The 72089-nt window shown below is 33.8% G+C and overlaps 1 protein-coding gene across 2 annotated transcripts; it reads right to left on the bottom strand.

Annotated features, from left to right (window-relative positions):
* Nucleotides 1-17021: 17021 nt before the first annotated feature.
* LOC149546097 (uncharacterized) lies at nt 17022-24191 on the bottom strand. Of its 2 annotated transcripts, XM_089791005.1 has the most exons (3): nt 22676-24191; nt 20286-21541; nt 17022-20198 (listed from the first exon to the last, which is right to left on the bottom strand). In XM_089791005.1, exons 1-3 carry the CDS (start codon nt 24120-24122, stop codon nt 17445-17447), a joined length of 5457 nt encoding a protein of 1818 aa, XP_089647131.1. In that variant the 5' UTR covers nt 24123-24191; the 3' UTR covers nt 17022-17444. The 2 variants fall into 2 exon arrangements, with proteins under 2 accessions (XP_089647131.1, XP_089647130.1); XM_089791004.1 differs by having other exon boundaries at nt 20286-24191.
* Nucleotides 24192-72089: the final 47898 nt, after the last annotated feature.

The raw sequence follows: 72089 nt of genomic DNA, 5'->3' as shown, positions 1-72089 counted from the left end.
GAGGTTTCAATAGTTCTTGGATTGAAATTGATCGGTTGGTTAGTTCTTTCATATTTTGAATATAGTTTTGTATTGTCATGTTGAAAGTTGTGTCCAAAACTTAATTATTTTATAAACTCATAATTTGAAGAATAAGGCATTTAATTCCTTTCTTTTTTCCCTGTAATGTGAAAGATTGAATAGGTGGTCATGAGGCTATTTGTTTTTCTTTGTTGCACTACTTAGCTAGTAAATCCAGTAAGTCCAATAATTGTATTCACTTCACATTGATGGGTGGATGTTAGTGCCTTTGTGTCTTCTGGTCAAATGCATAATCACATTTCATTCATTGTAAATCTTAAGAGGGAACTATACTTGTCAATTGTTGAAGGATAAATATATTTACTAACACTATTGAAAAAATAATTTGTAAATAAAAAATGTCATGTTTATTTTGAGTAATAAGAAAAAATTATGGATTACACTGAAGATTATTTTTTAAAAAAATATCAAAGGAGATTACTTGTAGTTTTGTATTATTAGATAAAGTATTGGTTCATTATGTATCTAATTCAAAAATGTAATAAAAGTAAATATTAGTTATTAAGCTGGGAGGCTTCTTTAGTGGGAGCATCATTCAATGTAAACTTTTTAGTTGTCTAGCTCTTCCATGCAACATGGTCCCATGCAAAACCAACTTAATTTTGTATGCCCAAATGATTTAAAAGGAGATGAAAATGTCCCCCTTATTATACGAATCCCATAATGATCAAAATCCCAAAATAATCATTATGTGGTTGCATAGCTTACAAATTAATAGAATTTATTGCTTGTAATACTTTCGTAATTGATGTGCTCTTGTGGATCATCTAAGTCTATGTTGCATCATTTATGATTGAGAAGTTAGAAATTAAAACAATTGCAATTGTATGTTAGTGATGATATTGGAAATGGAGTCACCTATGTTTATAAAATAAAGAATCATTTGTGCATTTCATTACTTGAAACCTCATTTGCTTAGATAGACTATAATTACAGTTGACGTATTGGAAAGATAATTACCAGATTATTGATCAACTATTGGGTATGAGATTTATCTATGATATTTTCTTTCAATAAGTCTATAGATGATTTTTTTGAATTTAATTTACATGAATATCTAGATAGTACATTAAAAGACTATATAATTGTAGGTTCAAGTGATCCTTGCATTTTCTCTCAAGCTATTCATCATACATTTTCATTTCTATGCATAAATCATGTAGTTTTTTTTGAATCTATAAATCTATTTTTTTGCCATGATCTTAAATCTTTGAAGATCTATACATATATTTTCTTTATGAGCTTGTGGGCAATTATATCATACAAAGATCTTTTGTGTTCAAATATTTTGAGTCTTTGAATGTGTAGATCTTTTTTTGCCATGATTTAAAGTCTTTGAATATGTAAATATGTTTATATGATTTATAACTCATTTTACTTATGCACCTTACAATTGATCTAAATTAAAATATTCTTCTTTTTTTCACTCCTTCATTTCAATCAACAAGAAAGGTAGATATGCTCATATGTTTTGTCGTGTGTTGGTGTCTATTATATCCATACTTTATGCATATCATGACAGTCAAAAGACATAAGATATATTTTGCATGCATTATCTCAGTCTACATTTTTTTTTTTTTTAAGATACAAAACTATTGACTCTTACATCATGCCTTAAGAATTCTATAATTGTTAAAGTCTCGATTTTGATAAAGTTTCTATAACTCTTAAAGTCTCAATTTTTATAAATTTTTGGAAGGAATATAATTTTAATATATAGACTTTTAATATTGTTTTAGAACTATTCAATAAATGTTACAAAAACCATCAATTTAATTGACAAAGAAATTAGGTTGTGACAAAGTTAAAATACAATAATTTTGAAAAAAATTTAAAAATTTATGTGAGATTGTCACAATTCAAAGGAAGAATGAGAAATGGTCTATCTAGTTGGTTATTTTGATCTAATGCTGTAATATTCCACATATATTAATGGGGTATGAAAACAATAAATAGGTAAGGAGAGTTTGTGAAAGTGGTTGAATTTGAGTTCACAATAAAGTGGTGAGTGTTGAAGATAAGTGAATTATTGCAATCCATGCAAGAAAGTTGCTTAGTGATGTAGAGATCCATCAAAATAATGATGAACATTACCATATTAGGCACAATTCAATTTAAAACAATATTTAAACTAGAGAAATCATGGTAAGATTGAGGGCCACAAAAATCTGTTCACATGCACAACACTTTATTTTTACACATACAACTATATCAAAAAAAAATGCATGCAACATAAATGTTGGAAGGTTCAATACTTCAACAAACAAACAATGCAATTTTTAAATAATTTTTACTAAGAGGCAAAATACATTTGTTTCTCTTTAAATTTGATTTCATGTTAATACTCGTCAAACTTCTATAATTGATAATAAATAAAAATTTATTCACTAATGGGGCTTAAATAATTAAACATTGAAAGGTGGAATTTCATATAAGTTTGGAACTTAAAATGTTTTGTAAGACATAGCTAAAGCTTCTTTATAAAACTTGTGGAGTTTATTGAAGAGTTCATAAGTGGGTGATTAATCATGAATGCAAAATGGAAAAGTCCAAAAGATTGAAAACTATATCGAGAGCATTGCATACCTTGTAGAGATATAGCAGATTATTTGGTAAATTCTTTTAGATATCAAATGACTTATTTCGGATAGAACAAGTGATTATTTAGGGGTTTTAGGAAGCAAATTAGCATGATGTATAGAAATAAATAAAAATCTAATTCTATGAATATCTTTTTCTAAATTGTGATTTTAATTTCACTGGTTTTGTTAGATATTATTAGATTGTGTGAAAAATAAATCTTCTTTAATTTTAATTAAGGTGATAAGCTTATATGTGGGAGCTTTTCTCCCATAAATATTTTTTTTATCCAAAAATTGTTAGCCTTCACTTGTAATTTATTTTTTGGGATTTGAAATAAAAAATAGAAAGTTACCATATTTCTCTTTATTCTTATTCCGATTAAAAGAATAGTTGATAAATTTTGATGATTAATCCTTTTCTATTAATAAATAATATACTCGTTACAATTCACAAAAAAGGGTCAAGGGATACAAGATCACCCCATGAGAGTTCATTAAAAAAACCATTTAAGAAATCCCTTAAGCTGCCAAAGCAGTGCCAACTGAGGGGGGTAGTTCATCATGATCATGGAAACCACAATCATCCCTCAGATTTGTAGGCAAGCTAGGAACAATCCAACCATTAGCAACATCATTAGGGGCCTAGTCACCATCCTTTGTACCAGCTTGTAGGGGCAAAATAGCCAACTCCAGGTGAAAATTCCATTTTCTAGAAACCACACGAGGAGCACCAGGTTGGGGAGCCATTTGACCTAGGGACCAACTAGAGCCATAATGAGGAGAAAAAACAGAGTGTTAATGCTAAACACCATCACCACCACTAGGAGAGTGGTGGCAGGAATCCTGCAAGCATGGCATGTGAGAGTGGTAGGAAGATGAGCTACACCCCCAACAGTAGCCCCTGGGCAGAGTGTGATCTATCAAGATGTTAGGAGGTACTCTGACAACCATATAGGGAGCATTACCCAAATTATTGAGTAGCTCCTAAAGGTGGGACAACTCTAGAGCCACCTTATTGGCTTGTACTTGAATTTACATCATTACATTGTTACAAATGCATGGTTTAGTGTACATAACAACATTTATGTCAAAAAAACTATGATTGAAAGGAAAAGCATCCTATCTTTCCAAAAAGTAAACAAAATCTCCATCCTAAAACTATGCCAGATCTAGGTAAATTGTCTAGGGAACTTAGGGGAGTCACCCAAAATAACCATATGCTAGGAAAAAGGTTCAGGTCGAAACAACTTAAAGAAATTATGAATTTGGCGCCAATAGTTTTGAGCACATCTATAAAACCAAACAATATGCAAAAAAGACTCTGGCTGCCCAGAAAATGGATAGTAGGGATCCAGAACCCCAATATGCTTGAGTTGAAGCCCAAGGGGAAGACCTTGAAAAAATAGGCACCAAGAAAAATGTGCAATCTTCCCCTTTGTAATGGCACTCCAAATAGTGTCAAATTGCTTTATCCACTGAGAAAGGGAAGACAACAAATGCCAGTGCTAGTTAAGGGTATCCACCATCGACAAATGGGGAGAAAACCATCGATACCCTAAACTTGGTTTGTAGCTAGTGAAAGGAGTGGCAGGAAACCAATTTTAGTCTATCCACCAAGGTCAAACAAATTGAACACCCACCTTGTGAATTAAGTGATCTAGAATTGCAGAAAGCAAAAGATCAAAAGTCTGTTGATCTGAATGGGCAACATAGACTTGGACTTGCATATCTTCCCAGGATTTGAGACTCATAGAGACCTTGGAAAAGAGGTCCTTAGGTGTCTTGATGCCATGTTTAAAAAAACATAGAGCACTAGCACCTTGAGTCTTGGCTAGAGGAACACCCTAGATGGAAAACAAAGGAGACCACCAAATGTTATGTTGATTCAAAGAGGGCCCATCATGGAACCCATCACTAGACTAGTGAAGCCAAGGCTCGATATCTTCCCAAGCTTTCCATACACTCTTGATAATAAAAGAGCCCTGTATGTGCATAGTTCTTGCTTGATGAGAAGGGTTTGAAAGTCAATCCTCTTGCATGTAGGCCTATTAACAGGAAACCCATAAGAAATGCAATGCCAAACCAAAAATTTCCAAGCTTCATCTCTAGTAATGACACTTATAATCCATCTGGCACAAAGAGCGAGGCCTTGCTTCTATATGGAAAGAAGGCCAAGGCCTCCAAACTCTTTGCAAGCCACTCTGTAAAAGCCATGATGGTTAGAACTAGAAGCCCAAAGAAAGTCATAGAGAAATCACTCTAATTTTAGATAAGAGGCTTTGGAAGGAGTCTAATAGGAAGAATAATAAACATGCGTAGCCACAAGACATTTGAAAATATCTAAAATTTCCCTGCAAGAGAAAAGGGTTTAGTAAGCCAAAAGTTGCTTTCAATCTTGATAAGCATAATGTTCCACAAATCAACTAGCAAAGCTTGAAAGGAAAATGGGATTCCTAGAAGGTGAAAGATCTCCCTGTGCATGACCCATTTCCATTCAAACTAATCAAGCTATGGTAGAGCTGGAAGAAAATATTGCTGATAACAGAGTGTTTTGTGCCATTGAATAGCTGAGCTAGAGACTTGACAAAAGGTGTCCAGGCATTAGTGATGTTTTCCTCATCCTCCAAAAGAGTGAGAAATGAATCATTAGCAAAGTTCCCATTGATTAACTGAGAGGAGGACTCTAGCAAGGAAATGCCATGTACCAAACTAGAAGAAATAGAGTGGTCTAGAAAGAAACCAAACCTTTCAGTAGCTAGAACATATAAAGCTAGAGGCAAAGGGCAACCTTGCTGAATAGAGTGAAAGAGCCCAAAGGCTTCATATTGAGAGCTATTGATAGTAATAAAAGCATTAGTATCTCCAAAAAGTATCTCCACAGACTAAAAAAGATTGGGACCAAAACTAAGAGCTTGAAGCATAGCCAAGATGAAAGACCAATTGATCTAGTCATAAGCTTTAGCAAAATCAAATTTCAAAAACATAAATGGCTGATTTGATTTGTGAGCTCACTCAATGCCTTCCCAAACAAAAATGATGTTGTCAAGAATATACATGGACTTAATAAAGCTAGTTTTATCTAGTTGCACAATTAAAGGTGGGAGATGATGAATTTTAAGAGAAATTACCTTAGCAATAATCTTATAAGACACATTAAGAAAAGTAATGGGCTGCCAATTATAGGTATCCTCAAGATCACAAGCTTTAGCTATGAATTTGATGTTTTCTTTGTTGATAATAGCTCCTGGACTCTTAGAATGATAGGATTCAAGATAAACTTTGTGTAGGTTGGGGCCAACAGACTCCCAAAGGTTTTTGTAAAATTCATAGGGAAACCCATCAGACCTAGGGGATTTTTCATCAGCCATGGAAAAGACTACCTCCTTGAGGTATTGGATGGTGAGAAGCTACTCATAGAAAGCACATTGTTCAACCCATAGGTGGTTTAGAGTAACAAAAATACACTTTCTAAGGGCTTCCTCCTGAGCAACCAAATTTCCTTGTGAAGCAAACACATTTTCATAGTGGTGAAAAGCTTGCAAGATGTCAGGGAGACTATAGAGAACAAAATTGTGATGTTTGATCTTTTTAATCCTAGGATTGGTATGATGGGCTCTAAGAGCCTAGAAGAATTCTTTAGAAGCCTTATTGCCAACCTCCAACCAATGGAGGTGAGCTTTGATTTGGGTCCCTTGAGCAACATAATTATCTACAACTTGTTTTTCATGACCAAGCTTTGAAAGTAGAATTTGCAAATCAACATCAAAAGGGTTAAGGGTGAGAGTTTTAGAAGCTTTCTTGAGAGTTGTGGTAGAGGATTCATAAGACTATAGTCTAAATACCACAAACTTCTGCTCATAGATGCACAAAAATCTAATAGTTCTAGTAACAACATCATTCCACCACTGGATCCAACCTATCTACGAAGTGCACATGGCTCCAAATTCCAAACATGCAGGATATGAGCAATAGTGGAAGCATGCATTAGCATTGATATATTGAGGAAAAACTGCATCCTGATAACACACTAGATAGCTATGTGCCAAGAAATGGAAAAATAAATGGGATAGTGGTCTGATAATGTCACATTTGACAAAGGAATGACAAGTAAATCTTGATCCTCAAAAAAGGAGAAAAAAGATTGTTCATTAATCATGGCATGATTGAGACATTTTAAAATGTGGTTAGAGCTAGCTCAAAAGTTAGACCAAGTGTGCCAGGCTCCACTATGCTAGCAGCAGTTAGCACTGGGATCATAAAGGCCCTATTTATTATGCATGTATTACTAGGCTTCCCTTTACCTAATTGTCTAGTGAAAAGGAAAAATGTCATCTTTGTCAGAGGCCAACTAAACCATGTTGAAGTCATGACACATAACCGAAGTAGTTGGAGGCAAGTTTTCAGCGATCCAGCCCCATAATTGAAATCCTTCCACAACATCATTGGAAGCATAAACATTAACTACTCAAAAGGAATGATTATTAATAAAAAGAAAAAACCAAATTATTCTGTGCATGGGGTTAGAGCCATGGAAAATAATAGCAAAATGAAGATGAGGTGATAAAATAGTAATTGCACCGCCTCTACCAATTTTGTGTTGAGAGGAAAACATAATGCCATTCGGCCAAATGATGCGACATGCAAAGGAAAGCATGAAACCAAAAAAATTTAACTCTTGCATGAAAAGAAAATCTAAATTACCAAGTCTATGATGGGTATCCTTGACGTAGTACTTTCTAGAGAGGTTTGTAAGACCTTGCACATTCCATGATAAAGAATTCATGAAAACTCTTCCATATCTTCCTCTTCCTCGAGTGAGGAGTAATTATTTTTCAAGAAAGTTGAAACTTGGTTAAAGCCGGAAAGAAACTCCTCTGGACTGATAGCCTGTCATTTTTCCTCTAGTTTCTCAGCATATCTAGGAGGACTACAAGCATGTCACACATTTTGAGTCGCAATGGAGGAAGCAACAAAAGGAGTGTGAACCACAATGGAAGTGGTAGCCCTTGCGGCCACCTTGATCACCTATGAGCTACTAGGGTTTGAAACCAAAGAAACACTAGGGTTTGATTCCAAAATAATTGTCGTCGACCCTACAATGGCTGGGGTTTGTGCTCCTATTGAAATAGGAGGAACCAAAATGATAGCCACATTTGACTATCTAGGAGCCGAGGGAGTCTTGCCCTTGTGCCCAATAGTAGTCCATTCTTCTTGTTTCCCTTCTGCTAGTATGACAGGGGCCTCCTTAGGTAGGGGTTTAATCTTGGGCATAGCCAAAGGGAAATCCCCAATCTTGTGTTCCACTGATTGGTACCTATAATAGGTGTTAGGAAGGTTCAAATAGAGCACCTTCTGAGAGAAGGTTTGAGAACCAATTTGTATCTCCACAGAATCCTTGAGATCCTTGGAGAGATCAACCTCAATGCACAAGAATTTCTTAAGGATGAGCATTCAAAAAATCTTCATGGTCCTTGGTAATAACTTTGCCAAGATTATTGGTAATGGACTCAATAAGAGGCCAACATGGCAAGGATAAACCTAGGAACTCTATCCACATAGGAACCCTATGCTTTTTGTCATCAAAGATAGTGAAGTCTCTCAACCATCTTTGAAAAGCTAGTAGGGAGGAATGCACTGACCAAGGGCCATTGTCAAAAACTGTGTCTACTTGAGACGGGTTGGTAAAACAAAATAAAAGAAACCTTGGTATTTTTTTGCACAACATCAAGGTGGACTCCATGAGGAGTCCAGCTCTTGTTAACCCATTCTCAAAGTATAGCTTTAGGAGGAGCCCTACCCACAAAATACCCTATCATGGTATGTTGTTCTAACCAATCACAAATAGCATCAAATTCTTGCAAAGGAAGGATAATATTAGTGTAAGAATTTGCCTAAGGGCAAAATTCACCCAGGAACTAAGAACTCAAACACAAGCACAATTGTAGACCAAAAATGGATATTGATCAATTAATCATAATATGTCTGAATACATTGCTTTGTTCAGAATGTGATGTTCAACACACTAGGAGTGCTTGTATATAAAGGCCTCTTAGGAAGCACCTAGAATTTCTCTAGAAACAACCAAGAGATAAGAGAACTAAGCACCTTATCCAACATTCTAGATGAATGGATAAGAATGACAAAGTGTCATATGTGTGTAGAAGATTTCTATGTTGTAGACACCATGTGCTTAAAAGAGGTGCAGACCCCTATGATGTCATCAAGACAACTCACAAGAGTGCACATACTCCTAGGTAACTAATAAATAAAATAATGTAAAATAATTAAATAATGCATTAACCTAAGTAAACTTAAGTAAGTGTAATAAGTAAATACTTATTTACACCAACACCCCCCCTTAAGTGCAACTTAGGGGAATGCCCTTAAGCTTACAAACTAGGATGAAGATGCATAATGGGTCCCGGCTACTAGGCCACTTTAGGTACCTATGTACATAATGATATGCAATCTCCCATAAAGTGAGGAAAGAGAGAAAACCCCATGGCAAAAACCCTCCCCCAAAAAGAGAGATAAAAGGGATGCATGGATGGATGGAGTAATCAAGACCCCCCCATTACAACATACATCCATATATATACAAGAAAGAAAGGAGAAGGACAAAACCTCATATGAGGAAAAATTCCCCCGCAAAAAGGAGAAGAAGGAGACAAGGTAGTCCCCCCCCCCTTAAAAGTAGTGTGTCGATCAGTGAGAAATGCTCCGATGTAGAAGCTGATCCATGACCTTTGTATGATGTTCCTCCCCTTTGGAAGAAACAAGAGCAAGGGTGCCTGTGAGATGCGTCCCCTAGATAGAGAAGGAATCTCTATGATGACTGGTATCTCTAAAACCTGTTCAAAAATCCCTGTGTCGATACTGATGATGGCTTCCTCCAAAACTACTAAAGAGAAGAGCAGATCGAACAAGGAAGGAGGTAGAACTGCTTTAGGAAACCAACAGTCTTCTCAAATGTGAAAGAGATCTCCTGGAGATGTTGTAAAGAAGAATCCACAATCATGCCAATCTGGAAGGATTGATCATGTAGAACATGGAGTTGAGGGTTAGAGTGGGCCCTCACAACAATTGTAGAAGACTCCTCAGCAAAGAGAAGTGAGAAATCATCATAAAAGTCTCCCATATCTACTGTGTGTGACTCCAAGAACAGAATTGAAATGTCTAGCAAGAAATCATCACCTGGAAGACCATGAGTACCCTGCAGTGCTGAAGTACATGAATCTATCACTACAAAAAAGGATGCAGTATCCACCTCAAAAAGAAGATGGATGCCAACAATAATATCTCCCACATCTTCAATGTGAGACTCCTGGAACAACTGTGCAATGTCTGAAAGGAAGTCTTCGCATGAAGGTAGTGTAGGAAGACATAAAGTGTCCTGTTGCACTGAATTCGAAGCATCTGTGGCTAAAATAGAATCAGTAGGAGGAATAGGAGCTGGAGTTGTGATCTCATCTGAGGTTGAAGAAACCATAGCTGGAGTGACTGGAGGTAGAAATTCCACTAGAGATGGAGGATCACATAGATCTCCATATGCTTCCCAAATAGACTACCAAATATCACAAGGAAAATGTGCCAATCTAAGAGGACCAAAAGATTCCCTACTCATACTTTTACGTAGAAATTGATTAAGCTTGATAATATATGTCCAATCAAAATGTGGTGGCATTGAATAGACATAAGGAAACAATCTTGGATGTTCTCTTAGGTGGTCAATTATCAAAGTCCTCCATTTGTAATAGTTCCTTGTTGTCAATTGTGGTCTAATACCAAACTGACAAATCTGACAAGACTCCATGAGATCAATCAATGAACCCCCAAAGAATCAAAGAACCCCCCTTGAAAAAGATGATGTTGGCACTTGAAAGCCACTGGCCAATTTAGGGCCTATTTCTAAAAGTAGTATTTCTATCTACAAAACCTATAATGTAATTGTAGATCTAGAAAGTAGACAAAAACATATGCACTTTCAAAAAAAATGGAACTTGATTTGGAGTTTGGATGAGCCCGTACCAAGCATTTTAAGTGGCAAAATTTGAAATTTTGGAGTTGTAGAAAAATTCAAAAACAAATATCTCAAACCACTTGCACCAATGTGTAGATCACAAAATCCTACTCCAAAACAAAAAAAATTGCTTGCAAAAAGGAGTCTATATGAGGAAGATATTGTTGTTTGAAAATCGCTGCTACTGTTATTTTTTTTGAATCGCTGTCACGCCTCCAAAAAAAATGGCTCTAGATTTTGCCTTAGATGTCTGATTTGGATGAAACAAAATCCGATCTAGGGGTTTTTGGACCTTCTGAATGTGATGCAAATATCAGATTTGCAGCAACAAGCTTCAATCTTCACCTGCAAAAAATCTCTCCTATGGCCCTATGGCTAAAAAAATTTCAAAAAATGATGTAGATCCGAAAAAAAATAGCAGAGATGCAGATGAAAAAAAAATGTATATCTGAAAATTAAATGTACAGATCTAAAATGATCATACCAATTCTGCAAATCGGTCCTTCGGGTGCTGATTTGCAAAAAGAATTTGCCTCACAATCGACTTTGGCCTAGGGTAGGCAGCTTTGTACCCAATTTTCACCGAATTAGCATTTTGGATGTAATGGTGAGGTCAGATCTAGCTCTAGACACTCCCAATTTTTGCAGTACTCCAGAGTCGAGCTACGGTGATGAAGCAAGCGTGGTCTTGAAATGGCTATGTGATGAGAAAGTCTCCAAGTTGCTCTGATACCATGTAAGAATTTTCCTAAGGGAAAAATTCACCCAAGAACTAAGAACTCAAACACAAGCACAACTGTAGACCAAAAATGGATATGATCAATTAATCAGAGTATGTCTGAATACATTGCTCTATTCAGAATCTGATCTTCAACACACTAGGAGTGCCTATATATAAAGGCCTCTTAGGAAGCACCTAGAATGTCTCTAGAAACAACTAGGAGATAAGAGAACTAAGAACCTTATCCAACATTCTAGATGAATGGATAAGAATGACAAAGTGTCATATGTGTGTAGAAGATTCCTGTGTTGTAGACACCATGTGCTTAAAAGAGGTGCGGACCCCTGTGATGTCATCAAGACAACTCACAAGAGTGCACATACTCCTAGGTGACTAATAAATAAAATAATGCAAAATAATTAAATAATTCATTAACCTAAGTAAACCTAAGTAAGTGTAATAAGTAAATACTTATTTACACCAACAATTAGGATTACCTCTTGAAAGACCGTCAGAACGAATTTGCGAGGACATTTGTTCAATGGAGGGGCCATGGCTTTCTAAAGCAACAACATGAACACTAGTATCAACAACTGGGTCACTGGTGGCCAAGGCCATTATAAACTAGCCTAAAAGCTCCCACACTAAATGTGGTTTGAAAGTGGAAAACACAGAAGGAGAGCTCAAACAGAGAGCCATACATTAGGAAATTCAAAGAATGCATGAAACCCTAGTAGAGCAAAAAATCAACTTTCAAAAAAAAAAAAAAAAGTTGATAAATGATTCAAATAACTTCTAAAAAATACTATTGTTTTATTTTTAGAAAAACAAATGAAGAAGAAAATTTTTCTATTTTGTAAGATGAAATGATCATTATAATATATAAAATTTAATTTTGGGGAGAATGCACAAACTAACTAAATGAGATGTAAACAAACATAAAGTTAAAACAAGCTTCAAAATTTTCAATCACTATAGTCCACATGCACAACTTATTTAAAACGAAGAGAAAATAATTTAAAACAGTTTTCATAGTTTTTGTTTTAATTTTTATCATTTTTGTAATGTAACTCTTATTGAAATTTTGAAATAGTGAGTTTATAATAAATCTTAATTATTTTTTATCTTTTCTATTAAGATTGTTTTTCACTTTAAAACTCACTTTTAAGTTTTATAATTTAGAAATTTATATTTACATTAATTTTTTCAATGACAAAGTTGTTCATAGATTTATGAATTTCACAAATCTAAGTAGTTTTGTCTTAGGTTTTATAAATTTATAATTTTTTTAAATAGTTATTTTAAAACTTTTATTAGTTCTTTTGATTTTTTGACTTTTAATAAATCATTTTGAATTTTTTTAATCTATTTAAATTTATACAATTTGTTTGAACTTTTTTCAATGCAAATTGCTCGTAATCTATGCATTTTATTTGTATGAGAATTTTTATTGTAGTTTTATAAGTTTTCTCAATTTGTGAACTTTTAATAAATCATTTTGAATGTTTATTTTATTATTTGTTGCAAAAATCATTCTTTTTGCAGCATTGCATCCTTATAGGATATGGACAATCAAGGCTAGAGTTACTACACATGCCCATCTTCATCACTTCAACAATGCAAAAGAAGATGGAAAAGTGTTTAGTTTTGATTTGGTTGATTTTGATGAGGGCGAGGGGAAATAAGAGTTGCATGTTTCAATACTATTGCAAATAAATTTTATGATTGAATAGAGATTGGGAAAATGTTTGCAATCTCAAAAGAGGGCTTTAAACCTTCACAGAAGGAATTTAACCATTTGAAGAATGATTGGGAAAATATAGTACAAAGTAATTACATAGCTGAGTTGTGTTTGGAGGAGGACAATTTTATGCCTAAACAAAATTTCAATTTTATTTCAATAAGTGAAATTGATGCCATGGAAAGCAATTCTATAGTTGATATCACTAGTGTTGTTTTAGCAATTGATCCTTCAAATTTTATATTAACAAAGAATGCCACAAAATCAAAAAAAGAAATCTTCAATTGAAAGACATGTTAGGTTTCATAGTGGAGTCCACAATGTGGGGTGACTTTTGCAATAAGGTCAAAAACTTAAAAACCTATGTGACTTAGAAAGTTTTCCTATTCTTGCTATAAATATTAGATGTATCATTGATTTTGGAGGAAAATCTATCCAAAGCATAGAGGCCTCTCCGACCCTATCCATGGCACCACTGGGGTGAAGCAAGGATGTCCCCTCTTGCCCACCTTATTCGGGATCTACATTGATGAGCTTGAGGCTTTTCTCAGTAACTCCTCACTTTCGGGTGATGGTTGTCATCTACACTAGGTATTGATCTCCATCCTTCTCTTTGGTTCTTCTTGCCTCTTCTCTTGAGGGTCTTTAGAGGCTTTTGAATAGACTTACATCTTTTTGTGACATAAGACATCTGGTCGTGAACCTTGAAAAGACTCGCGTTATGGTCTTCAATGGTCTAAAGACCTCACATCTCCATTTTCACTTATAGGGTCAAGAAGTTGAGATTACATCATCTTACACATACCTTGGGGTTAAGTTTTCCAGATCTTGTTTTAGCTTGACACCAACCATTCAACCTCGGATCAGTAAAGAGTTGGGTTCCCTTGCCATGCTTAAGGGATAGTGCTTCAGACACCACTTTCAGGACACATCATCTAAGCTATCCCTCTTGGATTCCTTAGTAAGACCCATAGTGCTTTATGGTTTCGCAGTTTGGGGTCCTTCCCTTTTAGAATTAGATTGGGCCATGATCAAGCATACCCAGATTCTGCTCTTCCATTAGATTATAAGTTGTCATAAATCTATCCTCGACAATATTATTTTGGCTGAGTTTGGAGCTCACCCATTCAGGGTTGCAATAATTTTTGACTCGATCTGGTTTCTCCACCATCTCTGTGGCTTTGCAGAGTCGGATGAATGCCAACATAGACACCCTTACTTAGCTTATTGCTCCTTAGTTTCTATTGCAAACTCCGATCCAGCCACTAGAGCCCATTGTTGGTAAGTTCAAGCAATTATCGTGCTGAGTTTAGTTGGGATTGACATTGACTATCGCCCTTCCTACCAGTTCTCATTGGATGCTCCTACTCATCTACTCCCCTCTTGGCAGGAGTTGAATGGACATGTCAGACTTGACATTTACAAGTAGTATATCATATGGACCTAGGTGGATCCTCCAGGGGACTATGTCTGAGGATGGCTTTCCAAACTGAGCACTTCATAGATATTTGGGATGGGATTATTGTACACCCTAAGTACTTACACAGAGACTGGACACATGCCCTGTGTATCTCCCTTGGCTCCTTCAGGGTGGGCTCACATAGATTCTAGATCTAGGTTGATCACCATATTTTTAAAGATGATCAGAAGCGTAGATTTTGTACCTTAGCAGAGGCAAAATCTGAGATCATTTCCTTTTCAAATGCCACATATACTACGAGATTATAGGGAGATTTTATTGTTTTTTTAAAGATTGCAGATTCCTCTCAAATTTTTTCAGGTACACAGATCAACATTGCATTGTGCTTTATCTCCATGAGTCCTTACAGCTTCTTGACCATACTTTATAGCTATCATTTCCTAGGAGTTAGACCCAGGCATAGCTTATTACAACCTTCTCACCCTTAGCTCCAACTCGGGGTGTGAAGTGACCATACAGTTTCCCTAACATGGGCCATTCTAGATCTGTGAGACCCCACAGGGGATCTTTTTACCAGCGACACTCCTCTCGTAGCACTTAGCTTCATCATAGGGCCTCTGGTAGCCACACAGATCAGTCACTATTGGAATTCTTAACTATAAGGATAGATACCTAATCTTTTTTGTGATGTCTCTTGCTTTCTTCTTCTTTTGTTGTACTTGTTATTTTTTGGACACCATTTGGTGCTCCATTTGTCTGCTTTCTTCTTGGTGTAAGCTTAGAGTCCCATAGACCCACGTTGTGGTCTTTTGTTGGACATTAATAAAATTATCTTATCTTATATTATCTTATAGGGACAATTAGCATAACCCAACTTTTTATAAATCTAGATCTTTCGGAGGCACATCAATTGGCATCCTGATTTGATAAAGAAGGAAAAGGTCTTGCTTCCCCTTATATTGCAAAGCAAATATCATCTGTTGAACAACATAAAATGTAAAAAATTGTGGGACACATTAATGATTGGGGACTTAGTAGATTTAATGTTTCTTGTTGGGCTGTGATAAAAGCTACTCTATATTTTACAAAGGTGAACAATTTTTATTATATAGCTTGTACTATAAAATCTAAAAATAGGCAATGTAAAAAGAAGGTGAACAATGATAGAAAGGTAATTAATATTGTCAAAGATGTAATAATATTTTTTCTGAATGTGATTACATATATTAATATTTCAATTATTTTTAAAAATATATTAATTTTTTAATAAATATACATGTTTCTTTTACACAACCTGTCATATATAGAGCAGAGGTGGATTGATATAGAAGAAAATAAAACAGGGTGGCTCAACAGAGATGTTAACGGTTATGAGAGCATGGATAAATAAAGGTTTAAAGCAAGAATGGCAACAAAAGAAGTCCAAACACTGATACACATCGAAATCTCGATATCCATTTGTAACAGTAGAGAAAGTGAGAATGCACGCAAAAATAAAAATAAAACTGAATCCAAAGTAACTTATCAGCAATAAAAATATAGAACCTGGCTTTCTGGCTATTTCTACTGAATCTTCTTTCCAAATTTTATGATTAGGGTTGATCTGCTCCACCCCTAAAATCGACCTTCTCTCTGTGTTTTCTTTTATTCCTTCCAACTTCGAAAATTTCTTCTCCTCTAAAGGCCATTACCCCTGCCTCATTCATTTCCAACTTTATGAAAATGATTCCCACCCTATTTCCCCCGTCCCCAATCTCAAAAAAAATAATAAAATAAACATAAAGAGTGAGAAGTACTTCAATAAAAATGTGTTCAGGCAGTGGTTCTAACGCTTTTATTGAATAAAATTCCCCATTAAAATTTGGTAACTGCTACTTCATATGTTTTTCAATTATTTCAAAATCGCCTGCTAAACAAAAATCTACTATTATTATATATATTTTTAACAGATGGTTTGACTGATCTAAATAGCAGTAAAAATATCAATTTATTCGGTGTAAATGGGTTGTGACATTAGTTTAGATATATGATAAACTATATCAAATAGAGAATTACAGACACATTTATAAAAACATAGCCAAGCTATTTCAAAAAAGCGAGACCTTGTTTCATAATGTTGACTACCATTCTACAGTCATTTCTTTATATGAACTTTCTCTTACTGTAAGCCTAATTTAACAACTTTCTCAGACTGTAAACCTAGTTTATCTTATAAAACATGGTAAAACTTCAAACTAATTTCAAATGAATGCATCAGAGATCAACAAATAAACCATTTCTCCGATTTGCTGAGTGAAGATAAATCCTTTATATTACCTACTAAAATAGCACTACCATAATACGACATAGAAAAGCAGACCCTAATTCATTTTATAATACACTGGAATTCCTTAAAATTAAAAAGCCATTAGAAAACAGGTAAACTGCATTCATAAATTAATTCCGCCAATCTCTCGTTTGCGCACTAATAACAGGTAATTACGTTTTTTCAATTTTCATACAGCTATGAGTCCACCTTAGATGTGAACTGGGAAGAACATGTCATATATGTGGGCATGTTGTAGAAAGGCAACTGTACTTCAATGAACAGAAGTACCATCGGAGTCCTCAAACTGACCAGAAAAATAAAAATGCACTTCTACAAGATTAGTTATGCAGTCTATACTTACAGAGCATCAGATCTTTCCATTTATATTAGCACAGTAGTACTACTATCAACATCCTCAAACTGAACAAAAAACAAAAATGCACTTGTTTGCAGTGTCTGTACCTGAGATGGTATTTTTGCCACTCATTACATCACATAAATCCCATACCAAAGCATAAACATAAACACGCTAGACCCAAAAAAGATAAGCATTTATAAGCCCTGCTGTGGCTTACATCAAAGATGAGACCGGAGGCCTCAGGCTTTTTGCCAGATTCTCAAAGCTTCTTGCCAGCTCAAGTGCGTCCAGAGTCAGCTGAAACTGTCCATTTCCCTTCTCTGCCATTTCCTCAAGGATACTTATTGTGGGATCATTCCCAAACATGATTGTATGGAGGGTCATCCTGGGCTCCCGTCTCCTCATACATACTACACAATCAACAGGATTCTTTCGGCCATTGTTTCCGCCATCACTGAGAAAGATGACAACTGGTATTTTCATGTTCACTATCGGATTCCTGATTGCTTTGATCAATATCATTTCTGCTAATTCCAAACCTGCTGAAAAACTGGTCTGCCCAGACGGTGTGTAGGGAAGGAGATAATCCACAACACTTTCTTCCATATCTTGCATCTCTAGGGCTAAGGTTGCCGATTGATTGAAAAGAACAACTGATACAGAGTCAGGAACTGTTGTAACACGGAGTCCTATAAAAGTCAGGATGGCCTCATAGACACATCCAAGCCTTGAATTATGCCCATTAAACATTTCCATGGTTGGGGTAATATCAGCAGAGCTCATAGAAGCTGATATGTCAATCACAAAGATGACATGATGAGGAACATCAGCAGAATGGCCGCAGGCAAAACGGTGGCCATCAACGCTTACATAACTTGTAGAACTGGCATTTTGTCTTGTTTTCTCAATAGGTTTATGCCATAGATGCTCCGTGCAATAAGATATTTTCTCTGAGTTTGCGTTATGCTCTTCAGATGTGCACTGATGATTGCATTTGTTAAACTCTTGACGCTCTTCCTCCGTGCAAGGATCAACAAATCTAACATATTTCCAATAAGTGTCATGCATCATCTCGTCCTTCGGAACATTAATGTCAGGCCCATATTTTACTGTTGCATGCCTTGAACCATCGTGGAGATTGCTGGTGCACATCATGCGTCTACTCTGTGGACAAGGAACCAAATGGAGATGACCCCGCCCCTGTTTCTTGCAGAACATGTTGCACATCTCTGCCACCCCTTTCTCTCCCCATTTATACTTTCGACCCTCAATGTCGATATCTTCCTCCTCTGAAATGAATCTTGTATTTCTCATGTTTCCATGCACTGTATTGTGCAGACCAGGGTGATGTAGTGGAAGGCGACAAAAATAGCCACAAGCTTCACATCTAGTGTCACAATAATGCACAGCAGATGGATTTGTTGTATGAACATGCGGGCCTTCATGAGACTTTTTAAAAGGAGGAATGGGAATGCAACAGCCTTTTCGTTGCCCATTTTGTTCGGAGAAGTGTTCATACTCAAACGAATCTCTCTGTCCTTGGAAATTAGCTTTTTGCTTCACTAGCTGGGTAAATACTTCACAAATTCCAGGGGTTTGACAATTCTTTGGACATGCGTGTTGATTCCCACACAAGTGCTCTCCTTTATGGAAGTGATTTTCTACTCCACATCTCCTAGTGCAGCCTCTCATTATGCATTTAGATGGGCAGTATCTGTCATGACACTGATGTCTGGTGTGAGCAGTTTCAACGGGCATAAAACATGTATTTTTGCAGCGTCTCAGTGAACATTTCAGCCTACACATATGTCGCAGGGAACTGCAACTATGCCGCCCGGCATGGTCAGGCTCTTGAGAACAAAATTTGTTGCAGTTTGATGAAATGTTGTACAGATGACATGGCTCTCCACAGGCATGAGTTATTTCTTTGCAATGGTGAAGACCTTGGTGCCCTGCCAAATCCTGGCATGGGTTGAAATGATCTCTTTCTCGAACGCAGTAAGTGCATCCTTCTGTACATGAATGATTACTCTCGCAAGAATGGTTCTGATTATGGTCCTTCTCAAACACACATCTCCAGTAGCACACTGAACATTTACAGCCACAAATTGAGAGACCTTGCTTTACTTCTCCAAGTGCTAAACTTGCCTCTAATTGCAACTTTTGCACCTCCTCGTTATGGCAAAAATCTGCGGCGTTTATGCTTATCCATTCTTGAACTCTTCCCCGCCTTCTCTCTGCTATTGCCTCTAGAAACTTCTCAAACATTGAAAACCACGAATCATCACTGCTTCCTTTCCTGAGGAAAATACTCTCGACTTTCGATCTAAGTTGAGACAATACATGCCTGATGTCATTCTTAGAAGGTGTCAGAAACAGGTTTGAATCTGGAAGGTTGAGTGAAAAACCCTCCACCACAAGAGGTAAATCAGGAACCTCTTCTTGTGTATCAAAATGTACAAGCTTCTGTACTTCATTTGTATCTGTTACAGACAGGCATCCCGTTGAGACAGCAGACTGAAGATTTCTCCGTATAATCTCTACTAAAAAGCCCGCACGCTTACTGTCAGTGCGAGACCAATCTTTGGCTGCAATTTGAGAAACAATTAGCTTCAAATCTCTGGCGAAGGCAGAACCATTATCATAGCTACAACCAATTTTGTGAATTGTTTGAGCGAGCTCACTTAAGCTCCGCTGATAGTACTCAGATCTATTGTAAGGAGCCATAGCGTCAATCTGTACATTCCCACCATACATTTTTAAAACAAAATTTTCTGGAGATTTGCTACAAATTTGATCAATCTTCTCCACAAATTCCTGTATAAGATCATGTACATCAGATGCATCCACATCTTTGATTGCAATGTAAAATAAACCTTTGAATAGCTTATTATCCTTTTCCAGTAGATTGGTCCCGCTCTGAAAGCGGCTGAAAGAAGACTCCGTGTCCTTATCAAAATGGAAATCCTATGAAACCAACAAGGAATAACAATCATTAAGCAGCAGGCCTTGAACCAAAATCCTATGACAGTATTGGGGTTCAGAAATACATACCTTCTTGTTGAAAATGGTGATGTTGCTCACTGCCGCGTTGAGAACAGACAGAAGCATATCCTCTTGCTCACTTCGCTCAATACTTCCAAGACCTTCAAAGTCTAAGAGCACGTACAGGCACCTTTGTTCTCCGGGAACATCTTCTGCATCACTGGCGATGAGAGTCATCCAGACACCGTCTGTGCACCTACCCCCTGCAACATCAAGCAAAGATCCTGACAAATGGTTCAACAGATAAGATTTGCCGCTGCTCTGTTTCCCCATTGATGATATAACCTTAATTTGGCCCTTCCAACTGTTAAGAACAGCATCGTAGAACCCAAAACGCAATTTATCAGCAAGTGATACGCAGTCAATGTAACTTATTTCTGGGGGAATTTGAAGCCCATCCTTTAAAGCTACCATCCCATTCTTCTCTGCACGAGCTATCTGAACTGGTACCAGAGAAACAAGTTTACGGACCCAAAAACCCATCTTCATCATATTATTATCCCCCAACGGATGTGAATGCAAGCGGCCAAATTCAGTTACACACATTTCTACATCATCCACTTGAAATCGAAGCTTCAAATTTGAAAAATCTTTCTCTCTTCTCTGTTTTAGTTGTCTAACGAGTGATTCCAAATACATGATGCACGCCTCACCATTGCAGGAGTCCCTGCTGCTCTCTAGAACCACCTTGAATGTGCTGTCTTTTAATGCCGGGATCAGCGTCGGAGTTGTTGAAAACTTGTCAAATATATGATATACATACCCCAAATAGGGGCACTGCCCAGCAATTTCTTCAGCTTCTGGCTCCGGTTCAGGAGTAGTCCGCACAGCCTCCATGGCTAAGACAGATTTCAGAATATGGGAGGTAAGAAAATGTAAGCCATCGATACAAGAATACAGTACAAGGTGACTCTGTGGTCCAAAGCTAGTCAATTTTGCCCCAAATTGCTCGGAATTAGTATCACGAAAGCTTTCAATGCCTTCGATTTGGATGGTTTTCAAATATCCCAGAGTGTCGCCCAAAACAAAAATTTCCAATATGAGCCCATGGCTTGTTTCTTGTCTCTCTGGTGCAATTTCAGCATCCCCAGAGCTTTGGGATTTCCTGATGGCGATGAAGAAAAACCCATCAGAGGAAATGCATGCTTTTGTTAGAGGTTGGCAATGAGAAAGGTCAAGGAATTTTGGCTTCATCAATGGCTTGTCGTGGATTTCTACCACCCTGGCTCTGTTCGTTTCATCAACTAACAGCAACTCCATTTTACCTGGAATTAATTGCATCCATGTTATGATCTTACTGCCTTTATATTTGTCCAAATTAAGCTCGACTCCAGTGGGATAGATCTTCTTAAATGAATTATCAAACTTATATATTGCAATCTTGAACTTGTCTCTATCGTAGAAAGCCATGGCTCTGGTGGCTTCATCGATGGACAACAAATCAAATCCCCTCTTGAATGTATAAATTTGGTTTAAACTGGAACCTAGTCTTTGGCAACGCAAGAGATCAAGGCAGGAGTCTATAAAGTTATGAATAAAAACAATCAACTCTCCAGACTTGAGGAGAACTACTTTTAACAAGCTATGTATTTTGGGATCTAGTATAACTACATCAACGGGCTGGCTGAATGTGGGTTGAATTGGACGCGTAGGATTGATGTTCAGTTCGTTCATGTCCTTTTTCATGGGGATTATCTCTTGTGCTTTCCATACAATGTCAGAGTCGCGCTTCTCAACATAGACTTTCAGCTCAACTTGATCACTCTGCTCGGCATTAAAGAACAACCTTAAATAAGGAGGACGTTTAACGATCACCTCCTCAATATACCTAGTTACCAGCTTCTCTCTTGAGTGGATGGATAACCGCTTCTTCTCTTGCTGTAAAAATACATCCTCTGCTTGTTGAAATCTTTGCTTCATTTCCTTCTTTTTGCTTACCTTTTGTTTGGACACACTCATTGATAATTCTTTCTTGATGTTTTGCAAAAACGTAAGCTCTTGGCTCTTATACACTTCACAACACACGGTATTGAGCTTACAATGATGATGGGATAAAAGGGCCACTAGATCGATTATGGGTTGGGTAAGATGATGGTTTTGAAATTTCTCAAACATTTTTTGAATCTCACTTGGCAGGCTTTCTGTGGCATAGGTTGTCAAATGGTACTCCATGAACTCAAGGGCCATGTGCCGGTCACAGGTCTGTAAGAAGGCGGTGAACATTATGTTTCTTTCAAGGCTTTTCAAATCTCTTGGCACCATAACTTCTACCCATTTACAAATAGCAGAAATAGAAGAATTGTTATTAACACTTCTAATGCACACTTCGAATTTCGATTTTTTGGAACGATATCCAGACTTAACAGAAGTAGGAGAGTAAATAATAGTAACTTTCTCACCTGAAAGTGGGAAGCCTAGTCTTGTTTCCTTGTCAAGTCGTACAAACTTTGCTGTTCCATTGATTTTAGCGGAGCAGCAACACTCTGCAGAACAGTTTACTTTGACTTCTTCTCCATACCGGATGTACAGAGGTTTATCCTCCCCTTCGACCAGGCTTTCAACAGTAACTATGTGCTCTGCATCGCCAACAATAAACTCCATATCTGATCCAACTATCAGGACCTTGTCAGAACCATCCCCGCCAGTTAACATCATCGAAAGCGCCCGATGAAACTGTTCAATCCTTTCACCTGAATTCTCTTGATCAGTGGATGCGATTTTACCCTTTGTTCCAGTGAAAAGGTAAACATGACTGCAGAACATTGGAAGAACATTTAAGAAGCATCTCTTCTTTATTTCCTCGGCTTGAGCAGACTCCGTAAAGGAGTCTTTCAGCAAGCAGTAATCTTCGTACTCTTGTGCTTCACAATATTCAAGAAGACTGACAAACTGCTTATTTTCCAGCCTAGTGTAATCAACATTTGATTCCAAAGACCAATCTCGGAGCATTTTGCCGAGCTCAGAAGCCTTCAACGTTAGTACTTGTGTTTGTACCTCTACTCTTGTTGAAGCTCTGTAGTATTTTGTCAGGAGACAGCAGCGGTGATATCCCTCGCAGAATACCGCGCCGCTGTCATCGCTTGAATTCTGTGATGGCCAGAATTTCTGAGCTTTGATTTCTGGATCTATGCTCACTTTAAATCCAGGCAACAACTCCAAGTTATTCTCCGAACTCTTTACACTAGTTACCCGAATTTTCCTTGTACGCTTAGCTCTACAACATGTACTAATGGTGGATGCAGCCAAGGCCTCAAAAGGATAGTTCCCACCAAGACAAATATAAACACATTGGCAGAGCTCAACCAGATATCTAATGAAATTACACGACATGTCTTTTCTACAGGCTTCCTTCAAATTCTCACCTTCATGCCAGTAGAATGTAAGCAAAACGCCATCTGCTTGTTGAGGGACATTGGCGTACAACCCAGGTTCAAACCCCGCCGCCTCCATCTTTGCAAGAACAGACTCATGAATCAGGCCTGCTTTGCGGAAAGTTTGAATCATCGTCTTCTTATCTCCATAGAATCCTACAGCAGGTAACTTTAGCTGGTTTAATGCGTCGAAGTTTATACGGATTTCAGGCGGCTCACTTGAGGAAGCCGAGGTAGAGGAGGGCAAAAGTTTGTTGCAGAGGCTCAAAATTTCATCTTGTGGAAGCTGCACCTTTTCAACAAAGCTGTAATCCTGCTTGTCAGAGACAATGCGCATAACCCGAAACAGATTGGAATTGTCATTTTCATTTTGCCTGGAAAACGGCCCAACGGCAACAGATTCGAACTTACAGACCGCATTTTCCCCTCCAATAGTCAGAGTTGAAGGCTTAACCTTCAAGAACATGGAATTCATTTTCCTCGGAAAGAACAAAAGGAGATTGAACAAACTCAGTTGGAAACAACTGGAATATTGATCAGGCGATGCCACTGGAGCAAAACAAGAAAATCAAGAAGGCGTAAGGACGGCTTTATAATGTAAATTTTGAGAATTATAATATATTATAATATATTAAATTCGAGTTCTAAGTATTAGAATATTTATAAATATATTTTTATCATATTATTATATATATAGTTGAATTTTATTTATTGTTCCTACTTTTTACTCTTTTTCAATAATATTTTTTTAATATAAATTTTTGATATTTTTGATTATTTTTTCAGCAAGTTATACTATAAGAATTTATTTTGAATCTTGTAATAAATTAAAAATTAATAATACATTTCATAACAAGAGCTCTATTAGAGCAAGACTCCGTGCCTATTCTGAAAAGTGTAAGGATAAAAATTATTTAAAAAAAAAATTTAAAAAGATAAAATAGAGGATTATCATGAATTTAAAATTATATACGAGAATGAATATGCTTAGCTTTTTTAATCTGATTAAATTATTACAAATAGGCACACAATAATTTTAAGCATTACATTTAGTTACATTTAGATGTAGCAAAATAAATTGTCATCTATGTACTATCAAATACCAACTATCAAATTTTACACATTGTTAAAAATATATATATAATTATAAAGTTGTAATAAATATGGACATATAAAATATTTTAATTTTAATTTTAATTAAGTTGTAATAAATATGCACATATAAAATATAATTTATTTAACTTAATTTAAGTTGTAATAAATATGCACATATCAAATATAAATTATTAAATTTAAATTAATATTATTTCATTAACAAAGTTTTTTTATGTATGGATTTGATTGTGTATATTTTTTTAGCATATATAAGACCAAGCCAAACTCGAAGGATAGATAAGGGAGGCCCCAAGAATGAAAAAATAAAAAATATTTTTTATTTTAATTCTATAATATATATAAAAGCATACCATATGGATTTAATAGATTTATACATTTATAAATTTAATTTATATTATAAAAATATATTAAATTATATTATAAAAAATTATATTCATATTAAATTATATTATAAAATTTGAATGTGCAAACATTAAATATATTATATTTTTATAATTATAGTTATATATTGATATAATACGTGGCAAAATAGTACGACAAATATAAAGACTGCATTAAAAAATATAGAACACGTTGGAAATTGAGACACATCTTTATCTTCTTTTTTGCATATAACTAATCAATATTTTGAAGACATTTTCATCAATGGGGATTTTTAAATCCTACACCCCCACGCTTTAACGCTCTACGTAAAAGAGTTTCGTCCAAATTATTAACATTGCAATATATGTTATAATCATATCATGTCATGGTCGTTAGGTGTGTGGGCCATATCTCTTTGACGAGATGAAGGTTTCATGGGTGAATTGGGTGTGGTGCACAAAAAGTTAAATGGAATGATGAGGTTTACAATGATGCCAAGTATGTATATTTATATTTTTTAATGAAGAAATAAAAAAGAAAGATCTAGAAGGTGCCATAGAGAATTGGGTTCTTCCACCTGCAACATGCCAATCTACACAGAGGAAATGGGGCACAAACATAGTGATAATATTCTTGCATTACTTTGTATGCAATATGACATATCTATTAGTTAAGGAAACTTCTACTACCAATACAAGCCATTAAAAAGCATCCTTGGCACATACATTCTTAGTACATGAGTACAAGAGTTGATCTTTATATAATATACATCATTGTTAGTGTGCATCCTAATGAATCCAAAAATACAAAAGATTATACAACGAAATAATTATAAAAATATTTAGACTCATTCAATAATTACAAATTCAAAGGAAAAAATACTACGTTTCTTACAATCCCCATCTTATGATGTTGGGAAAATGAGTGTTGTACACCTTGAATAATAATTCATATAATTATAGTATTCAATTTAATTAAGTAAATGTTGCTCTGCAGAGCACCTAGATGGATGTGCAACATGCCGAGATTATATTATAATATTCTTAAAGGTGCTTGATGTTGTATTACAATATTTTAATATTATATTTAAATTAATTATTTAACATTATGGAAATAAAATAATAAAATATAAGTTAGGAAGAAAATAATGCACCTAATGTGAAGTTGGTTAAAACATCAAGGGAGGCACAACTTTCTTCCACCACCTCACATTGCTAGCTAGGAGTGCTAGGGAGCTCAGATTACACGACAAGTAGTCTACTTGATCACTTCGATGAGATTAAATGTGACTATTTTAAATATCTAAGTGTAGATGATCAAATGTGTATAAATTAACTTAATGCAAAGAAAATAACAAATTTAACAATGTACTCAAATATGAATATGCGAAAAAGATAATGCATATTTAAGAGAATAGTACTATTCTAAATGAATAAAATGAAGGAAAAAATAATATAACATATTATAAACATGGAGTGAAGTGATGGAAATATAGCAACACCACATAATTGGAGGAATTCATTTTGTCCTAACTATACAACCATAAACCAACTTGCATAATATATCTCTAACTTTTAGATATGAATATTGAACATGTCAACCAAGAAGCAAAACATCACATGAACACAATAACACCAATATTCTTATCATGGAAACCTTATTAGGGGAAAAACCACGTCGGGGGATGAAACCCACAAATAAATACTCTATTAAATGCAATACCCTATAAAAAGGTTTTGTTCAAAGGGGAATGCACATGCATTCAGACACACTCCTTAAACCTTAGTGCTCAAATACAAAAAGGGAAGGCTCAGTGCCTTACAAATTTACTTGGAGAATAATCAACTAATCATTAACTATGTGGTCATAGATCTTCAACATGCCTAATCAGTTCTATTGAAGTGCATCAAATCTCTATTGATAAGTGAATGCCCAATAACTAATCATATATGTTGTGATTGATGGCCACATACTTCATTGGCCTAGTGTCTTGTGTCGATGATTAGTTTTGGTATGAAAAGCATATGAAAAATGCCTATGTCAAGGCAATAAATATAGAGCTCAATCATACAGTTTTGGTCAATGACGACAAAATACTTATCCATTAAGGTTATAATTGTGGGAGTGCAATATATATGATGTATGTGAGCTACTTTTGTGATCTCTATTACTAGGATGCAATACAATGTGAGTTACAATGGTGCAAAGTGAAACTATACCAACAAGATAGTATTTTAGGATATTTATTATGAAGATAGGATATTTTGCCTTTTTAAATTGATCTTTATTATCAAATCAATCAATTATCAATGTTGGGATGTCACCTAAGGACTTAATGATGTAGAGAGACCTAGGAGCACTATTTCACACCTTTTCACTACAAACTTACAATGTTCTATCTTAGATTCCTATTCCTCTTCAAGATCTCTCCTCTCCTAAACCCCTATAGCCTCTTTCAATTCCAAAGTCCTCTTAGTAATTCTTTTTAACAATTCAACATTTCAAGAGGTTCTCCTCTTGCTCCTCCTAGTGTTCCTTTTGGCTCTTGAATACAACAATTTCACTACAAGTGTCAATATACTGCTCATTGACGACTTTTTTTATCCTTCCCATAACCCAACTATGGCACAAAAAACCAAATTATATGAGTTTCTAATTATTTATCTCTAGTCCTTAAATAAATATTCAATGTCCTAACTATGCCTAATAGCTAATTAAGTCTCCTCAAGTGGTTTTCCTCCTACAACTTCTGATTTTACCAAAAAAAACTTGAGAATTATGCTTTTCAATAGCCTTTTGTGGCTTTGAAAAAATACTCCAAGATTGGCTTCCCTTACTACCAATGTGTTGGTAAATAGATTGTTCCTTTCTAATTAATTCTTTAAATACCCAATATCTATGAACAATGGCTGATTACAATAGTTGGAAAACCATAACTGAATGACTAATTTCCCTCTGAATTTATAGGTATAGCTCCCTTGAGTTTTTGACTTGCAATGACTTTTTTTGTTTCTAATTCTAAGATGGAGCTTGTTCTTGACCAGAGAACAAGAGAGGAAAACCAAGTTAGGCCTAGACAAGAACTAACTTAGGCTAGAATCTAGGTCTTAATACTAACCAAATTTGTGAATCCACACATCTTATGAACCCACAAAATCTGGTGATGCAATAGTGAGTTCTATTTATATGAATAAGATGCTTAATGGAATAATTTTAAGATCTAAAACATAAGAAACTAACTTACAAAGCAATATTGGAAAAAGCCTCTTTTGACTTCTAACAATAGTAAGCTTATCTTCAATTTGTTGTATTAAAACATAGGAACAAAGCTTTGTTTGTTCATTAGATTAACTCAACTCAAAGAGACATTTGTAACTAAGACATACAATGGAATAATAAATAATTAATCTACAAAACACATTCAAGTTTTCTTTGTAATCTAAAGAATTTCACACCAAAATTTAGGCAACCTTTCATTAATCTTTCTATCAAGTACATAGAGGATTCTGAGATGAACCGTTACAAAAAGTAACTAAATCAGTTCATCTTCTCAAAAATCACAAATGACAAGAAGCCAATTATTAGTTACAATTTCATATCTGAATACAAATGAGTGGGAGAAACATCATTTCACTTTCTTCCCCTTTTCTAATTTTTCCTTATAGGCCTTAGCAACAACAATGATTGGAATGATCTTTTCATGTTTGTTGATGTGGATGTTGGTGTATTTGATAAGCCACTTGGAGTGTTCTCTAGCCAAGTCTTTGATTACACTCAACCGCTCTTGCGTTTCCTTTGTTGCTACATGTATGCATCCACTGAGTCATTAGAGGTCTGACACTCTATCCTGATGGATAGCAAATCTCTTTGTTAATTTGTCCAAGTAGCTGGAGAAAACCTTTTGCATAACCATAACTCCTACTACTCCTTTCCCTTGCCCACTTGTTTGGGATTTAGTGTGTAGGCATTTTAGTAAATCATAATCTGTATGTTGTTCCTCTTTAACTTTTCCCTCTATCTTCTATAACCCTTCTTCTACCAAAGAGATCATGCTATCTTTGAATTGAAATCTCTGTTGCCATTCAAACAAAGGCTTGTCTCCTTTTTGTAAAATCTTGGCTTTAACTACTTCTTTAGCCTTCATTTGGATGATCATATGTAGGAGAGAGATGCAATCTTCACATTTTTCCTTTTCTATTGATAGAGTTGCTTGGTTAGCTAGGATGTTATCCTTTTCCATCTCAATCCTCAACATTGCATTGCCAAGTTGATCTATAACTACAAGTCCTTCATGTTAGAAACAATAGTCGACCAAGATAACTAAGAGGGGGTGGGGGAGGGGGTGAATTAGTTATCCAATAATTAAAACATTTATCTTCTTTAAAAAAATTTAAACCTTCAACCAAAGTAAACAAAAAACATACAAAGATGCATATAGACAATTACACTAGATATGTTGACTAGGGAAACCCTTGATCAAAGGGAAAACCTCAGTGGGAATGATGCCCACAAGATGTTGTACTAATATAAATATTCCTTTTTAGAGGATGGATCCTATTAGGAGTCTATTACAACATTTAGTATAATGAGTCCCTATTAGGAGATTCCAACCCTGTTAGGAGTTGTGTTATAATGTATGCAAGAAGAGCCCACTGCCCAAACATGCAATTTCAACTACAAGAAGAGCTCACTGATCAAACAAGTAATCTACTATTATTTTCTTCTCTCCTCTATCCTGTCAACTCAGATCCAAATACCAAACCTCAAATCCCTCAGCAAAACATCAGCAATGAAGTTTCCTTCACTTCCGCATTGCTTTGCTCAAGTTCGCATTCCATACTCCCTATTTCTTTTTGAACATTCGGAATTTGCATTCATCTATATCAACACACCACATGATAAAAGAAAATGTCCTTCTTTTATACCAAGTCCATAAAACAATTCCATGAGATGGTTGTTAGTCCTTCTCAATTAAAATTATCATAGGACCTCACTAAGAACGTGTTACACTTAGTGATAACCTTAATCTTCCACCTTGCAACTTGAATAACTTTCCATACAGGCAATATCATGACAAGTGAGCTTAGCCACATCATCCTCAACATGTCCTCAACCTTGATCATCAAGATATCAACTCTGATAGGAGATATAACAAGTTTACTAGAACATGCCTCTGTAAACTCTATTTCAAAATAGACATCACCAAAATTTACATAACTTCTTCTAGACTTATCCTTTCTACTTTTGACATTAACTACATATACCAAATACTTAGAAGTATCTCCCATAACCTCAGGTGGTTATTGTTGAGAAATGTCTCTCATAATTGTAATCTTCCAATCCAATAGTGCATGCCTCCAATTCAATAGTTCATGCATGTGTCACATGGTCAAACTTGGATGTGGTTAATTTGTCACATGGTCAAACTTGGAAGCCTCCATCCCAATAGTGCATGCCTCCAAGTCAATAGTGCATGCAGGTTTTTTATGGTCAAGCTTGGAAGCCTCCAACTCAATAGCATATTAATAATTTTTTATTATGGCATAGTCAAACTTTGTTAGATCACCTACCAAAGTTAGGTGCCAAGTTTGGTAGCACATGTTCAAGTGGGTTGGTCAAGTGGGGATAGGTGAACTTGATTTATCACATGGCTTTGCAAATCATAAATGGTTGTTAGAAGCTTATATAATGAGGGCTTGGAGAGGAGATGAGATATTGAAATCTATTTACAAGAGTGGGTGCTAGAAGGAGACTCTCCAAGCTCAAGTTGTGGTGATGCTCCTATAAGAACTTGCATTGCAAGTGTATTGTAATCTTCTTGGTTTGATAATACACTGTGTAGGTTTTGGAGGGTAGGGTTTTTCTCTCAAAAGGGTTTCCCCATGGTAAGTAGTATATTATGTGATTCTCTATTTTTATGTACTTCATCTTTGTAATACTTAAATTGAAAATTGCACAAGTCATCCTCTCAAGATTAGCTTAGGAAGTGTTTTTTCTTACCTCTACTTCCTTTCAAGTGGTATCAGAGCCTAGCCATTTTTGGTTCTAGTTGTTGGGTACAAGGTTTTTTGAGCTAATCAAGTTTTGAGTGGGAGCTTGTGTAGTATATTTTCATTTGTATAATTCAGGATTGTAAAGATGGAAAGAATATCAAGGAGAAATGATGTAGAGAAGTTTTTTGGCACAAACTTTGAGATGTGGAAGCTAAAGATGGAGGATCTACTAAATGATCGAGATCTATGGGATGCAGTGGACAAAAATACTTATAGGCCCACAGAACCAAATTCAGTAACACAATATGATGTGATAGATAGAAAAGCTAAAGGTCTAATTAGATTATGTCTTGTAGACTCAATTCTAATAAATGTACATGAAGAACCTACTGCAAAGAAGCTTTGGAAAAAGCTAAGTGAGATTTATCAAGAAAAATACTTATGAACAAGATTTTCTTGAGGAAGAAATTATATTCCTTGAGAATGGAGGAAGGTGGACAAATTTCTGAGCCGTGTTCCAATGGATGAAGAAGAAAGGAGCCAAATATTGCTATGTTTGTTTCCCGACTCATGGGACAACCTTGTGATAGCCATAGCAAGCATTTTAGTTGTCTTGAAGATGGAGGATGTTGTTGGTTCTCTACTTTCTGAAGAGATGAGAAGGAAGGTCTCTGTGAATTCCAAAGAGGCCTTTAGTGTTCGAGGAAGAGCAAAAGAAAGAGGCAAGAATGAAAAGCAACATGGCCATTCTAAGTCCAAGAATAAGGGGAGATCAAAATCTCATGGTAAGTCCAAGGTAATCTGTTGGAATTGTGGAAAGGTCAATCACTTCTAAAAGGACTGTAAGGAGGAAAAGAAAAAGAAGAAGAAGAAAGATTGTGATTTTGAGTCTGAAAAGGAAGATGGAGATGCTTTTGTCACAAACTTGGCCACTCGTGCAGGTGGCAATGCATGGTTAATAGAATTAGGTGCATCTTTGCACATGATTTCTAATAGAAACTAGTTTAGTAAGTATGAAAATTTCAATGCTGGTAAGGTGTATTTTGGTGATAATTCAATTCTTGATATAGTTGGTCACGGAAGTATTCATGTGAAATTTTTTGATGGTAGAGTTATAAGATTTGATGGTGTCTTGCATATCCTAGGACTAGCACAAAATATGTTATCTATTAGAAAACTAATAGATGTAGGTGTACATGTACAATTTTTTGAAGCAGGTGTGAAAATGGTTAGAGGTGCTATGGTGATAGCTAGAGGAAGCAGATTGGGTACATTGTACCAACTTTATGCATGCACTATTGAGTGCAATAGGACTTCTGATGAGTTTATAACAAGGACCACTTTGTTGGAAAAGGAGAGAGTCTCTCCTTCAATAGATGGTCATGGTTTTTGGGTACCCAAGGGTGCTCTATCTACTAAATCAAAACTACCTATGGAGAAGACAATGTTATGGCACTAGAGACTTGGCCACATGGGTGAGAAGGGTATAAGAATATTGATTTTTTAATTTATTTTTTGTTGATGTTTGAATGAATGCAATCTTAAATTTGATTTTTGTGAGCATTGTATCTATGACAAACAAAATTGCATTTAGTTTTACTCAAGTTCTCACAAGTCTTCATGCATTTTGGATCCAATCCATTCAGATGTATTTGGTCTAGTTGATGTTCCTTCTATTGGTAGATCAATTTATTATGTTTCTTTCATAGATGATTTCAGTAGAAAAACATGGGTTTATTTGCTTAAAAGTAAAGCTGAAGTTTTTAGTCAGTTCAAAGAATTTAAAGCAATGGTTGAGTTGCAAATTAGAAAGAAGATAAAATGTTTGAGAACTAACAATGGTGGTGAATATTGCTCAAATATTTTGGGCTCATTTTGTAAAGATTGTGGTATTAAACTAGAGAAGACAATTCTATATTCTCCACAATAGAAGGGAGTTCCAGAAAGAATGAACAAGACCTTGATGGAGAAAGCTAGGAGTATTCTGAGCAGAGCTGGATTAGAACAAAAGTTTTGGACTAATACTGTAGCCACTGCCTATTACCTAGTAAATAGATCTCCTACATCAGCTCTTGTTGGTAAGACACTAAAATGGAAGCATTGTTGGGCCACAAGCCTTCACTTAGACATCTAAGAGTGTTTGGTTGTGAGGCATATGCTCATGTACCAAAGGAGAAGCGAACAAAATTGGATAAAAAAGATATCAAATTTATCTTCATTGGATATAGTTATGGTGTGAAGGGATACAAGCTTTGGGATCCTATTGAACCTAAGGTATTTCATTCTAGAAAATTTATATTTAGAGAAACTAAGCCTTCTTTTGTTTTAGTGCAACCAAAACAAACAAAAGAAAAAGATGTGATTCAATTGCCTACTACACTTGAGAAAGTTGAATCGAGGCCCTTAGAAAGAGAAGAAGTTGAGGAGAGCTCTACAAGTTTAGAATCATTAAAGGGAGAAGGAGAACATGAACTTGAACTTGAACTACATCTTGTTCAAAGGTCTAGTAAATAGAGGAAAGCACCAGAAAGGTATGATTATTCTCTTGATGATTGTAGGTGTATATTTGCTTTGAATACTAATATTGATGAGACAAGATTTGTGGAAGAGGCTCTTGGAATGAATGATTCAGAGTCTTGGAAAGTAGCCATGGATGAAGAGATGATAACTTTTAAGAGGAATGACACATGGGATCTTGTATCATTACTAGAAGGATGAAAGCCTGTTGGTTGGAAATGGGTCTTCAAAAGAAAGATGGCTTTAGATGAAAGCACTGAGAAGCATAAAGCATGATTGGTTGCAAAAGGTTACTCCCAGATTGCAAGAGTTGATTATAGTGAATTTTTTTCCCCTGTAGCAAAAATGACATCCATTCAATTCTTACTTTCTATTGCAGCCGCATATGATCTAGAGATTGAGTAGATGGATGTGAAAATAACATTCCTTCATAGAGTTTTGGAGGAAGAAATTTATATGAACAAACAGAGCACTATGTGGTAAAAGGTAAAAGTCATTTGGTCTATAAGTTAAAGAAATGCTTGTATGGTTTAAAACAAAGTCCTAGGATGTGATACTAGAATTTTGATACATATGTATTGAGTTTGGGATTTGTGTGATCAAAGTCAGACCACTATATACATTTCAAGCTGATGATGATAATTTCCTAGTTATTTCCTTATATGTTGATGACATGTTGTTTATTGTCAAAGGAAAAAGTTTGATTGCAGAATTAAAATCTTAGCTCTCAAGAAAGTTTGAAATGAAAGATCTTGGTGCAGCAAGACACATTCTAGGAATGGAGATTACAAGAGATAGGAAAAATAGAAAGCTTTGGCTAGGCCAGAGTAAGTACATTGTTACTATTCTAAGGAGATTCAATATGTAGGATTCCAGACCATTGAGTGTTCCTATTACTATGGGAACAAAGATTTGTAGCTCACAGTGTTCGACATCCCCATTGGAGATGGAAGAGATGAGTCAAGTACCATACCAGAGTGTCATTGGAAGTTTAATGTATGCTATTGTCTGTACAAGACCAGACATTGCCCAAGCAGTGGGAATACTTTCCCATTACATGTCCAATCTAGGAAGAGCTCATTGGGATGTAATAAAAAGAATTTTCAGATACATGCGAGGTACCTCAGAGTACTCTATATGTTTTCATGGGACAAGAAATGAGCATCCCTTGGATATTCAAGGCTATGTGGATTCAGATTGGGCCAGTGATGTTGATAGAAGAAGATCCACTAGTGCATATGTATTTACATTATTTGTTGGTGCAATCAGTTAGATGAGCATGCGACAAGCTATGGTTGCTTTATCCACTATAGAGGTAGAGTACATGGTAGCTACTCATGCCTACAAGGAAGCCATTTGGCTTAAGAGATTGTGCTTGGATATAGATTTCAAATAGGGAGCAGTGACAATCTATAACAATAGTCAAAGTGCAATTTGCCTAGTGAAGAACCTGACATTTCATGCTAGGATCAAGCACATTGATGTACAATATCACTTTGTGAGAGATATGGTCGAGGATGGCAAGGTGAAGCTGGAGAAGGTAGAAACTTTGATGAATTTGCTAATTCATTAACTAAGTCTATGAACATAGAGAAGTTTAGATGGTGTTCAGAGTCTATGGGCCTCTTGGCCCATAACAATCAAGACCATAGTATAAGAGATCCCCTGACTCTTGCAAGTTGTTCGACAAGTGGGAGAATGTTGAGAAATGTGCTCATAATTGCAAGCCTCCAATCCAATAGTGCATGCCTCCAATTCAATAGTCCATGCATGTGTCACATGGTCAAACTTGGATGTGGTTAATTTGTCACATGGTCAAACTTGGAAGCCTCCAACCCAATAGTGCATGTTTCCAAGTCAATAGTGCATGTATGTTTTTAATGGTCAAGCTTGGAAGCCTCCAACTCAATAGTGTAATAATAATTTGTTATTATGACATAGTTAAACTTTTTTAGGTCACCTACCAAAGTTAGGTGCCAAGTTTGGTAGCACATGTTCAACTAGGTTGTTCAAGTGGGGACAAGTGAACTTGATTTATCACATGGCTTTGTAAATCATAAATGGTTGTGAGAAGCCTATATAATGAGGGCTTGGAGAGGAGATGAGATATTGAGTTTTGTTTGCAAGACTGGGTGCTAGAAGGAGACTCTCCAAGCTCAAGTTGTGGTGATGCTCATGTATGAAGTTGCGTTGCAAGTGTATTGTAATCTTCTTGGTTTGATAATACATTGTGCAGGTCTTGGAGGGTGGGGTTTTTCTCCTGTAAGGGTTTCCCCATGGTAAGTTATGTGATTCTCTATTTTTATGTACTTCATCTTTGTAATACTTAAGTTTAAAATTGCACAAGTCATCCTCTCAAGATTAGTGTAGGAAGTGTTTCTGCTTACCTCTACTTCCTTTCAGTTATCATGCTCAACTAGCCCATACAAACTTAATATTTTTGTTGTTCTTCTATTAGATACCACAGAAGACATCAAGCATGTTATGTTGACATCAATGAAAAACTCAATCATGAATGTAACATTCCATCATCAAACCAATCTCTCCAACAATCTTGCCAATCTTCCAACAATCTCCCCCTTTGGCATTGATGGCAACATAGATGAAAAGCATCTAGTTCCAAGAATACCAACAAAAGAGAAATAGTCTTCAAATCCTCTTCATCAATCAAACTACTCCATTGATATACCTCAATGTTCTCTTTACCAAATTATTATTATAAATATTGTGCTCATGCTGAACATCTTCCTTAGCATTCTGCCAAACTTCTTCTCTAGTATAATACTTTCCTATAGTACTTCTCCCCCATAGTATGATGCCAACATCTCTACAACCAACATCTCTACATCAAACTCTACAATAACTAATAATTACTCAGCTAGAGTGTCAAAAGACACTATTCAAAACAATATCAACAAGAGTCCTAGATGACTTTGTCCAACTCAGATACTCCCCCATACAGGAAGCATCAACATCTAGTCTAGACAAACAATGGTGCTCTATTACCCTAGACTGATGCACTCTTGCATCCTCTACTCTAATGTAGGAAGGGGCATAACCCCAAGCATACCTCGCAAATACTCAATAGTCTCTTTGGGAAGAGGCTTAGTGAATATATCTACAATCTTCTCTTTTATGCTTACATACTCCAATATGATTTCCTTTTCTGCAATTTTTTTTTCTCAACATATGATACTCAATAGAAATGTGCTTCATCCTTAAATGAAATACTAGATCCTTAGACATATTTATCATGCTTTTATTGTCACAATGTATAACAACAAGTTCACTGATCTCTATCCTTATATCCCTCACTATCTTCTTCATCTAGATAACTTGATTGCAATTATTTTCTATTGCCACATACTTTGCTTCTACTGTACTTTGAGGTGAACAATCCTACTTCTTGCTTAACCAAGAAACCAATCTTCCTCCAAGAAATAAAGCTCCTCCACTAGTGTTCTTTCTATCATCCATACTTCCTACCCAATCTGCATCAGTATAAGCGCTGAGAGTAAAATCATTAGATATGTAATACCATAATCCAAATTATGAAGTTCATTTCATATATCTAAATATCCTTTTCACTACTGCATAATGTGCTTCTATGGGATCAACCTGGAATCTTGCAACAATTCCAACTACATTTGTTATATCTGGCCTTGTGTGAGTTAGATATTGCAAACCTCCAATCATAGATTTGTACTTCTTATGCTCAACAGTAGGTGTCTCATCCTCAGTAGATAATTTGTGTCTAGTTACCATAGGTGTTCCAAAAAGTTTGCATGTTTCGAAACCAAACCTTTTTAATAAATCCTTCAAGTACTTAGTCTAAGAAATAAAGATTCCTTCTTTATTTTTCACTATTTGTAATCCTAGAAAATATTTAATCTCTCCTATCATACTCATTTCAAATTTTTTCTTCATCTCTTCTGCAAACTTCTTACTTTCTTCATCATTACCTCCAAATATAATGTCATCAAAAAATATTACCAAAATCATCAAACCATCATCAATTTCTTTCCGATATAGATTACTATCTGCCATACCTTCTCTATATTTGGGCTTTGTCAAATGCTTGTCCAACCTCGCATACCAAGTTCTGGGTGCTTGCTTCAATCCATACAATGCTTTCCTTAGTATGCATACTATGTCCTTGCCATCTATCAACGGACATCCTTTAGGATGCTCAATGTATACCTCTTCTTCAATTTTTCCCTTCAGAAATGCTGATTTGACATCCATTTGATATACTTTGAATTTATTTTGTGCTATGTAGGCTAAGAATAATCTTACAACTTCTATTCTAGCCACTAGAGCATAAGTCTCCTCATAATTTATTCCTTCTTGCTATGAGTAACCTTTACCTACCAATCTTTCTTTGTTTCTTACAACTTTTTCTTGCTCATTCATCTTGTTTCTGAATACCCACTTAGTTCCTATCACATTCTTATCTACTGATCCAAGGACCAATTCCTATGTTCCATTCTTTTCTATCTTATCCAATTCCTCTTTCATAGCTTTTTTCCAGTAATCATCTTTACATGCTTCATCTACATTCTTTGGCTCAACTTGATGTATCAAGCATAGTTCTTCATTCACTCTGCTTCTTGTCATCACACCTTTGTCTTTGCTTTTGATGATCTTTTTAGATGGGTGATTCTTTATCATGTTCCTTCCTAAAGTAGGAGTTGCTATCTCAACTCTTGGATCTACTAAAGTTTCTGAGCTTTGTTCCTACCCTTTCTCTCCTTTATTCTACAAATCTTTGTTAATCTCAAGAAATATCTTAGCATTCCTTGGCTTAGTAACACCATCATCATCATCTGAATTGTAATAAACTATTCTCTCTTGTATTCTAAATTTCTCATCAATTCTCATATTTATAATTTCCATAATAGTCAACAAAGCTATTTCTTCTGATACATGCTTTTCTTTAACCAATCTAGAATCATTAACACCATCTTTCAAGGATCTTTCCATACTTTCTCTAAGCTATTCAACTTTATCAAAAAGTAGACTCTTCCTAGCTTTTCTTAGTCTTTTAAGATATTAACTTGAAAAAGGACCAAACTCTTTACATGTCCAACAAACAAAAAATTTCATACCTTTAGGTTCTCTCCTTGTAAGTAAATCAATACCTTCCTTTATATTTATATCTTATTCTAATCTGGATCTAACTTTGCTTATGCTACTGTTCCCTTGTATACAATAGAAGGATTCTAGATCAAACTCAATACTCTACTCTTTACATAAATCTGATAACTCACCAAGAATTTCCATAGCTCATGTGTCAAAATTTCCTTTTTCAGATGTAGGAATATCTTCTCTAAATATTTTTTCCATGGATCTCCCAAAGCTTCTAAACTTTTTCTTCAAGGACTTGATGCTCTGATATCAATTGTTAGAAACAATAGTCCATCAAGATAACTAAGAGGGTGGGGGGGGGGGGGGGGGGGGGGGAGAGGTTGTGTGAATCAATTATCCAATAATTAAAACATTTATCTTCTTTAAACAAACTTAACCATTCAACCAAAGTAAAAATCAACCATACAAAGATGCACATAGACAATTACACTAGATATGTTGACTAGGGAAACTCTTGATCAGAGGGAAAACCCCAGTGGGAATGATGCCCACAAGATGATATACTAATACAAATATTCTTTGTTAGAGGATGGACCCTGTTAGGAGTCTATTATAATATTTAGTAAAATGAGTCCCTATTAGGAGACTGTAAATCCTTGTTAGGAGATTCCAACCCTAGTAGGAGTTGTGCCAACCCTATTAGGAGTTGTGCCAACCTTGTTAGTAGTTGTGGTATATTGTATGCAAGAAGAACCCACTACCCAAACTTGCAATTTCAACTACAAGAAGAGCTCACTGCTCAAACAAGTAATCTACTATTATTTTCTTCTTTCCTTTGTCCTTTCCACTGTCTTGTCAATTGGACCAATCACTGTCAGACCTTGTAGACTAGGTCACGAACCTCGAATCTAAATACAAAACCTTGGATCACTCAACAAAACCTTGACAATGAAGTTTCCTTCACTTCCATACTGCTCTGCTCAACTTCACATTCTGTACTCTCCCATTTTTTGAACATTCACAATTAGTAGTCATCTATATCAACACACCACATGGTAAAGGAAAATGTCCTTCCTTTATACCAAGTCCATAAAATAATTCCCTAAGTCGATTGTTAGTCCTTCTCAATTAATTATTGTAGGACCTCACTAAGAACACATTACACTTAGTGATAACCTTAATCTTCTGCCTTGCAACTTGAATAACTTTCTGTATACAGAATATCATGATGAGTGAGATTAGCGATGTCATCCTCAAAATATCTTCTTCATGTCCTCAACATCAATCCTCAAGATATCAACTCTACTAGGAGATATAACAAGTTTTCTAGAACATGCCTTTGTAAACTCTATCTCAAAATAGGCATCACGAAAACTTACATAACTTCTTATAGACTTATCCTGTTTGCTTCCAATGTTAATTGCATATACCAAATACTCCAAAGTATCTCCCATAACCTTGGGTGGTTATCATGCTCAACTAGCCATCGATACCAACTTAATCTTTCTACTATTCTTTTGTTAGATACCATAGAAGACATCAAACAAGCTATGTTGACATCAATGACAAACTCAGTCATGAATGTAACATACCATCATCAAACCAATCTCTCCAATAATCTTTCCAATCTTCCAACACTTTAGACTTGAGCTTTTCACTCCAACTGCTACCAATTTTCCCAAAATGCTTTTCCTCTTGCAACTGAGAGATGACCTGAATTTTTGTAGCTATGGGATCACTGGTAGGTGGTATCATCAAAATGCTTGCTGATGGGGAAATAATTTCCTAATGAAGTAGTTGAGTTCATAGATCTCTGCCTTCAACCTAACTTTGGAAAGCTTAAGGTATTCAAGTTCTTCTTCTATCACTTAATTAGTTTCTCTCCATAAGCCTACTTTGGTATCATGCCTAACCTCTCCTAGTTCTAGATACTATAATTGGAAGTTAGCTTTAGTTAGGTTCTCAATCCTACCTTCTTTAGTGGGCTTGGTGATCTCCATAGTGAAGTGTCTTGCATCTGAATCTTGGTCGAGGATAGACAAAGTCTTCGACTTCTTCACTTTGCTCAATGCCAACCCAGAGAGGATGGCCAGAGACAAAGTCTCTTTGTTCAAAACCCAATCTTCTATCCTCTTCCTCTTTCTATCTAAAGTATTTTCGAGCCATGACTCAGTGATGATTACTTTGGATGTAGTCCCTAATGTATCCACATTGAACATCTTTCTTCTAACAGAAGTCAAGGCCTTTGAAGATGAGAAGAAAGGATTTCCTAGAGTAGGGGAAACGAATTTTGGAGCCTCAAGCATCTTCTCTACTTCAGATGTTTTCTTCACCTCTTCATCAGACTACACATGGATTTTCTTTCATTGCCCTTGCCATCTCCAAGGTCAACTACTTGTATTTGAGGACTACTTGGTAAAAGTATTATTACACTTATAGATAGAATTAGACTACTTTGGGATTGCAGAGCCACTAGAATTGTAGTGTCTTTTGGATTTTTTTCCTTCTTCTTCTTGGCTTCTATCTCTGTATTGATCACTGACACCAAACCATCTTGACAAGTTTTATTTAATTAGATATTCTTTTTAGGAGGTTGGTCATCTCTATCAACTAGTTGAGTTGGGTATTGAGTGAGTGATGGAGTTGTGGTTGAAGTGTCACTAGGGGAAGATGACACTAGTATATTTTCCCTTTATTTTTTACCTAAATGTTTGACCAAAGGCCATATTGGCCTATGAATTCTTTTTTTAAAATTTATTTTGTGCCTGATTTGGTCAAAATTTTGACCAAATCGGGTTTAATAGCAAAAAAGGGAAAAAACAGCAATCACATTTTCTTGTTTTGGTGGAGGAGTTGGTTGGATTTTTTTTGCATGCACAAGATCCATTTGAGATAAGAATTTTGCATTTTGAGTTGCTCATTAAATTTAGTCTGATGATCTTTCCTTTTGATGGTGCTGCTGATTCAAAACTTTGTCGGCTTTTCTTTTATTATCCTGTGAACTTATTGCAAAATTGAGGAAGGAATTTTGGATTTTTGAAATCAAAACATGTTTCAAGGGTTCCCTTTTACATCTTGAAATTTCTCTATATACTTAGAAGTGGGCCGACTTTATTGGCAACATATATACATCTATGTACAGTGTCAAAAGATGTCAAAGTATATGTTATAGACATCAAGCTATTTTTAGTCTCGTGGATTCAAAATTCATCTATCTATTTTAGTACTAAGTTCTTTTTTTTTTAAATAAATAATTTGTGTATAATGTGCGATTTTATTGGTATGCAACAACTATGCATTGTGTTGAGGCATTTGGATAAGATTGACCAAGTGTAGGTATACACACTTCATATATAAAAAGGGCTGACTGCACTGGTTGATATATACACATTATTTATTTAATCAATAAGTGGTCAGAATTTAGTGGTGCATACAATGTATATGTATTTAAAAAGTGGGTTGGAATGATTGATGTATGTATATATACAATGTATGGGTATACAATCAAGAAGGGAGTAAAGTTCAATTTTTACCATTTTTGGAATCTATTGGGTAAATTTTTGTTTTATCATCACTTAGGATTGAATCCGGAGCGTAAAGTTCTTTGGTAAGTGTTGATAAGCTAATTAGAGCAATAAACTATATGAGTTTAGGCTTACTAAGTGGTGATCAAATGTAGCAGTTTAGTTACCCTGAAGTAATAAATTCTACTCAATATGATCTATACTTCATTGCCACTACCGAAAAAATAGATAACAGTTCAATTGAATGGGTTTTTATCTCTATGATTTTAAGAATATCTTTTGTTTTGAGTAGAACATGTCAAAATTCCCTCATGTGACTAGAACAACTTACCTTTCATATTGATGAAGGATTGTTCCCATCCATTCAAGCTTAAAAAGACATAATTATGATCAATGACCACAACAATTTGCATAGTCAAAGGACCTACAAATCTAAAATATCATATAAGAAGTGATTCCTCTATTGGTCAGGAGAAACTAGAAAAGATAGTCATAGGGATGTATTGGATGAATCTTTTGTGTTTGAAGTAAAATGTAAATAGAATTAGTTATTGCCATTTCCTTACATCATAGTAAAGAAAGCATGTTGATCCTTAGTATGAACTATAACTTTCCTATTAAATCATTTATGTTTAGTGTCCTTAGTATGAACTATAAGTTTCCTTTTAAAAATTTGGTTACGACTATGTGAATTTGTTTGAATCAACATTTCGGATCACACTCTGTGATCCATCATTAGTATAACCAAAGTGATCTATGATCTATCATCATGATAACCAAGGTAATCTCACTTTGGTTATCCTTATGATGGATCACACAATGTGATTCAAAATTTTGATTCAAAAAAATTCACACAATTGAAACATAAATCATTTCCCATTTTGAATCAAGGAACTCAATTGAATGCATTTTGTCTCCATCAAGTGCTAGACCATTTTGCCTTGGTGAGTAGAAAATATCTCAAACCTCTTATGTGATCAGCACAACTTCACTTCCAATTTAATAAAATATCATTTCCACTCATTCAAGTTTAAAGAATTATGATTTGGGATAACTTTGCAATGCCAAGGTACCCACAAATTTGTAAAATATCTTGCAAGAAGTGAATTATCTATTGGTTCTAAGAACTTGAAAAGATGGTCACAGGGATGTGTTTGATGAACTATTGCCTAGCTAAATAGAGTCATTGTTGATGGCTTAAATCATTAAGAATGCACATGCACCATGTTTGATCTATAGTGTGAAGTAGGAATTAAAATAATTGTGACACGTTTGAATCATAAGAAACTGTGTAGTACTAAATATTTACTAGTAAAGGTAGTGATTGTCATGCATTGGATGGGATGTACTACAATAGATATATCTATATGAATAGTCATTGTTGTTGGCCTGCATTATTAACTATTAAGAATAGGAGTGTGTCCTGTTTGATCTCTATTATGAGTTAGAGGACAAAATGTCATAACACCATCAAATCATAGTGTTTCTACAATGTTGTGTTATGTACAAGAACCCTACCATATCAAATTGTTAATTTTCATGAAAGTATTATCATGAAACCAATTTTGTATTTTGTTTAATGATGAGGAGGAATCAATATGTGTATTGTTGCTAACTTTTTTATACAGAAGGCATAGTTAATGTAAAATCAATAATTGTTTTCACTGCAAGATTCCTATATAGAAGGTGCATATTGTTAGTAAGTTCAATAAGTACAAGGGAAAATATAGTTTCATTGGAAATGATTAGTGCAGGTCAATATTAGGTACAAAGACACAAAGATTTTGACCCATAACATAGTTCATGAAGTATAAGATAATAAAGGTAGGCTTGGGAATTTTTTTAAACAAGTAAAGTGACATATAAAGTGATATGACCCTACCATAGAGGCTCAGATCATAGAGTCATATAATCATTTTTCCCAATATAAAAAACACCAAATAAGAGTTAAGATTATGGAGAGATGTTCTCCAAAGAGATGTGCATCTTAACAAAAAGGGTTAAAGAAAACATCGATTGATAAAAAGAAGTGATAGCATCAAGAGATGGTTCACTTGGAGGATTTTTGTCTCTTGTGGAGGACTACTATGAACTCACAACTCTTTGTCTCTTTAAGGGTATTATAAAAGGAAAAATCTAGTCTTGGAGAAGGCATCAAATGACCTAACAACAATTAGAAACAAAATTAAGGAATCATAGCCAAATTAAGAGTAGAGATAAATATTTACAATATTAGCAATTATATTAAAAGATAAATCCATGAATAAAGTAAAATTCTAAGTGCGCGCATGTGCGCGTGCATGTACACACACACACACAGATATATATAATGTGTGTGTGTGTGTGTGTGTGTGCATGTCATTGATCTTTGTGAGTATCTAGATGCTTCTCTTAATATAAATATGTTCAGTTACTGGTTTAGATTGGGGATGGGGATGGGTGCGGGTGTGCGAACCCGATACTTGGGTGCCTATGGGAACATGTGTTTGTGTATATGCACTTTTTTTGCAAAATATGAAAGAAGAATATGAAAAATTGTAAAACTAAATAATTTCATTGTATGATACTTGGTATTGGTCAACACCAAATGCCAAATATAAATATTAAATTCCAATTGATAGTTGAAAAATATTTATATAAAGCTATCAATGATATCAAATATGTTTATGTTCACAACTCCCAATGAATATCATTCCAATTATTGCATTACAAAATGTAGCTCATGAAATATGATTAAGTGTTCATCAAGTATCAAATACAAATCACCTTCCTTCAAAATGCCAAGACGGAGATAAAATATTGTGACTACAAAATGAGAGGTAAAGATGAAATGAATCTATGTTTAAAAGCCACATATTGGGTCATTTTAGGGTTAGGAAGAATTTAAAAAAAAAAAAAAATTAGTTAAGTTTGGGCCTACATTTTTTAAGGCAATCTTGAGAGTTCGCATATGTGCACCTAGGTTTATGAAAGTAGGATATTACCCTAATGAGTTTTTCCTCAAAAGAGATATTGAAAGTATTATCGAGTGTCAACACTCACGATTGGAGAGATCTATTTTGAGAATGATATTTGTTATGAAATTATATTCTAAATTCTTTTGGTTTTTAGTAATGAACATAATAAAGTCTATTTTCCATTACAAGTTGTAAAAATTTGATTGCATGGACTACGATTTCTTAAAACATCATAGACCTGAATATGCATCAGTATTGGTTTATTTTCTAAAGTCTTGTCACAAATATATGATAATAAATGGAAATTCCAATCAATATATCTTTAGCTGACTACAAGATCAATACATTTGAAATGTAATGACTAGATTAAGGAGCACATGCTCTACAACAAGCAAGGTGTGATTATTCCAAGAGATGATCACTGACTTAAATAAGAGATGATGTAGCATTCTATTATCTTTTTTGTACTTTGTATAAGAAATCTAAATTACATTTGAGTGTAGATGTATGAATGAATTTGGTTGATGTGCATGGAAATATATTACCTACTATGGAGGACTTATAATGAAGGGTGCTTGAGCATTGAATGCAGTATATTTTGAGACTTTTGAAAATGGGTATTTATATGGATTGATTAGATATCTCCATCACCATGATTGTACAAGCTTAAGAACCTTCATTAATTGAATTCCTTATTTTTTTTTGCTCAGTGCTAGAATCATAAATACAAGTGGATTATGAGTATGCTCCATGTAGGTTAGGAAAATCATTTATATAGTTTTTGCAATGGGTTTTCATCAAGTAATCTCTATGTTGGATAGAATTATAGGTTAGCCGCAGACCTGGAAGGAGATGTTTCATAAAAAAAATGAATTGTCTTCAATGTTCCTCACTATTAGTGTTGATACAACCATGTGCAATTTATACATTAACCGATAGCCTTTACACAATCTGATATCTTTTTGAAGGGTAGGTTACTTGACTTGGATATATTAATGTTGGCAGTTTTAGATATGAATCTATTTCTAAAAATCCTGACAAGGATGTTCCATTAAAATTTCTATGTTAAGTACATGTTTCCACAAGAGTCCAAATATACCATCTAAATGATATTGATAAGTAGTGAAGAAAACTAAAAATTATTTATGACAAACAATTGTAAAATTTGTAGTTGTTAAAGAAAAATAAAGTTAATAAATTTATCACTTTGCTAAATAAGATACTAGCTTCGAGCTCTACGTCCTCTATTTCAGAGTGGAGGCCTTGAATTTATAACTAGCTTGTAGCTAGTTGTATGTCATTTAATTTTATCTATCAAAATTTAATGAGTAGTCATTCTTATTTTTTTAAGTTAGATGATTCTCTATTTTTTAGGAATCTTTTCATCTCTAGTATCCTCTTTGCATTGCTTATCAAATATCAACATGTTTATGTCATATAATGTTGTACAACTCATTAAGATGTCCCTTCCAATTATTTAGCCTATTAACAGTAAGGTAAAAAGATAATTAGGTATGTTTCAGTTTGACCTCAGTTGGGATACCAATAGATGAGATTGTTCTATGAATTATCTACATTGGGTAGGATTGATGGATTTTTGCATATTAATAATGATATTTTTTACTAACTATGAATTAACTTGTATTTGGTAGTCTAATGGCTGTAGCAAGCCAACTTTTTCTATGTAGTTTTGTATATTGAACAAGTTGTAATTGTATGAAATAAGATGAAGACATCTTGGATATGGGTTATGTAGTTTTTAGATTTTGCGAGCACAAGTAATGATTGGTCTATTGCCACATAGACCTTCTTGGCAAACACCATTTTCATAATATTTGGTAAATCTTATATGTGCATGTCCTAACCAAATAGACACTCAACTAAGGAAGAGTAACTAAGATTTACTTCAATATGTTACTCCTGGAGACAACCGGCATTACCGGTCACCCCCTAATGTATGTAGGAAGCCCCTAAATAAAATGAGTGTCTCAAATTCATGGTGTAAAATCCATTTTTTGAATTCTTGCTTAAATATTTTTTTTTCAATATGCAAAACATTTTCAATCTTGGAAACCCCATCATTTTAGCTCGTCCTACACAAATTCAATACCCATTTACTCATGTTGTCAGTATTTTCTGTAGCAAATGCCAAAACCTGGTAGTAACCCATTCCCTTTCCATCCTCCCATATATTAAAACTATTCATAGGATCACAAACATAAAATATTAAATGCTCAATAGTGTGCAAGAATTCTACATCATCATCATCCTAATAGAACCAACAATGGAATATGAGAATAATAATTAAATTGGCAAAAATGTCTTTCAATCTAAATGCTTAAACAAGGAAAATAATATTCATAACCACACCATATCTTGTTGTTCATAATCACATAAGTGTGACCCAAAATCAAAGAGTAGCATTGTCTTATTTGTGTCCACCTTGAAACAATGATGGTCATCCATGTATCTTTAGGAACAACAAAGTTTTGATCTCTGCTAAGTGGTGCATGGTCCCTAGGTCCTTAATAAGGTGGTCAAACACCAAGGAGGAGAATATTGAAGGTCAATAAGTGTCCAAGATGAAACAAGATAGTTTAGGCATTTTTATTATGCATATAGGCAAGTGGATTTCATGTTATAATAAGGTTAGAAGCATAGTCAAAGGGTGATCAATGATTGGTCAAACATTGGAAGTTGACCAAAAATCATCATTTTCAAATTTCTTAAACCTTTCAAGTATTTTGGTGTAGTTTGGTACACATTGTGAAGTTTTTGTGATTAGATTATGTAAAAATTGTAAAATTGCCAAAAATTGCAATAAAAGTTGTCATGCAACTTTTCTTGCAAAAATCTAGAAGTCCAAAAGTTAGAGATTTGTTTGGATCAAACATGAATAGGTGAAGTTGTAAGGTCAAATAGGAGGTTATATAAATTTTTTACCTTGCACCTAGAAGAGGTTAGTGTGATATGTACAGATTTGGAATGTTAATATACAATTTTTAGGAGGGAATTTATATACAATCAGCAATTATGTTTCTATATTCATTTACAGGTGACAATAAGCGACTAAGTTCATTCTTAGAAATTTTTATCTTTTCTCTTAAATGAAGGAAATAATTATTTTGTTTGAATATGATAAATTAATAGTTGGTTTTGGATTTTTCTCTATCTGTTATTTACCGTAGATTATGATAAGGGTTTGTATGTAGATTTTGTATTTCTCTTAATATGCGTAGTGAAACTTCCTAGTGTTTGGTAAAAAAGAAGGTTTTTATTTGTAAGAAAAATGCATGGTGAGGTTCTTGGTGTTTTTTACCTTCTCAAGTCATAATAGCCACAGTTTAAAACTGTTATTCCTGCTATTAACATGGTGATGGAGTGAAAACATAACACAATGATCATTTTATGAATCTTGGAGGTTGGAGATTTGGTGGAAGGTAAGTAAGGATGATGTTAATGTTGGTGGAGAAATAAAATCCATGTTTGGAATTGATCTTGTGAGCCTATAAGGCTAAACAACTACATAACTACATTAGCTTCATAATTATTCTATTTGAATGAAACAACTACATGATTACATCGACTTCATAATTATTCTATTTCTCTATTTGAATGAAACAATTGGATAATTACATGAACTTATTATTTAAATGTTCTTGCATGCATCATTGACATTACTAAGCAATAGAAATCATCTAAATTATCCAATAATATTTGGATGATCTTTGTAAGCAATTTCCAAATCCTCTCAATTATACCAACAAGATAGTGTTTTAGGATATTTATTATAAATATAGGATATTGTGCATTTTTAAATTGATTTTTATTATCAAATCAATCTCTTATCAATGTTGGCATGTCACCTAAGGACATAATGATGTAGAGAGACTTAGGGGCACTCTTTCACACCTTTTTAGAACAAACTTACAATGATCTTAGATTCCTACTCCTCTTCAAGATCTCTCCTCTCCTGAAACCCCTATAGCCTCTTCCAATTCCAAAGTCCCCTTAGTAACTCTTTTTAAAAATTCAACATTTCAAGAGGTTCTCTTCTTGCTCCTCTTAGTGTCTCCTTCTAGCTCTTGAATACAACAATTTCACTACAAGTGTCAATATACTGCTCATTGATGAGTTAGTTTATCCTTCCTACAACCCTATTATGTCAGAAAAAACCAAATTACATGAGATTCTAATGACTATTTATCTCTATTCCTTAAATCAATATTCTATGTCCTAATTATGCCTAATAGCCAATTAAGTCTCCTCAAGTGGTTTCCCTCCTACAACTTCTATTTTTACCAAAAAACATGGCAATAAAATTATGCTTTTCAATAGCCTTTTATGGCCTTGACAAAATACTCCAACGTTGGCTTCCCTTCCTACCAATGTGTTGGTAAACAAATTGTTCATTTCTAATTAATTCTTTAAATGCCCAATATCTATGAACAATGACATATTACAAAATTGGGAAACTATAACTGAATGACTAATTTCCCACTAAATTTATAGCTATAGCTCCCTTGAGTTTGTGATTTGCAATGAATTTGTTTGTTTCTAATTATAAGATGGGGTTTGTTCTTGACTAGAGAATAGGAGAGGAAAAATAAGTTAGGCCTAGATAGGAACTAACTCAAGCTAGAATCTAGGTCTTAATATTAACCAAATTTGTGAATCCACACATCTTATGAACCTACAAAATCTGGTGATGCAATAGTGAGTTCTATTTTATATGAATAAGATTCTTAATGGAATACTTTTAACTTCTAAAACATAAGAATCTAACTTACAAAACAATACTGGAAAAAAAGCCTCTTTTAACTTCTAACAATACTATGATTATCTTCAATTTTCTATATTAAAACAAGGGAACAAAGCTCTATTTTTTCATTAGTTTAATTCAACTCAAAGAGACATTTCTAACTAAGACATACAATGGAACAATAGATAATTGATATAAAACACATTCAAGTTGTCTTTGCAATTTGAAGAATTTCACACCAAAATTTAAGTGACCTTTCATTAATCTTTCTATCAAGTGCATATAGGATTCTAAGATGAACTATTACAAAAATTAATTGAATCGATTCATCTTCTCAAACAAGACAAATGGAAAGAAGCCAATTATCAATTACAATTTCATATCTGAATACAAAAGAGTGGGAGAAAGATCATTTCGCTTTCTTCTCCTTTTCTAATTTTTCCTTATAGGCCTTAACAATAACGATGATTGGAATGAGATCTTCATGTCTATTGACATGGATGTTGGTGTATCTAATAAGCCACTTGGAGTATTCTCTAGAAAAGTCTTTGATTGCACTCAACTACTCTTGCATTTCCTTTGTTGCTACATGTATGCATATGTTGTGCTATTGGAGGTCTGACACTCTATCCTCATGGATAGTAGATCTCTTTGTTAATTTATCTAAGTAGGTGAAGAAATTTTTTTGCATAACCATGACTACTATTACTCCTTTCCCTTGCCCACTTGTTTGGGATTCAATGTGTAGGCCTTTTAGCAAATCATAATCCGTATCTTTTTCCTCTTTAACTTTGCCTTCTATCTTTTGTAACCCTTCTTCTACTGAAGAGATCATGTTAGCATTGAATTGAAAGCTCTATTTCCATTCAAACAAAGGCTTGTCTCTTTTCTGTAAAATATTGGCTTCAACTATTTCTTTGTCCTTCATTGGGATGATCATATTTAGGAGAGAGATGCAATCTTCACACTTTTCCTTTTTTGCTGACAGAGTTTCTCGATTAGCCAGGATGTTATCCTTTTCTATATCAAGCCTCAACATTGCATTTCCAAGTTGATCTATAACTACAAGTCATTCAAACTTGATTTTTTCACTCCAACTCTTGCCAATTTTCCCAAAATTCTTTTCCTCTTGTAGCTGAGAGATGATGGCCTAAATGTCTATAGCTATGGGAATACTGGTAGGTGTTATCCTCGAAATGATTGCTAATGGGAAAAATAATTTCCTAATGAAGTAGTTGAGTTCATGGATCTCCACCTTCAACCTAACTTTGGCAAGCTTGAGGTTTTCAAGTTCTTCTTCTATCACTTTATTAGTTTCTCTCCATAAGCTTACTTTGGTATCATGCCTAACCTCTCCTAGTTCTAGAGACTATAATTGAAAGTAAGCTTTAGTTAGGTCATCAATCTTTCCTAACCTCTCCATAGTTAAGTGTCTTGTATCCGGATCTCAACCGAGGATAGACAAAGTCTTTAGCTTCTTCACTTTTCTCAATGCTGATCCAGAGTAGATGGCTAGAGACAGAGTCTCTCTGTTCAAAATCTAATCTTCTATCCTCTTCCTCTTTCTATCCCAAGTATTTTAGAGCCATGACTCAGTGCCGATTACTTTGGATGCAGTCCCTAATTTATCCACATTGAACATCTTTCTTCTAACAGAAGTCAAGCGTAGAAGTTGATGAAATCCAACTTCACAGCTTGCCAAGATCACCTATATGCAAATAACCTACTAAAGAGAAACCAAAGAAGGAAGGGTGGAGCTTGGAGAAACTAAACGGACTGAGAAAAAAGAGATTGCGACAATGGAAAAAGAAATTGTTGTACAATATTGAGATGAAATGATATGAAATTACAATAGGAGAGCCCGAATATAAAGGCCTCTAGGAAGCTTGTAGAACAAGCTAGAAAGTGCTAGGAGATAAGGTTGACAACTAAGCATACATCCACAAAAGGTGGAATATCCTCGATCAAGGTGAGAAGATAAGTATGACTTAGACAGGAACAAACTCCCATGTTGTCAACAACTCCTAGACTACAACTATTAAATAAATGCATTAACCTAAGTAAAATTAAGTAAAAGTGTAAATAATAATAATTTACTCTAACATCAAGGCCTTCAAAGATGAGGAGAAAGGATTTCTTAGAGTAGGGGAAATGAATTTTGGAGCCTTAGGCATCTTCTCTTCTTTAGATATTTTCTTTACCTCTTATAGATAGAATTGGATTGCTTTGGGATTGTAGAGTCACTAGAACCGTAGTGTCTTTTGGCTCTTCTGCCTTCTTCTTCTTCTTGGCTTCTGTCTCTGTACTGATCACAAATATCAAATCATCTTGAGAAGTTTTATTTAATTGGATATTCTTGATAGGAGGTTGGTCACCTCTGCCTACTGGTTGAGCTGGGTTTTGAGTGAGTAATAGAGTTGTGCCTGAAGTGCCGCCAAGGGAAGATGACACTAGTACATTTTCCCTTAATTTTTGACCAAAGGTCATATTGGCCTATGCATTTATTTATTTTTTGCCTGATTTGGTCAAAATTTTTACCAAATTAGGGTTTCTAAATTTAGTCAAAATTTTAACCAAACCAGGTTTAATAACAAAAAATAAAAAAAGCACCAATCACATTTTCTTTTTTGCTAGAGGAGTTGGTTGGATACACTTTACGTGCACGAGAGCCATTTGAGGTAAGAAGTTTGCATTTTGAGTTGCTCATTAAATTCGGTCTAACAATCATTTCTTCTGATGTTGCTAATTCAAAACTTTGTCAGCTTTGCTTATTTTTCCCTATGAACTTACTACAAAATTGAGGAAGGAATTTTGGAGTTTTGAAGTCAAAACATGTTTCAAGGGCTCCCTTTTACATACTAAAATTTCTCTATATACTTAGAAGTAGGTCGGATTTATTGGTAGCATATATACATCTGTGTATAGTGTCAAAAGATCTAAAAGTATATGTTATAGACATCGAGCTATTTTTAGTCTTGTGGATTCAAAATTCATCTATCTATTTTAGTAGTAACGGTTTTTTTTTTTTTTTTAAAATAAATACTTTGTATATAATGTGGGAGTTTACTAGTATGCAACCATTGTGCCTTGTGTTGAGGTGGCTAGATAAGATTGATTAAGTGTAGGTATGCACACTTCGTATATCAAAAGGGTTGGTTGCACTAGTTGATATATACAAATTGTTAATCTAATCAATAAGTGGTGCATACAGTGTATATGTATTTAAGAAATGGGTTGGAATGATTGATGTATCTATATATACAATGTATGGGTATACAATCAAGAAGGGGGTAAAGTTCATCTTTTACCATTTTTGGAATCTATTGGGTAAATTTTTATTTTATCAATGTTTAGGATTGAATCCAGTGGGTAAAGTTCTTTGGTAAGTGGCAATCAGCTGATTAGAATGGTAAACTATGTGGGTTTAGGCTTGCTAAGTGGTGATCAGAAGTATCAGTTTAGTTGCCCTAAAGTAATAAATTGCATTCAATACAGTCTAAACTTCATTGCCACTAACAAAAAAATAGATAACAATTCAATTGAATGTGTTTTTGTCTCTATGAGTATGAATTTTTTTATTTTTTTTCTAAGTAGAACATGTTAGAATTCCATTATGTGATCAAAACAACTTACCTTTCATATTGATGAAGGATTTCTCCTATCTATTCAAGCTTAAAAAGACATAATTATGATCAATGACCACACCACTTTGCAATGTCAAGGGACCTACAAATCTAAAATATCTTTCAAGAAGTGAATCCTCTATTGGTCTGGAGAATTGGAAAAGATAGTCATAGGGATGCATTGGGTGAATCTTTTTTGTTGGAAGTAAAATGTAAATAGAATAAGTTATTGCCATTTCCTTTCATCATAGTAAAGCAAGCATGTTGATCTTTAGTATGACCTATAAATTTCCTATAAAATAATTTATGTACTTAGTATCCTTATTATGAACTATAAGTTACCTTCTAAATAATTTATGTTTAGTGTTTTTGGTTTTGACTATGTGAATTTGTTTGAATCAACATTTTGGATCACACTCCATGATCCATCATCAGTATAGCATAAGTGATCTATGATCCATCATCACGATAACCAAAGTAATCTCACTTTGATTATCCTGATGGATCGCACAATGTGATCCAAAACATTGATTCAAACAAATTCACATAATTGAAACATAAATCATTGCAGATTTTGAATCAAGGAACTCAATTGAATGCATTTTGTCTCCATCAAGTGCTAGAACATTTTTCCTTGGTGAGTAGAATATATCTCAATCCTCTTATGTGATCAGAACAAATTCACTTTCAATTTAATGAAATATTGCTTCCAATCATTCAAGTTTAAAGAATTATGATCTAGGACAACTTTGCAATGCCAAGGTACCTACAAATTTGTAAAATATCTTACAAGATGTGAATTATCTACTATTTCTAAGAACTCAAAAAGATGGTCATAGGGATGTGTTTGATGAATCTATTGTGTAGCTAAATCGAGTCATTATTGCTGGCTTACATCATTAAGAATGTAAGTGTACCATGTTTGATCTATATAGTGTGAAGTAGGAATTGAAATAATTGTGACACATTTTTATCATAAGCAATTGTACAATACTGAATATTTACTAGTAAAGGTAGTCATAGTCATGCATTGGATGGAATGTACTACAATAAATATCTATATGAATAGTCATTGTTGTTGGCCTACATTATTAACTATTAAGAATATGAGTGTGTCTTGTTTCATCTCTAATATGAGTTGGAGGACAAAAATTCATAACACCATCAAATCATAGTGTTTCTACAGTGTTGAGTTATGTACAAGAACCCTGCCATCTCAAATTGTTAATTTTCATGAAAGTATTATCATAAAACCAATTTTTTGTATTTTATTTGATGATGAGGAGGAATCAATATGTGTATTTCTGCTGACTTTTTTATACAGAAGGCATAGCTAATGTAAAATCAATAATTGTTTTCCCTAGAACATTCCTATATAGAAGGAGCATATTTTTTGTAAGTTCAATAAGTACAAGGAAAAATACAATTTATTTGGAAATGTTCAGTATAGTTGGATATTAGGTGTAAAGATACAAATCTTTTGAATCATAGCATAGTTCATGAAGTATAAGATAATAAAGGAAGGCATAGGATTTTTTTTAAAATGACTAAAGTGACATATAAAGTGATATGACCCTGCCATAGAGGCTCAGATCATAGAGTCATATAATCATTTTTTCCTAATATTAAAAACACCAAATAGGAGTGAGGATTATGGATAGCTATTCTCCAAAGGGATGTGTATCTTAACAAAAAAGTTTTAAGAAAACATTGATTGATAAAAAGAAGTGATAGCATCAAGGGATGGTTCACTTGGAGGAGTTTTGTCTCTTGTGGAGGACTACTATGAACTCGCGACTCTTTGTCACTTTAAGGGTATTATAAAAGGACAAATCTAGTCTTAGAGAAGGCATCAAATGACCTAACAACAATTAGAAACAAAATTAAGGAATCATAGCCAAATTAAGAGTAGAGATAAATATTTACAATATTAGCAATTATATTAAAAGATAAATACGTGAATAAAGTAAAATTATAAGCGCGCACGTGCACACACACACACACACACACACACACACAATATGTGTGGGTACTTGTCATTGATCTTTGTGAGTATCTAAATGCTTCTCTTATTATAAATATACTGAGTTACTAGTTTAGATTTGGGGATGGGGACGGGTGTAGGTGGATGAACCCAGTACTTGGGTGTGATAATTTTCTTTGGGGTTTAGGTGGCTATGGGAACATGTGTGCGTATATATATGCACCCAATTTACAAAAAAAGAAAGAAAATTATGCAAAATTGTAAAACTAAATAATTTCATTGTATGATACTTGATATAGGTCAATGTGAAATGCCAAATATAAATATTAAATGCCAATTGATAGTTGAAAAATATTTATATAAAGCTATCAATGATATCATATGTCTATGTTCACAACTCCCAATAAATATCATTCTAATTACTGCATTACAAAATCTAGCTCATGAAATATGATTAAGTGTTCATCAAGTATCAAATACAAATCACTTTCCTTCAAAATGCCAAGATGGAGAGAAAATATTGTTACAACAAAATGAGAGGTAAAGATGAAATGAATGTATGTTTAAAGGCCACATATTGGGTCATTTTAGGGTTCTAGGAAGAATTAAAAAGGAAAAGTTTTTTAAGTTAAGTTTGGGCGTACATTTTTTAGGCAAGCTATAGAATTTTCATAGGTGCACATGGGTTTATAAAAGTGGTATATTACTGTAATGAGTTTTTCCTCAAAAGAGATATTGAAAGTATCATCAAGTGTCAACACTCACAATTGGAGAGATCTATTTTGGGAATGATCTTTGTTATGAAACTATAGTCTGAAGTCTTTTGGTTGTCAGTAGTGAACATGATGAAGTATATTTTCCATTACAAGTTGTAAAAAATTTATTGCATGGACTGTGATTGGTTAAAACATCATAGACCTAAATATGCATCAATATTGTTTTATTTTCCAAAGTCTTATTAGAAATATAATATAATAAATGGACATTGCAATCAATATATCTTTAGCCGACTACAAGATCAATAAATTTGAAGTGGAATGACTAGATTAAGGACCAGATACTCTACAATAGACAAGGTGTGATTATTCCAAGAGATGATTGTAGACACCTAAAAACCTTTAGAAAATAAAGTATTTTTATTTTCTGAAAAAGTCCTGATGACATCATCATTTATTAATTATTTAATTAATTAATTAATTAATTAATTTTTATGCCATTAAATCCCTTTATCTTAATTTAAAATATTTAATTAAGGAATCCCTCCCAAAAATGTTTAAATAAGATTTAAACATTTTTTCCTTATTTATTAATTATTTAATTAATAAATTGACCAAAAAACCCAAAATAAATAAAAAATTTATTTTTTGCCCAAAACTTGGCCAATTTCCTTAAGACCACTAACCTCTTCCAAAATCTTCTAATCCTTCTTTAATTTTAATTAAAGGCTAATCCCATCATTTCCTACCCCTAATCCCAACTCAAAATATTTAATTAAGATTAAATATTAATCCTCATGTTTATTAAAAAAGTTTTAATAAATATCTCCTCAACCCAAACCCTTGAAATAAATAAAACTTTATTTATTTCCTAAAAATCTAATTTATCCTCATCCTAAGAAGTTCTAGACTCTTCTAGAAAGTCTTCATCCTCATCCTAGAAAATTCGAGACTATTCTAGAAAGTCTTTATCCTCATCCAAAGTCTAGACTCTTCTAGAAGATGTCTTTAAACCTAATCCTAATCCCCTCCTAACCTTGTCACATTCCCTAAACATGGGTTAAAACTTACTAACCCAAGCCAAAGTTAACAAATATCTCCTCCTTCACCCACCCTCATTAAATGCCATCCACTTGCCTATCCCTAAGCTAATCCTAAACCATCCTAATCCATCCTCTAATCATTTGCACAATCCTAAGCAAGCTTAAAACCCTCCTAATCAAGCCCAAGTCAAAATTTCTCTCATCTCCCTCAAAATATCTCAACCATAAAACTTTATGAAGCCCACTAGGCCATAAATGACTCTTCCAAGCCCTTTTATTGCTCTTACAAGTCATTATGAGGGTCTTTATGAAGATTTTATCCCTTGAGCCTCCTTTGTTGACTCATCCTTCCCCTTTCCTCCATCCTCTCACCATGTGACATGTGGCACTCCTTGATTGGCTATAAGGAAGCACAATCCATGTGCTCTCCTCTCATGCAATCTAAGCCCTCCATGAGCTTTTTCCCATCCTTGCATCTTAGCCCTCAATCCCTCAAGCCTCTTGCCTATAAATTGGATCCTTCCCCTTTGCAAAATAACACAATCCATGAAGTAAAGTTATAATGCTATTTTGAGAGCCAAATCCATACTAAAGCCATCTATCCACACCAAAAATCCACAATCATCCATTGAAGCCTTTGGAAGCATATTGAGCATACATCCTATCCATTTAGATAAAGCTACTCAACAAGAGAGCTTCTTATTGAGAGAGTCCATTAATGGCTCATGTTCTCAATTGAGAGCTCATCTTAGTCTATCTTGAAGTTTATGAATTTTGTTTAGTTTGTAGAAGCTTTATTTAAATTTGGTTTCTATTAGCATACTAACATTGCTCATATACAATGATCACCAACTTAAATGGGAGATCATGCAACATTCTATTATCTTTTGTGTACTCTGTATAAGGAATCTAAATTATACTTGAGTGTAGATGTATGAATGACCTTGATTGATGTGCATGAAGTTTGTTACCTACAAAGGAGGACTTATAATGAAGGGTGATCGAGCATTGAGTGCAATATATTTTGAGACTTTTGCAAATGGGTATTTATACGGATTGATAAGATATCCCCATCATCGTGGCTGTACAAGCTAAAGAGCCTTCATTAATTGAATTCCTTATTTTGGTTTGCTCAGTGTTAGAACCATAAATACAAGTGGATTATGAGTATGCTCCATGTAGGCTAGGAAAATCATTTATATAGTTTTCCCAATGGGTTTTCATCAAGTAATCTCTATGTTGGATAGAATTGTAGGTTAACCGTAGACTTGGAAGACGATGTTTCAATAAAAAAAAATGAATTGTCTCCAATGTTCCTCACTATTAGAGTTGATACAACCCTATGCAATTTGTACATTAACCAATAGCCTTTACCAAATCTGATATCTTTTTGAAGGGTAGGTTACTTCACTTGGAGATATTAATGTTGGCAGTTTCAGATTCAGATCTATTTCTAAAAAGCTTGACAAAGAGGTTCCATAAAATTTTCTATGTTAAGTACATGTTTCCAAAAGAGTCTTTCTACTTGAGAACTAAATATACTATCTAACTAATGTTTTAAACTAGTGAAAAAAACTAAATATTTTTTATGACAAATAGTTGCAAAATTTGTAGATGTTAAAGAAAAAGAAAGTTAACAAATTTATCACTTTGCTAAATAAGAGACTAGCTCTCAGATCTACATCCTCTCTTATAGAGTGAAAGCCTATAATTTATAACTATTTTGGAGGTGGTTGTATGTTGTTTAAGTTTATCTATCAAAATTTAATAAGTAGCCATTCTTAGTTTTTCTAAAGTCAGATGATTCCTAGTTTTTTAGGAATCTTTTCATCTCTAGTATCCTCTTTCCTTTTTTTATCAGATATCAACATGTTGATTTCATATAATGTTGGACTACTCTTTAAGGTGTCCCTTCCAACTATATAGCCTATTAAAACTAAGGTAAAAAGATAATTAGGTATGTTCCAGTCTGACCTCAACTGGGATACAAGTAGATGAGATTGTTCTATGAATTATCTGTATTGGGCAATATGATGCATTTTTGTATAATAATAATGTTATTTCTTACCAACTATGACTTAACTTATATTTAGTAGTCTAATGACTATAACATGCCAAATTTTTCTATGTAGTTTTGTAAATTGAACAAGTTGTACAATGTATGAAATAAGATCAAGACATCTTGGATATGAGCTATGTAGTTTGCAAATTTTGTGAGCATGACTAATGATTGGACCATTGCCACATAGATCTTCCTGGAAACAACCATTTTCATAATATTTTTCAAATCTTATATGTGCATGTCCTAACCAAATAGGCACTAAACTAAGGAAGAGTAACTAAAATGTGTTTTGGTATGTTACTCTTGGAGACAATTGGCATTACTAGTCACCCCCTAATGTACGTAGGAAGCCCCTAAATAAAATGAGTGTCTCGAATTCATGCTGTAAAATCCATTTTTTTGACTTCTTTCTTAAATTTTTTTTTTTTTCAATATGAAAATAATTTTCAAGCCTAGAAACCTTGTCATTTTAGCCTGTCCTACACAAATTCAATACCCATTTACTCATTCTGTCAATATTTTTTGTAGAAAATGCCGAAACCTGGTAGTAACCCACTCCCTTTCTATCCTTCCATCTATCCAAACTATTCAGGGCTCTCAAACATAAAATAGAGTGTTCTCAATAGTGTGTAGGAATTCTACATCATCATCATCGTAATAGAACCAATAATGGAATATGAGAATAATAATTAAATTTGTAAAATTGTCTTTCTAGATAAATTCTTAAATAAGGAAAATAATATTTTTAACCACACAATATCTTGTTGTTCATACTCACATAAGTGTGACCTATGATCAAAGGGTAGCATTTTCCTATTTGTGTCCATCGTTGAAACAATGATGTTGATTCGTGTATCTTTAGGAACAACAAACTTTTGATCTCTAGTAAGTAGTGCAGGGGCCCTAGGTCTTGAATAAGGTGGTCAAACACCAAGGAGGAGAATAAAAAAAGTTAATAAGTGTCCAAGATGACACAAGATAGTTTAGACATTATTATTATGCATCTAGGCAAGTGGATTTCATGTTATAATAAGGTTAGAAAAATAGTCAAAGGGTGGTCAACGATTGGTCAAACATTTGGAGTCGACCAGAAATCATCATTTTCAATTTTCTTAAACCTTTTAAGTGTTTTTGTGTAGTTTGGTAGGAAGTGTGAAGTTTTTGTGATTAGATTATGTAAAAATTGTAAAATTGCAAAAAATTGCAATAAAAGTTGTCATGCAACTTTTCTTGCAAAAATCTAGAAGTCCAATAGTCAGAGCTCTATTTGAATCAAACATGAATAGGTGAAGTTGTAAGGTCAAAGGGGAGGTTATATAAATTGTTTACCTTCCACCTAGAAGAGGTTAATGTGATATGTACGGATTTGGAATATTAATATACGGTTTTTAGCAAGGAATTTATACACAATTAGCAATTATGTTTCCATATTTGATTGCAGGTGACAATAAGTGACTAAGTCAATTCTTAGAATGTTTTATATTTTCTCTAAATGAAGGAAATGATTTTTTTTTTGAATATGATAAAGCAATAGCTGGTTTTGGATTTTTTCTTATTTGTTGTTTACCCTAGACTGTAATAAGGGTTTGTATGTACATTTTGTATTTCTCTTAATATACATAGTGAAACTTCCTGGTGTTTGGTAAAAAAGAAGGTTTTGATTTGTAAGAAACATGCATGGTGAGATTCTTGGTGTTCTATACCCACTTGAGATGTAATATCCACAGTTTGGAACTATTATTCCTACTATTCACATGTTGATGGAATGAAAACATAGCATAATGAGCATTTTATGAATCTTGGACGTTGGACCTTTAGTAGAAGGTAAGTAAAGATGATGTTAATTTTGGTGGAGAAAGAAAATCCACCTTTGGAATCAAGGTTGTGAGCCTACAAGGCTAAACAACTACATAATTACATTAGCTTCATAATTACTCTATTTCAATGAAACAACTACATAATTACATCAGCTTCATAATTACTCTATTTCTCTATTTGAACTAAAAAATACATAATTACATCAACTTTTTATTTAAATGTTCTTGCATGCATCATTAGAATTACTAAGCAATATAAATCATCTAAATTATCCAATAATATTTGAATGATCTTTGTAAGCAATTTCCAAATCCTCTCAACTACCCAACAATCTTTGGATGCTCTCTCTAAACATTCATGGTTTGTACTTTCATGCACTATGATCAATAGTATCCTAGGCTTAAGGACCAACACTCTTTTTTGGTCAACATAGACCAAGTACATTTTCAAAGTGTATAGTTTTCACATGTAAAATGTTCAACATTGTCGAGTAGTTTTTCTTACCTATCCTCATAAATGACTTGATGTAGAATGCACATGCATTTTATTATAAATTCAATGGCCCATTCTAGCTTTTTAGTGTCAAGTTTTGAAGTATTCTGATGTGAATTACATTTTCTGTGTATTTTTGTGTTCTATTTCATATGTGTTTTGAAAAAAAAATGTATAGATTTCTTGAAGGAATACATGAACCATAGCTTACAGAACTTGTCATATTCAAGAATATCCTTCCTTGAAAAACTAGGGGTTGGGAAACAATAATTAGTAAGCTCTAACATGAAAAAATATGAAAATCCATATACTAGTCTTCAATTGCCATACTTATATATTATAAAACATAAATGACTTGAAATCTATATGCTACTATAGAACATCCAAATTTATTTATGAAAGGTTAACATTACAAGAAATGGGCTAAAGGAAGTGGAAAAAAAAGTGCAACTATTATTCACATAAGTTTTTTTTTTTGGCACAGTGTGAAAGCTAAAGGAGCAACTTCTATAGTCATTTTTTCATACTAAATCAAGTGAAATCACCAAAAAAAACATCCATTTTCTGTCCTATTATGTTTTCCATAGCCAAAATAACTTGAAGAGAAATGATAACACTCTCATATCTATTGGCATTACAGTCATGTTTGTTATTAGTGAAATACATGCATTCAGATTGTAAGTATCAACCAAGCATTTCAGTTACTACCAAGTTCTATAGTTGCTATCGAGTCCTTTGGACAATTTTTAGTTTGTGCCGAGCAGTTACTACAAAGTTATTGATCAGTAGTATAAATCAAGTTGTGCAATGCTTACTGAGTTTGTAGTTGATGTGATGTGAGTTTAGTGTTAACCAAGCTACTCAATGTTAACCAAATGACTCAGTTTATACCGAGCTCATAGTGATAGAATTGACCAAGCTATGCAGTGTGAATCAAGTGATTCATTTTATATGCCAAGTTTTGCAATATTCACTGAGTCACTAGTGTAGACTAAGTTAGGGACTACTTGGAAGTGATCAGTATGGACTGAGCTTCTATGTCTACCAAGTGCATGATGATGCCAAGCATTGACAATGGATGTTGAGTATCTGAACCTCATCGAGTTAGTCTTCAGAACTCGAGTTTCTACACTTCAGGTCAACTTTGTGATTTTTGTGTTAACTTGTATTGTAGGCAACTTTGTAATTTGTAAATTGAATTGGTATATATGTAATGTATTGTGTCACATCTAATATATGGTATGGAAGTAATGTAATAATCTAAGAAGAGATAAGATAAAATTAAAAGGGATATAGTAGTATAAGGAGTAGTAAAGATTTATCTATCACAACAAGGTGATTTCTACACTTAGAGGAATCTCATTGAGCAAACCAAGTTGCAGATCAAAGATCAGCTACTACTTCATCCTAACAGGTGGATTAGTCAAATCCTTTAACAAGGTAGACCTAACAGTCTTGTATAAATCTCTTTACTGAGTGCATACTTCATTGTATGTTTGTAAATCCTTTTGCAAGGTGGACCTAGCAGTCTTTATTGCTCCTAACAGGGTAGATCATCAAAAGTGATCATTGTAAGCCTTAATAGACCAACTTTATACTATAGTACTAAAGCTTGTGAGTATCATCCCGACCTCATTTTTACTTTCTATTTGGAAGGTTTTCGGGTCACCAAATTGTGTATCATAAGTGTTATAATGTTTTTAGTTTCTCATGCATGAAATTAGATCAAAATTCACATGAAGGATTAATTGCTAATTAAGGATTAAATTTTATAAGTTACTGATTCACCCTTCCCCTCTAAGTAACTTAACCTGTCATAATATTTCCAAAAATTGGTATCAAAGCTTTGTGGTTCTCAAAGAAAAGTTTAACATCTTAAGCAAAGATCACAGACAATGGATGTATTCAGACTTGACAAGGCTATTGACAATGAGAAGCTAGATTTGGAATTGGCTATTAAACAACTCAAGAAAGCAAAAGAAAAACTCTCTCAATCTCTTAAAGGAAGAAAATATCTTGCAATCTAGATGAATGATCAACTCTACATTGAAGAAAGAATTGAAGACATCCACTCAAACAATTCAGATGAAGCTGATGAAGCAATCAAAGAACTATTTGAAAAGAATAGTACTCTTCAAAAAGAAGTAAGAAAACTAAGAAGAGAGCAAGAAACTTAGTTAGTAAGATTGTGTGAAGTCATGAAAGAGAAAAACAAGATAAGAGAAGAGATAGAAGGAAAGAACAATGAAATTTAGTACCTATCCCTTCAGCAAGTAGACTTCATTGATCAGTTCACCAATGCAAATGAAGAAACCATGAATCTAAGATTAGAGAATGAAAGATTGCAAAATGATCTAAACACTAAAAGGCAAACCTATGAAAGGATGATAAAATCTCAAGCAGACATGAATTAGTAGAATGAGCAAAACCATTACAAATAAAAAGGAAAAGTGAGAATTGGATATACGGAAGAAGGTGAATCATCCAAGCAAGGAGCTCAAAAGAATCAAAGACATACTTGTAGTCATTGCGGTAAGATGTGTCATACATCAAACAAATGTTGGAGCAATGGAAAAGAAAAATTTAATGGAAAATGCTACAATTGTAATCAACATGGTCATAGAGAAAATGAATGCAAAGAGAAACCAAAATTTGAAGGAAAATGTCACAAATGTAAGAAGAATGGGCACAAGTCATCAAAATGTAAAACTAAGATATTGAATCCAACAAAACATATTGTAAAAGCTATATTTGATTGGGACTATAACACTTGGTGTAGATGTCATTATTGTGGACAATTTGGACACATTGGAATGAATTGTGAGAAACATCATATGAGGAAAAGAGATACTACCAAAAGATGTTTCATTTGTATAGAACTTGGTCATCATGCCAAGAACTATATGAATACTAGAAGAATTGAAGATGAAAAGAAGGAAAAAGATGATAACATTAGAAAGTAGATGAGACAACAATGGGTTCCAAAATCTTTTGAAAATGCAAGTCTGAGCAATGATAATGTCACTCAAGATTTGGGTGACTCTAGCATTTCTACTTGATTTCTCAAAGGAAAACTGGAACTAGGATACTGAAGAAGACATTGAGTGGACACCCTTTTTCCGAAATCAGCAATTTCTAAACTTCAACAAGAATTTGAAGATAGTTATGCTCAAAATTTTAAGATATGACAAAACCAAAAGTAGCAGTCTTTTGAATCTAGTTTCTAAACTACTATTTTTTTTTCTCAAAATGGTTTAGTTTTAGGTCCTCAAAAAAAAGGGCCAACAAAAGTGGTACTGTTTATTCCAAAAAAATCATCACATATATTCCCTCATATCATTATAAACATTCTTTATCCATTTTAGCTTGACTTTTGTCATATCCCAAGACTAATTTATCATCTAAAATATTTAATATATATTATTAATTAAATTAGTTAAAAATATTTAAATTTTAAAAAAATCAATATAAATTATTTATTTTGACAATCATATTGTTGCTAGTAAGTTTCCACAATCTATCAAAGTATTGTTGCTAGTAAGTTTCCACAATCTATCAAAGTATTGTTGCTAGTTGTATACAGTAAAAATTGTCCCGAATGACTTTATTAATTTAATTAATAATGCTCACATTCTTCTACTTATTTAATTAAAATTATTTTAATTAAATAGGTTCACTTTTGGCCTAAGTATTTAAATTTAATTTAAATACTTCTTAGCTCTAATGTGTTAATTTAAATTAACACATGATTCTCCACATATTCTTTTTTAAATAAATATTATTTATTTAAAATCCTCCATATCGTATTAATTTCTTCTAGACATAAATTAAATTAAATTTCATTTAATTTAATTTTTATCCTAATCTATAAGCCTAAGAGTATGTGTACTCTTATGAGTTGTCATCATAAGGGTTTGCATTTCTTTTAAGCACATGGTGTCTACAACTTGAGAACTTTCTACACACATGTGCCACCTCATCATTTTATCCTCCCAATTAAGGATATGAGATAAGGAGATAAGGTGCTTAATCCTTATCCTTATCTTCTAGACACCCTCTAGATGTTTCTTGAGAGTCTTTAAATAGAAGCCTTGTCTCAAGCATTGCATATAGAGGATTATTAGATTGCATTGATACGCCGTCGCTTTGAGTCTAGAATCACTACATTGAGAGCTTGCATTATAGGTACATTTTCATATGGAGTTCATAGGCTGCATCTTAGTGATTTGATAGTTGGTAAGATTTACATTTTGTATTGCATCTTAGTTTTTGTTGTGCATGCATATTTAGTTTACATTCTAGTTTAGCTTTCATTCTAGTTATAGCTTGCATCTTGCATATTTAGTTTACATTCTAGTTTTAGATTTCATTCTAGTTATACCTTGCATTCATAGATAGTTTTCATCATTTCATGTTCATTGCATCATAGAATACCTTTGAGTGTGACTTCCTCCATAGTCATATTTTGAAAGTATTCTTCTTTTCATATAGTCTAGGATCATATTGCACATTCACTTTGCACTCACACTCACATTTGCACTTCCACACAAGGGATTAACTTATTGTTGTGTTTGTGAGAGCATACCAGACACACCCTCCATCAGAGATACACCAACAATGGCTACACATAGCTACCCTTGTTGAGTATCAGAGGTGGTTGGAATTTTGGTTTGTTGGTTGCTTTTGTGAATTTCTTTTAAAATAGCTTGATTCCTTTGGCTTCCAGCAATTTTTACATTTTTCCAGCACACACTAGTAAGTTTCCACAATCTATCAAAGTATTGTTGTCACTATTTCTAGATTTTGATTATGGATCTATTTTTGAACCAATGTGGGTCACACTCACTGAACCATCAAAAGAGTCCAAAAAAAAAATGACAACAATCATATTGTTCTTAAAACCTAAAATTAAAATAACCAAAGCCGACTAATATATATATATATATATATATATATATATGATAGGTATGGGCAACCATCAAATTTTGGTTCCATTGTCACACTTATCCAATTTAGAAATGTTTTTTCATTTCATTCTATCTTAATTAAATTTTTGTGTCGTCACACATGGAAACATCGTACCAAGTTTAGCAACAATATCTACAGAGAAGATTTGAGCACTGTAGTTATTACTTTTCCTCCCTTGTCAAACATCGTACCAAGTTTTTCTTTACTTCATTGTTAAGGGAATGTGAAAGAATCGACAAACAATTACTTGATCGAATGTTTCACTTTCAAACACTATTTTTTGAAATTCTGAGTGCATGAATGAATCAAATTACTGTAAAAAGAAGCAACTAATGATAATAGATGATTTTAATTTTTGGGAAAAATGATGATAATAGAACAAGAGCTCTTTGTGAAGATTGGTATTTTTTGGAAGGTTACAAGGCATGCAAGTTGGAAAATAGATTGGTATTTTTTTGGGATGTGTATTGCTGAAGAAACATTTAGTTATTTATGAACCAATGAACATGCAGTTACTTTATGAACCAACTAGTGAAACTTTGGCTTAAATTGATAGTTGACATATAAATTATCAATAATTCTTATTGTTGCATATTTTGAAAAATATTTATATAGATATTATATTGCTTCAATTTTATTAGAATAGTTTTAAAAATTAAGATATTATTTCATTAATATTGTTCACATAGTTAGGTTAAATAAGTATGAGTTTGACTTGGAAATTTTATTAACTTTATACAATAGTACTTTTATATATTATTTTTAAAATTATAATTTTATATTTCTATGGAGGATATGAGTTATTGTTATTGTTAATTATATTTACACGGATTATATGAATTATTCTTATTGTCCAATATTTAAAAAAATAATTATTTGGATATTAAATTTTATTATAGTAGTTATTTTTCTGGTCGAAGTAAAACATCACAAACATTATAAGTTTAGATTTTTGTGATTCTTCAAATGAAATTAATAATAAATAGAGGAAAATGAAAATATAAGGTGCACAGATCAGATGTCATTAATAAAGTTCGTTGGGTGCACAGATCAAACTATCTAATTCCTAAAAATCATTATGCTATACTGAAAAACTAAAAATCATTTCATAAGAGTTCATTAGGCGAGTCGAAAAAAAAATTCAAGGCGACACATTTTAAGTGCAAAAACCACTTGCACTGGGAATGCCTGGCTGCAAATAGGTCATTTCGAGGGATGAATATTTGTGGTATATGCAAAGGTTTAGTATCCGAATTTGGCTCAAAGATGGAGACAACAAGAATCGAATGGCTACAAGCACCAAATTTTATTTGCACAAATCCTCATACAATTTGGGGGAGAAATTGGTTTTCTATCAAGATTTCGTGATGCAAGCATTTCATATCTCTACAAAATTTCTTGAGAAGATCGCAGAGCCGAGGAGTCTCTTCCATTCGGCCATTATAGAAGGATTTGTCTCTACTTGACTGTGCTTTAGCACAAATTTTGGTAAATTCATGATGTATCATAGTGATTTTGTGCAATCAAAATTGTGAATAAATAAAATAGAGAGCCTCTGCAACTCTCTCTAATGCCAAAAGATTTTATATTTTTCCTTTTGCAAAAGAGTTTTCTCACATAAAATTTTATTTTTAAGATTGCAGTGCCAAGAAGCCTCTATTACGGAAGGATTTTCTTGTTTTGTACTATACTTCAACACAAATTTTTGTAAATTACAATGTAAGAGAGTGCTTGTGGTGCTTTTGTACAGTCGAAATTGTAAATAAGAAAATCATAGAATCTATGTAACCCTATCTAACATCATATATATTATCACAATTAGGTTTAATACAGAAGATTATCTTTCTTTTTCTTTCCATAAAATTATGCTTAAAGATTATGTCTAAGAATTCTTCTAAGAAGATTGCAGAGTTGAGAAGTTTCTTGAATATGACCATTACAGAAGATTCAACTCTGCTTGATTGTATTTCTATAGAAATTTCCATAATTGACAATGTCCGTGCTGCAATCACATTTATTGCACCTTTTTCTTTGCCAATTTCCTCCTACCTATCTGACAACACCATACAAATGAACTTTACTTCTCAACAAGTCTATTGACAGATTCCTCTTTTTTTGTCCAATATTAATTTTTAGAAAATGACTAAAACCCCAGCTAAAATGGTCTTACCCAATGAAAAATTTGGAATTAGCATATAATATTTAGATTTTTTTAATATTGTCTCTCAAACTTTAAAATATGATTTATATTTGGTACGAATTTTTTTTTTTTTTTTTTTTGTTGGCGGGGGGGGGGGGGGGGGGGGGTGGGTGGGTGTGGGTGGAAAAGAAAACAGTAGTTCCCTATGTTTTTAAAAGGCAGGGACTAATAATGTTTTTTGGCTTTTCCTGAGTAAGGAAAAATAATGTAAAGGTGGTCAACCTCTAGAGCTATCTAGGATAGTTAAACATCCCAGTATAAAAAAGAAAAACAAGGTTGTCAAGGGTAGTTCTATTGGTGCATATGGTAGCTCTAGCTTGCAAATTATTGTAATGAAAATGTCCATTGCATGTTATTTTTTGAATATTTTAATGTCGTTTTATTGAAGATAATAACATATAGTGTTTTTATTCTTGTAGCTATTTGATTCTTGTAATTTTTTAATTTTTTTAATTTTTGTTGTTGTTTCGTGTGTATTTATGTTAGTAAAGAGTACCCTTCATCTGTTGGAAATATAAGGTAGGCTAGGTTACTAAGAGGGAAGGGGTGAATTAGGAACTAATAAAACTTTTAACTTACTTCACCAATTAATCCTTCATATATTGTTCTAATATAATTGCATGAAAGAATGAAAGCAATAACATTCATAACACTTTGACACAAGATATGGTAACTCAGAAACCTTCCAAATAGAAAGTGAAACTTGGGTGGGGATGATACCCACAAGCTTTAGTACTACAGTATAAATTTGGCCTGTTAAGGCTTACAATTGACCACTTATGGTGATCTTCCCTATTAGGAGCAACAAGGACGGTTAGGTCCACCTTGTTAAAGGATTTACAAACATAGAGCGAAGTATGCACTCTGTTAGGAGATTTAGCAGAAGAATGTTAAGTCCACCCAGTTAAAAGATTTTACTGATGCACCTATTAGGATGAATCAGTGGTTGATCTCTAATCTGCAACTTGATTTGCCGAATGAGATTCCTTAAATTACAATGAACACCTGACTATAATATATAAGTCTCTGTTATACCATATATTGCTTGTAGCCTTCTTCAATTCACACTCATCTACTTCTTACTTCTTCACATACTTATTACTTGATTGCAGTTGGATATGATACAATACATTACATATATACCAATCCAATTAATTACTTGTTGGAGTCGGCTATAATACCAAATTCATCATAATTCACAAAGTTGGCCCATTACTATAACTCAAGTTCCGAAGAGAAACTCGGTGATGTTCTAACAATCGAGAAACTCGGTGATGTTCTAACAATCGACAAACAATGTCAACACTCAAAAAATTCTAGCACTTGGTTGAAGTTGAAGCCTGGTCTATACTGATCACTTCGAGTAGCAAGAACTTGGTCAACATTGTATGACTTAGTAAACACTAAGAAACTCAGTAGATACTAAAATGCTCGCTTGACACTGCAACGCTCGGTCAAAACTAAATTTACTTCGTTAACACCACGAGCTTGGTAGACACTATAGATCTTGGTTAACACTACAGAGCTCGGTTAACACTGTGCTTTGCCTTTGAAGCTCAGTAGACATTGTAGAACTTAGCACACACTGCAATCTATTTTAGATGCTTGGCATACACTATGAAGCTCGGCATGAACTGCAATATGACTATTTAGCTTGGTAGCAACTAAAAAACTTGGTTAACATTGCTAGAAGAATGATAATCTCGGTAGTAACTATAGAGCTTGATAGAAATGAAACCAACTGACTAAGTGTTAAGTCACTAATAGATAAATTGATCTTAATGTCAACATCATCAATTCGAGGGCATTTGAAAATTCCTCATTTTATTCCATAGATCTATCCAAACGTATTTTACTAAGAAAATACATATTAAAATCAAATTATGAAACTCAACTTATGACCCTTGAATACACACTGATTATCTTTTTCTTATTTGTAATGTTACTCATCATATGTGTCAATATATTATTGGAAGATATGAAACTTTTGAGCCATTGGAAATGAGATACAAATGTATAACAATATGTAAATGATGATACAGTCAAATAATACTTTTACATGAGTTCTCATGTACTTGTGGAAATGGACACACCATAGATCTTCCACCTAAAATTACCATAACATTTAGAGAATCAAAATGTAGAAATGATTACAAGATTGTAAAAATATGAAATATTAATGTTAGATATGCTTAAAATGTATATTTGTTAAGCGTTGCACTTCTCTTTCAAAAGGTAAGTTTGAATCTTGATAAATGATAAAGAGATACAAAACCCATAAGTTATAAAATTTAGAGTTGCATTACTTTGTCATCATTTGCTTCAGTTTAAAATGAAAGGTTGGTTGATAGTTGTCATCTTCTATAACTTGTTCGAATCGTTAATTTTATGTTTAAATCAAGGATTTATTTATTTATTTATATTGATCAATGCTAATACAATAAAAATAACAGTCCGGGAGGAATTACAAATAGGGAAAGAAAAAATTGCAAAGTTGTAACATGTTATGTAAATATGAGATGAAGTTTCACTTTCCAAGGTGAGTAAAAATACAATAAGACATGCATCTAGATCATTAGATGGGTTTTGGATTGGGGTAATAAAGAGTGCCTTTGTAGAGAAAGGTTATGTATTAGAAGTGTTGTACTTATTTAAGAATAGATAACAAGGAAGTCTTTGATGGAGTTAATTATAATTCTTATATTTTATATTTTGATAATATGTTTATGGTATAGATATCATTTTTTATTTTTATTTTTCTATTTATTGATATTGTATGAAACGAAATTGACCCATGTAACACTTTCTTTAATTTTCTTTTATTAAATTATAATATAAGCAAACTAATAAATTCATTTATACAAATCTAATGTCTATCAAAATTTATGTTTCTTGATTTGATTGTGTGATTATTTTTGCATCAATGTTTTAGATCAAACTTGGTAATCCATCATCAAGAGTGATCCATCATCACAATAAAGAAAGAGCTTTCTCTTATGTGTGATCCATCATTGGGATAAGAGAAAGAGTTTTCTTTTATCATGATGATAGATCACAAAGTGTGATTTGAAATGGTGATGCAAAAATAATCACACAATCAAATCCGAAAGAATCAAATTTGATAGTTTCATATGAATTGTAGAATTCTTCTTGTTCTTAATATAATGTCTATTATAAATTTACAATCTAAATACATTTAAAAAATAATAGAAATTC

This window comes from Cupressus sempervirens, chromosome 7 (genome assembly GCF_028749045.1).
Source record: "Cupressus sempervirens isolate cs-2001-9-10 chromosome 7, ASM2874904v1, whole genome shotgun sequence".
Lineage (NCBI taxonomy): Eukaryota > Viridiplantae > Streptophyta > Pinopsida > Cupressales > Cupressaceae > Cupressus > Cupressus sempervirens.
This window is presented reverse-complemented; position numbering and strand designations above follow the sequence as displayed.

Bases quoted from the DNA above. Each gene is read 5' to 3' on its own strand.
- LOC149546097 (XM_089791004.1), bottom strand. From the start codon at position 24,122: ATGAATTCCATGTTCTTGAAGGTTAAGCCTTCAACTCTGACTATTGGA. The intron at 20,199-20,285 runs GTATGTATTTCT...TTGGTTTCATAG, and splicing joins TCACCATTTTCAACAAGAAG to GATTTCCATTTTGATAAGGA.